Here is a 72,089-nt window from a genome sequence, read left to right as displayed (position 1 = left end):
AATATCATCCCACAGCTGTCTGCTTTCCCTTAGCTGGTTATTAAAAATAGGGGGACTTTAAACAGTTTTTTAATTAATTTATTTATTACTAATAAATAAATGAAAATACTAATAAATAAATAAATGAAAAATCAACTTGGGGTCCCCCCTATTTTTTAAAACCAGCCAAGTGAAAACATACAGACTCATGACATACATGCCACCAAACCAGGACAATTGGGAAGAGCTGAGGCTAAGCTCCAGAATTAGAGCATTTAATAGATGCCATTTCTGGGGCAGCTGAGGGCTGGTCTTATTAGGCTGGGAAGGAGACAATATCCATAGCCCTTTCCAGCCTATTAATATCAGCCCCCCAGCTGTCTGCTTTGCCTTAGCTGATTATTAAGAATTGGGGGGCCTTACATCATTTTTTTAGGGTCCACCCATTTTTATTAGCCAGCAAAGGCAAAGCAGACTGCTGGGGGCTGATATTAATAGGTTGGGAAGGTCCATGGATATTGGCCAGAATAATAAGACCAGCTCACAGCCGTTTGCTTTCCCTTGGCTGGTTATTAAAAAATAAGAAGGACCCACATTGTTTTTTCCATTTATTCATTTATTAGTATTTTTCATGTATTTATTTATTAGTATTAAATAAGTAAATAAAGAATTTGACCGGGGGGGCCCCCGAATTTTTAATAACCAACTAAGGTAAAGCTGACATTATTCATAGGCTGGAAATGCCCATGGTTATTGGGCTATTCCCAACCTACAAATATCAGTCTGCAGCCGCCCCAAAAGTGGCACATCATATTTGATGTGCCAATTCTGGCGCCTAGCCTCAGCTCTTGCCGATTTCTCTGGTGCGGTGGCAATCGAGGTAATTGTCTATGGGGTTGATGTGAGCAGCTGGCTGCCACCAAGCCCAGGGGTTAGTAATGGAGATGTGTAAGTCAGACACCCCCTAGTAGTAAAAATAAATAACCACACTGAAAAGAATACTGTATTTGCATAAAGAGTCCCCCACACTCCCTCGTTTACCCATTTATTAATTAAATCCAGGAAGTTCCGACAGTAATCCAATAGTGAAATGTCCCACGATGCCCATCGAATCCTATGGTGTCTTGTGAGAAAGTTCTAAGAACGAGATTTCATAGTTCACTCAGCGGTAGGCACCATAATTCTCATGCTCCTTCCTGCCGCTGAACGCGAGTAACCCTATTGAGCCTCACTCTGAGAACATTCTAAGAACGAGGCTCAATAGGGTTACTCATGGTCAGCGTCAGGCAGATGCGTAAGAATTTCTGTGCCTGCCACTCAATTCTCAGAGTCAGGAGGACGTGTTCTGTCCCAGGGTCCAACTGGATCCCAGCTTCCACTATATTAACCCAGTGTGCCATCAGTGAGATGTACCGTCACTGGCCACAAGCAGTTGTCCATGTGTCCGTGGTTAGGTGGACCTTCCCAGTAACTGCGTTGTTGAGGGCACGGGTAATGTTCTGGGACACGTGCTTATGTAATGCGGGGACAGCACTTTGGGAGAAATAGTGGCGGCTGGGGACCGAGTACGGAGGGACAGCCGCCGCCGTCATGTCGCGGAAAGACTTCGTCTCTACAAACCTAAAAGGCATCATTTCAAGTGCAAGCATTCGAAAAATGTGTGAGTTTAATACTGTGGCCTGTGGGGCATTGGATGTGTATTTGCGCTTGCGTTCAAAGGACTGAGGTAGGGACAACTGAACGCTGCGCTGGGACAAGGACATGGACGCTGACGGTGATGGTTGCAACTGTGCAACGACAGGTGCAGGGTGGGAGGAATCTTCGCCTGCACCATGGACAGAGGATTGGAGTGCACGCACAACAGCAGGACAGGCAGTGGTGTCACCCGCAGACACTGTTTCTGGACCCTGACATTCGGCCCAACTAGTCGGGTGCTTTGCTGTCATGTGCTTGAGCATACTTGTGGCGGTCAGGCTGGTAGTTTTCTCATCATCATCATTCACCTCTTGCGACAGTAATTGCACTTTCCCATTGTCGCATTCATGTGACCGTGGATGCTCAAATATTTGGGCATCGCTACATGGAATTCCTCTTGCCCTGCTTGAAGCGGGCTAGGCGAGAGGCCCGAATCTATAAATGGTAAAGTGAACAGCTCCTCGGAGTGTCCAAGTGGGTGATCACTTGTCTCCGGGCACTCGGCATAGTGGGAGGAAGGAGGGTCAGAGTGAGGAATATGTGGTCCAGACTCACGGCTACTGAGACTGGACCGTGTGGAAGACAGGGTTGTGGTGGTGAAAAACTGACTGGACACATTATCTGCTATCCAACCAACAACCTTTTCACACTGCTTTGGCTTCAATAGTGATGTTCCGCATCCCCCTACAAAGAGGGACAGAAAGGTAGGGCGACATGATGGTGCTCCCTCAGAAGGCACAATTTCAGCTTGCCCACGGCCTTGGCCTCTATGTGAACCATCACCATCACGTCCACGTCCCCGTCCCTTGCCACGCGCCTTGCCCATTTTAAATAGTACGGAATTGGTCAGCAACCAAGTGTGAATAGGTTGAACAACACACAACTGGCAGACTTTAACTGGAGTGTAAAATTTGGCACGCTCCAGAAAATGTCAGGAATATTACCACAGTAATATCGGATCACGTCTGATGACCACGGTTTTTGGCAGTGGCGTTATAGATATGGTATTGGTCAATGACCAAGTGTGAGTAGCTTGAACAACACACAACTGGCAGACTTTAACTGGAGTGTAATATTTGGCACGCTCCAAAAAATGTCATGATTATTACCGCAGTAATATCGGATCACGTCTGATGACCACAGTTTTAGGCGGTGGCCTTATAGATATGGTATTGGTCAGCGATCAAGTGTGAATAGGTTGAACAACACATAACTGGCAGACTTTAACTGGAGTGTAATAATGTAATATTTGAAATGCTCCATAAAATGTCTATTATTACGGCAGTAATATCAGATCACGTCTGATGATGAACAAGTTTCTCTGCTTCCACAATTCAGCAATGCGAATAAAATCAACCAAATTTGGCTGTATTCTGCTACCAAGCAAATGGAGCAATTAAAATTGTGTATTATATTGCTTTTTAAGAAAATAATCAGGAATAAGTGCAAAAAGAATATTAGCCCTGATATCTAGGGTTATGGATATCTGTAACAGCAGCAGACATAACATGCAATGGACCCTATTCTGCTCTATACACTCTCCACAAACTTTGCCTGCCAAACTCATGCTATCACCAGGAATAATATATGCAGCTGAATTAGTCCTTAGAAGGACTGTTAGTTCAGATGTGTATATATTTCTGTGGAATACCTAATACCTCACTAATAAACCGCCAATTCTCTCCCTAGTTCAGCAGCACCTCTCCCTACTCTTCCTGCCTGAAGGGTAGACTGTGACGAGCATAGGGAGGAGGTAGGTCATGAGGAAGTGAAGATGGAATCAGCTCAACACACCAGCAATTAATTAAAATTCAACAATCTTTATTGCCAAATCCTTTTAAAAACTTGTAGAAAAGACAAAAAATGGACATCTCAGACGACAAAGCATATATTATGGGGTGGTGTGTATAAAATATACCATATGCGTTTCGAGTGAAAAACTCTTGAACACTGGCTATGAAAAAAATATTCTGAACTGGACTTAAGTATACTAACAAATAATCATGGATACAAAAAACACATGAAAACAATCAAGAAAATACCAATCACAGAGAAGACTAGACTGAATATATGAAAAGAAAAAGGTGGAAACAAAACAAAAATGTACCCTGGAAAAACTGAATAAGAAATATGTAATACAATACATATGAACAACTATGTACGTATACATGTATACATATGAGAAAGTCCTAGAGAAAACTTGTACAAGTAAGGGCAGAAAATATCCCAAAGGAAAGAGAGAGAAAAGGGGAGGGGGAACAACCTGCAGACAATAAATATGTGCATGAATAAATTTTCAATAAACATTAACTGCAGAAAACTCTATATTAAAAAAAAAATTATCCTTTTTCTCCTTTGTCTCTTTCCTTTTGGACTCAGTATTATGCTTTTGATAGTATAAGATAATTTCTCATCTGAGAGTAAGCCCTAATGGAGCATATATGTTCAGAGAAAATAAATAAATAAATAAATAAATTTACATTTTTTTTTATCCTTTTTCTCCTTTGTCTCATTTCTGTCCAGATCTACTTCATGAGTTTAATTTTTTTAAAAATTGCTGAGGAAGCAGGGTTGAAAAGCAATGTCTGACTTTAATTTGTCCATATTCATACTGTAGATTTTTAATTTATTATTAATTTTGTCAGATTCAAGTTATTTCTGTGACCATTGTGGGTTTTTCTTTCATTAAATGAGGGGTACCAACAATTTTGACCACGTGTGCATGTACTGTTTTAATAGATTTTTCCCATTGTTCTGAATCTTGAGTAAAGTTCAGATCTTTCTCCCAGTTTGTCATGTTAGTTGTCTTTTTAAGATCAGTGTCATTATTAAAAAGTTTATATATATATATATACTACATGTTTTCCATTTTATTTCATTCTTGGGTTCCTCGATCATAGTGATTATAGTTTTAGGTATTTGTAATTGTTGGTTCAGTTTTTTCTTTTTTGTTTTGTTTATGTATCTTTTAATGTCCAAGTATTTTACGAACTCTATATCATCTAATTTATATTTTTCTTGTAGTATATAGAACGGTAATAGTTCTTTAGTTCCTTCTTGATATAGGTCATCTAAGTGAGTGCCACCTTTTTTTCCCCATTCCTCTAATGTTACATATGGTAATGCTGATTCCAGAATCCTTACTGGAATATTTTTCATTTCATCCTGGATGGGATTGTCTATTAGTTTTTTGCTTAGTAGTTTCCATGATCTAATTGAAGGTTGTAGGGCTGTAAATTGTGGCAATTGAAGAGATGAATCTAAGATATGAACTAAAATTAGAGATTTTAACGGTTTGTTATTGTTTAAGGTTTTTTCAAGTAATACCCATCCTGTGTTATCATTACTGTTGATCCATTTTTGACTTTGCTTGATTAAGTTGGTTAGATAGTAGTTCATGATATTTGGTACACTTAAGCCTCCATTTTTTTTCTGCTTTTGCAGTGTGACGTTAGCAACTCTTGGTCTTTTACCGCTCCAAATAAATCCAGAAACTTGGGTTTGTAATTTCAGCAGCCAGTTTTGAGAAACTTCAAGGGGGATTGTACTAAATACATACAGTATTTTAGGGAGACAAAACATCTTATATGTCAATATTTTTCCCAACCAAGATATGTCAAACTTTGTGATATCAATCTTTATGTTGTTCTGAATTAAGGCCAGATTTGTATCTATTAAGTCTTTTGTTTTCCTAGTTATTTGAATTCCTAAACATGGTATAGTGTCTTTTTCCTATACATACTTTAATTCTTTCTTAATACTCTCCTTTTGTTCCCCATCCAAGCATAAATCCAAAATTTGTGATTTGTTCTGGTTGATTTTATAAAACAAGACCTTGGAAAATTCATCTATTGTTTTGGTTATCTCTTTAAGTGATTCTAGAGGATTAGTTATGGTGAGAATTACATCATCTGCAAATAGATTTATTTTATAGTTTCTGACTTTTGTCAGTAGTAGATTTGTTCTAATTTTTTCTGCAAATGGCTCCATTACTATTGCAAATAATATGGAGGAGAGAGGGCAACCTTGTCTCGTTCCATTGGTGATGTTAAAGATTTCCGAAGTATAATTATTTGTTATTATTTTAGCTGAGGGATTTTTATACAATGCCATTATTCCATTCATGATGGGACCAGTAAAGCCAAATTTTTCAAAGGTGGAAGTGAGTAATCCCCAATGAATCCTATCAAATGCCTTCTCCGCATCCAGGGTGCGCAGCAGAGAAGGCATTTGCTCAACCTCTACTAGGCTAATGAGGTTGATAAGCCTTCTGGTAGCATCAGAGGCCTGTTGACCATATACAAATCCTACTTGGTCCTGGTGTATAATGTTGGGTAATTTTTTTTTTAGTCTATTGGCAATAGCTTTTGAATATATTTTGATGTCTGAATTTAGTAGTGATATGGGCCAATAATTTTTTACTAATGTTTGGTCACCTTTGTTTTTTGGTATGACTATTATACTTGCTTCTACCATTTCTTTTGGAATGTTTCCTTCAATTAAAAATTTGTTGAATACTCTAGTTATATGGGGGGTTAATTTGTTTGTGTATGGCATATAATATTCGTTACTGAACCCATCTGGGCCTGAGGCCTTATTGTTTTTGTAACTGTAGATTCTTAAAAAGTTGTTTAAGCTTTTTTCTTTTGGTTGAGTTGTTTGTTTGTGTTTTTTTAGATTATATAATGCCTCATAGTATTCTGAAAATGGTTTTGATATATCTTTTGGGTGTTCATGTCTTTCTCCTTTCTCATTTTTGATTAGTGCAATTCTTGATTTGACTTTTTTCTCTTTGATCCTCCTTGTCTTGAGTTTTGTTGGTTTATTATTAGAAAAATAGTAATTAATTTTCATATTCCTGATGTATTTATCATATTCACCTGATAAACAGGCTTTAAGTTCTATTCTTAACCCTATGATTTTTTTATGAAGGTCTGGTGAGGGTGTAGTAGATTCTTGCTGGGCTTTTAATGCATTTTTTGTTTGTTTTGTAATTTGCACAATTTTTTCCTCTGATATCTCAATGAGATCTGAATTAATATCCCTCTCATAACGGCCTTATGGGCGCTCCAGATTGTATGTGGTGATAAATTATTTGATGAATTTTCTTTAAAATAATTTTCTAATGCCTCTTCAATTTCTTTTTTATACTGAGGGAGTTAAAGTATATAATTATTGCATTTTCAGATTCTGGAATTTTTAATAGTGTTTCTTGATTCGATCTCAAATTTCAATGGGTCATGATCCGACCAAGTGATCGTACCAATTTCTACAGATTTATTTTTTTGTAGCGTATATGTATTTGAAGGTAAGAGGTCAATCCTTGAAAAGCTTTTATGCCTAATAGAATAGAATGTATACTCTTTTGACGTTGAGTTTAAACACCTAAAGGTGTCATAAAGGTCTTCTTTGTGTAGCCATTTATTTAAATTCGTTTTTGGGTTTCTTATTGTCGAAGTTGTCTATACTCTCATCTAGAACTGCATTGAAATCTCCAAATAATAATATTTCCCCTTTTTGGATTTCTTTCATTTTTTTCTATTACTTTGTTTAAGAATGTAATCTGACCTTTGTTAGGTGCATAAATATTGGTTATAGTGTACAATGTATTGTCAATTGTACGCACCAAAATAATGAACCTGCCTTCATTATCAATTATTTGGTCTATGATTTGAAAATTAGTAGTATTTTTTTATAATCAGCGTGAATCATGCCTTTTTTTATTATTACAAGATGATATAATGTGTGGAAAGTCTTTGTTTGTGAATTTGGGTTTTTTCCCCGGAGCAAATTTAATTTCTTGTAAGCCAATTATATCTGCATTGGATTCTTTCATTTCTTTCCATGATATGTGTCTTTCATTTGGGCTATTCAAACCCTTTACATTTAATGATAAAAAACTTACCATATTTTTCAGACCATAAGACGCACTTTTTTCCCCCCAAATTTGGGAGGAAAATGGGGGGTGCGTCTTATGGTCTGAAAGTAACTAACCGGTGGTGGTGGAGGGGGATCACAGGGCCATCAGGAAGGTGGCAGCGGCAGCAGCAGGTGGCAGCAGAAGAGGAGGTGAGGCGGGCCGGTATCTGCCTGGGGGCCGCGACTTTGCAGGGTACCGGGGCCGGTGTCTTGCTGTGAGTGGTGTGAGCGGCTTCCGGTGCACGAGGCCATCTTTCTGATGCTGTGATCTACAGGAAAATGGCTGCCGGAGCCAGCGCATGTGTTCTGTCACGCCGGCGGTAATTTTTCTGTAGATTACAGCTTCAGAAAGATGGCCACTTGCACCGGAAGCCGCTCACGCCGCTCTGCCATGCCAGCAAGACACCCAGCTCCAGCCACCAGGCCCCCAGCCCACAAGTGCCAGGCCCCCGAGCACCAGCCACCAGGCCCCCAGCCTCAGGCCATGAGTGCCAGGCACCCAGGCCCCAAGCCACCAGTGCCAGGCACTCAGGCCCCAGGCACCCAGGCCCCCAGCTCCAGGCCCACAGCCCAAGGCCACCAGTGCCAGGCCACCAGGCACCAGACCCCCAGCACCAGCCACCAGGCCCACAGCCACAGGCCACCAGCGCCAGGCCCGGATTCCTGAAGGACCCTGCCTCCTGTGACCCCCACTCCACTGTACCCCCCAGGTAAGATACCTATTCAGACTATAAGATGGACCCCCATCTTAAAAAAATATTTTTTTTCCTATTTTCCACCCCCAAATTTGGGGTGAGTCTTATGGTCCGAAAAATACGGTACTTTCATTTTTATACTTCTGGGACCTCAGGTAACTGGAAAGTACCCCCCCCTAATCTGTGTAAAAAAGGTTAATACAAAGCAAAGAAAAAACAGTACGTTTGTTACAGCAAAATTAAGTATTATGTATTAATATTACTAATAGTAAAAAAAACTATAACACAACCACAATATATTCCTTGTTGGTATATAAGAGAAAAGGAATCTGTTAACACTATCTCTATTGACTCCAGGTGGTGGCAAAAAAACTAAAACTAAATGGCTCACAACCTCTGGGTGCACAGCTCTAGAAAAAAGAATAAATGTTCAGTGAAGAAAATATAAAGGATATTTGTTGGCTCCTGGATCCTTGTAAATCTTCACCACAGGTTGGGCTTGTGAGACCCCAAATGTATATAAAACCTAAAGATTGGGCTTTATGATTCATCCTGTTAGAAGGTGAATACTTCTGTCAGTTGAAGGTCGATAGTTCTTTCCAATCCTTTTTAGTGTCTCTGTTGCATCTTCTGGTCTGTAAATAGGTATGATTTTCCCCTGAAGAAGAATGAGGATTTTCGTGGGAAAGCCCCACCTGTAGGGGATCTCTTCTCGTCTCAGAAAGGACGTGACATCAACAAATGCTCTTCTTGTTGCCAGAGTTTCTTTATAAAACTGTGAGAATACCTTAATCTTTTCAAAAGGAGCTGGGAGGTTGTCATTTTCCTTTATGTATTCCCTGATCTTTTGTTTTGTCTGATAAAAGTGAAAATGCATTATTAACTCTAGGTAACATTGGTAACTCTGGGGAAATGATTTTTGGTCTTGGCAGTCTATGAATTCTGTTTACCTTTGTGTCCACTTCCTTAACGTCTGGAATAGTTTTCCTGATTAAATCCTGAATGAAAGGTTGGAGTTATTATTATTTATTATTATAGCGCCATTTATTCCATGGCGCTTTACATGTAAAAAAGGGGTATACATACAAAAACAATGATCTTTAACAAAACGTGGTGGCGACTGGTACAGGAGGATTGAGAACCCTGCCCGCAAGGGCTCACAGTTTACAAGGGATGGGTGAGGATACAGTAGGTGGGGGTAGAGCTAGTCGTGCAGCAGTATGGTGGAGCGATGGTTACTGCAGATTGTAGGCTTGTCAGAAGAGGTGGGTCTTCAGGTTCCTTTTGAAGGTTTCCACTGTAGGTGAGAGTCGGATATGTTGGGGTAGAGAGTTCCAGAGTAGGGGGGATGTACGGGAGAAATCTTGTATGCAATTGTGGGAAGAGGAGATAAGAGTGGAGTAGAGCAGGAGATCTTGTGAGGATAAGAGGTTACGTGCATGTATGTGTCGGGAGACTGGGTCACAGATATATGGAGGAGACAGGTTGTGGATGGCTTTGTATGCCGTGGTTAGGGTTTTGAACTGGAGTTTCTGGGCAATGGGGAGCCAGTGAAGGGATTGACAGAGAGGAGAGGTCGGGGAATAGTGGGGGGACAGGTGGATTAGTCGGGCAGCAGAGTTTAGGATAGATTGGAGGGGTGCGAGAGTGTTAGAAGGGAGACCACAGAGCAGGAGGTTGCAGTAGTCAAGGCGGGAGATGATGAGGGTGTGCACTAGTGTTTTTGCAGATTCGTAGTTGAGGAATGTGTGGATGCGGGAAATATATTTGAGTTGGAGTCGGCAGGAAGTGGAAAGGGCTTGGACATGTAGTTTGAAGGAGAGATCAGAGTCCAGGGTTACCCCAAGGCAACAAGCTTGCGGGACTGGAGAAAGTGAACAGCCATTGACGTTGATAGATAGGTCAGGTGGGGGGGTGAATGGGAAGGTGGAAAGATGATGAATTCTGTTTTATCCATGTTAAGTTTTAGATATCTGGCAGAGAAGAAGGATGAGATAGCGGACAGACATTGTGGGATTTTGGTTAGTAGGGAGGAGATATCGGGTCCAGAGAGGTAGATCTGTGTGTCATCAGCATAGAGATGATACTGAAAACCGTTAGACTATATGAGCTGTCCCAGGCCAAAGGTGTAGATGGAGAAGAGCAAGGGTCCTAAAATTGAACCTTGGGGGACACCAACAGATGGGGGGCGAGATGAGGAGGTGGTGTGTGAGTGGGAGAGACTGAATGTCTTGTCTGTTAAGTATGAAGAGATCCAAGATAGGGCCAAGTCTGTGATGCCGAGAGATGAGAGAGTCTGTAGTAAGAGGGAATGGTCCACTGTGTCAAAGGCAGATGACAGGTCTAGGAGGAGGAGGACAGAGTTTGGATTTTGTTATACTCTCAGGGAAACCTCTCATCTTCAGGTTGTTTCTTCTGTTTCGGTCCTCGAGATCTGCCATCTTTGCTTTTAGATGTTTTATTTCCTCACTCAATTCTTTCTGGTCCTTATAAGTTAATTCTATGGCTTGTTCAATGTTATTTATCTTTCTATCATACACTTCCAGTTTTGTATTAATATTTTCTATTGAGTTTTGGATAACAAATTGTTTTTCTATGCTTGCTTGAATTGACTTTCCAAATGCTTTAAGGGCTACAGTAATGTACTCTTCTTTTGATGAATTCTTCCCCCTTGGTCTAATATTCTCCCATGGGTCTCCTTGATTTTTTTCTAATGTGCGGTGGTATGCTGATGATTTTACATTAGGTGAGTCATTAAAGTCCCTCCTTATTCTCTGCTTGTTTGGGCTATTTGAGGGAGATGAGTATTCAGAATCTTCTTCATCTTGGTCAAAATCCTCCTCTGCTGCAGCTGCCCCTTTAAGGAAGGCACTGCTTGATTCCAGTGGTACGGGGGAGCCGACTGTGCTTCTGATTTTGAAGTAAGTGGCTTAGCCCAGCTCCCTGATAGTACCTTGCTTTGCTTGATCTGTGTGACTGCCGGGATCCCAGGTGTCTGGAGAGGTGGACTCAGGCATCTAAGTGTATCTTCTCCCCTCTGTTGCAGCACTCTCTGTGAGTGTGGGTTCTTTAATGTCCTATCCTCTTTTTTCAGGCAGCTCTTATTAGGTGATGGTAGCGCTGTAAATGAGTCTTGGGCAGGACCCTGGACAGGGGTTAGAGCCTTCCCTTTGTCCTGTGGGTCTCTCAGGCCACGCTGTACTTTACCCTCAGGCTGAGGAAGCTGCTGTAGGCCACAACTTTCTTGGGGGAATCTCTTTCTTCTTTGGGGTCTTTGGGGCCCTGTGGTGGTATCTTTGTAGTACAGGAGGGTTTATGAACCTGGATAACCACTTATTTCCTTCGGTAGTCTGCTTTAGGCTATGTGCCCACGATGCAGAAATGCTCTGGATTTTTTCTGAGCGTTTCTGCATCTCCCTGGCAGAAAAAACACATGCGGATTGTACATGCGTTTTTTCTGCCAGGGACATGCGGAAGTGAAGCGTTCTTCACATGCATTTCCGCATGCGGGTTGTCAAGCGCTTTCCAAACGATTTTAGCATCACTTGGAAAAGTGCTTGATAACTTGGTCACATTATATAAATCCATGCAACCGGCATGGATTTATATAGTGTGACCGTAAAAGAATGGTAAAAAATAAAAAATAAATATTATACTTACCTTCTGATGGCCCCCTGTGTCCATAGCGATCCATCCTGGCTTGCCGGCAGCTCGCGATAGTCTAAAAGGACCTGTCATGACGTCATTTAGTCATGTGACGGGTCATGCGACCACCGACGTCAGCGGTCGCGTGACCAATCACATGACTAAATGACGTCACCGCAGGTCCTTTTAGACAATCGCGAGCTGCCGGCAAGCCAGGACGGATCGCTATGGACACCGGGGGCCATCAGAAGGTAAGTATAATATTTATTTTTTATTTTATTCTTTTTTTTACAGGTACTATGGTACCCGGGTCTGGAGGAGAGTCTCCTCTTCTCCAAACTTGGGTACCATCCGCACATTGAGCCGCATGATATTTCCACATGTGCAGATGCAGTCATGCAAATGTCATGCGATCCAATGCAAGTCAATGGTGGCGAAAACGCCACGATTCCGCAAAATAATTGGCAGTGCTGCGGATTTTTCCGCTATGATGATCCGCAGCGGAAATTTCCGCAGCACGTGCACAGCACATGCGGATTATCATTGAGGAACATAGCAGACCTTCTACCAAGCATTTTTTAAGCGTTTCTGCAGCGGAATTGCTTAAAAAACGCATTGTGGGTACACAGCCTTAATGTTGCTTTTTTAGCTTTTTCCCTGGGAGCCAAGTCTTACTGCTGCTGCATGGACTGACTGAAGGCCACGCCCCCTACATCTGTACTATTGATGATCGAGCACTAAAATGCTCGAGTGATTAGTATTCAAATCAAGCAGGTTGGACTCTCGGACGGTCTCGACTCGAGTAACGAGTGTATGGAAGTCAATGGGAAACTAAAGCATTTTTCCGGAAGATCCTAACTGGAAGACTGGGGCGGCAGGAAAATCACCAGAATGGATAGAAACACTGCTCACATTGAATGGGAACAGCATGGGAAAAACACCTAGACACATCTGACTCCCAGGTTGCTGCTATAAGAGTTCAGGAAAGTCAAGGCACCAAAACAGCAGGTTCTTGATGAAAACTTGTTCTTTATTCCATGTCAGTTAAAAACATCACAGTAAGACCCAAATAAAACTATACCCACCGGTAGTCACCAGTAAATGTAATTATAACATTTTAATACCTTATCTGGGCAAGTGGGGTGTGACATGGTCAGACACATTCTGTTTAATTTATGAAGGAGGGACTGCCAAAATCTAGAAGTAAAGGGGACTCTGATACACCCTGTATAAGACATAAAGGAGGTTCCCATACACATTCTGTCAAAACTGTTAGGTAGTGAGACTCCTATACTCATGAAGCCTATGCACTAAGTGCAAGAGCTGCCAAAAATTAGAAGGAAGGACAGTAATACACCCTGGAAGATACGTAGAGGAGGGCCTCAGAAATGTTATATGGTATTGTAATGGTTGACTCACTACAAAAGTTCAATGAGGGCCTGGATGCCTTTCTTTAAAAATATAATATTACAGGTTATGGGCACTAGATTCTATGATGAGACATTGATCCAGGGAACTAGTCTGATTTACATATATGAAGTCAGGAAGTATTTTTTCCCTAATATGGGGCAATTAGCATCTGCCTAATGGAGTTGTTACCATCCACTGGATCAACTTGTTAGGCTACAGGTTGAACTTCATGGATTTATGTCTACTTTCAACCTTAAAAATTAAGAAACCATTAAAAACTATGAAATAAAAACATGATTGGAGAATGAAAAAGTATTATTTATTGAACGTAGTAATTACTTCATAAGTTTATGTAAATGATGATAATTATCCACATAGTATCTTAACACTTCTAATTTTAGATCTTAATATAGCAGTCTGTCACATATCAATAGTATGATTTGGTTTTAATTTATTCTATTTTCATTTACTAGCAATAATTCATATAATTCCTAAGAAGCCATTTACCATGTGCTAATCTAAAAGTGTTATATTTATATACTGTAGCTGTCTTATCAAATCTATTTAGCATATTTCTTCATTGGATTCTCTTCCCATGCAGGCAATGTAGATATTTTTTTGCTGGTTGAGTCATCAATGGGCCATCCCCAGGTCTGGAAAAATGGGACCAGGTTTTTATTAACTGCTTGAGAGAATTTCTCTGCCCAAAGACTCATCTTAACATTCTTGTCATTACTGACTTTAGACAGGGTCTGGTACTCTGAAAAAACTCTCTTGAAGGAATCCCAACCAAAGCCCTCTTGTAGCTGAAACAGTGAAGACAACATACAGTAGGCTTAATGATACAGTTTAATATTAAGGGTATAAATGATAAATATGTTATAATGCAAAAAAGAAAACATCATGCATGAACCCTGTGTTAGGTGTATAAATGATATATTAACAGACTGCAGAAAAATCAGCTCTTTTTTTGCTAAGGATTATTTAATATTAGCTTACTGATGTACAATGAATAGTGAATTTACAACACCTAGAAAAAAATGTGGAATTATGGAAATCACAGGATCAATAGACATGCTCATGAAATGCAAAAGATAAAAATTGGAAATAAAATTTTTAAAACATTTCTAATTATTCAGAATTGAGTATAACTGCCACATACAGAAATGCATATACTTACACGCCTTGGCATGCTATCAATGAGAATATTAATGGCTGTCTGAGGAATGTTCTGCCATGCTGAATGCACTTGGGAACATAAATCATCAAGATCCACTGCTGGCAGCTCTTTTTGCAGTTGCCAACCAATAACATCCCAGATGTGTTCGATTATAGACAAGTCCGGATACACTTCAGATCATGGTAGCAAGTTTAGGCCATGCAGGCTGCTTACAGGAGCATGAGCAACATGCAGCCTGGTGTCGACATGTTGAAAGTCGGCTCCTAGGTCACTTTAGAGAAATGGCCATATCACTAATTCCACCACCAAATCAATGTAACTACAAGCTATTAGTGCACCTTGAATGAAGAGGGGCTCAGCTACTGTACATTATGCCACACCACACCATAATCCCAGAACTGGTGTGACTTTCCTCATGGAGGCCTCTTCATTGCATTGCCCGTGGAGTCTCCGGACCAATCTCTGGCTATTAAAGCTTCCAAGACAAGTACACAACTCGTTGCTGAAGAGTACAGACCTCCACTACAGCCTTTATGGTCCATTACAGCTTCTGGTCTCCATCTGGAGATATCATGGGCAATGCCATGAAGAAGCCTTCACGAGGGCATATCACATTGTTCCTATTCACAAGATTACCTTATGAGGAGGCATAACGTATAGTAGCCCGGCCCATCTAGTTTTCATTCTAGGTACACTAATAAATCAGTATTACCGTGATTTGGTGGTGGAAGCAGTAGTATGGCCATTTTTCCAGAATGTCTCAGGAGCCGTTTTTCAACACAACAATGCCAAGCTGCATGTTGCTCTTGCTACTGGGAGCAGCCAGTATGGCCTAAATGTCATACCATGGCCTGCAGTGTCTCTGGACTTCTCTACAATAGAGCACATCTAGGACTTGTTAAAGAGTGTATATACATATTTGTACATCTTCCAAACTATTGTTGAAAAAGATGGCAGTGAGAAAAAGTGTCTAAATACTGCAGTAATGTGTGCATATTAGAGATGAGCAAATCGATTCGATGTGTATTGAATTTTGGTCGAATTTTAGGAAATTCGCTGGACCAAACAATATTGAACAATTTGAGATATGATTTATATGAATTTTCAAACAATGACCAAGATCATTTTTCACAAAGCAGAATATTGCACGAGCCACAAAAGACTCGCATGATGTCAGGTGCGGTCGCTAAGGCTTCCCCATTATGCCTTTCAGCTATCACATTACATAGTATAGCACAGCCAATCAAGAAGGACTATCAAAGGCTCTATGAATGCAGAGGTAGGGAATGAAGTAGATATTTTGGAAAGTATATGGATAGTGAGAGCTCACAGCTTAGCAATAGATATAAGGAGAGAAAGTTTTAAAACACTGAATAATTATTACAGATAGTGTATGAAAGGACAGTAGTGATAAACACCTACCATCTGTTTATCCATAGCCATATATGCTGAGGTCACTTGAACATTACTAAGGGCTCTTTCACATGGCAGTGTGTTCGGTATGTGTGGTGACAGTTTCCACACGTACCGGAGACACTGACACAGGCAGACCCATTCAAATCTATGGGTCTGTGCACGTCAGTGTGTTTCCACAGACCGTGTGTCCATGTGTCCACACGTAGACATGTCCGTTTTTTACATACTGCACGGTCCACAAAATGTCTCATGCTGAACATATATGGCTGACATCTGTGTGTCATCAGTGTGACACGAACCGGTGCCTGGGAATCAGCAGTACAGTTAACGCTGTTCCCAAGCGTCGAGTGCTGAATGCTGCCCTCATCATTGTTCCTTGCTCGCGCTGTGATCAGCACGAGCAAGAGACAATGTTGGAGTAGTAGTCTGCTCCCGCAGTGTCCTTGTGTAAAAATAACAATAAAATAATAAAATCCTTATACTCACTGGTCCGGAGATGTCCCCTACTGTAATCCATGCAACCGCTGACACCAGGGAGAATGAGCCGCTCCAGCGAGCAGGGCCCTGCACTGAGCGGAGCTCACTGAGTGATAGGACACTGCTCCTGAGCTCAGCGCAGCTCCAGGCCTCGCTCGCTGGAGTAGCTCATTCTTCCCGGCGTCAGTGGTCAGGTGGATTACAGTAGGGGACATCTCCAGACAGGTGAGTATAAGGATTTTATTATTTTATTCTTATTTTTACACAGGGACACTGCGGGAGCAGACTACTACTCCCAACATTGTTTCTTGCTCGTGCTGATCACAGCTCGAGCAAGGAACAATGATGAGGGCAGCGTTCAGCACCCGGCGCTTGGGAACAGCGCAAACTGTACAGTGATTCCCAGGCGCCGGTATGTGTGATCCTGATGCGGCACACATGCGGCACATGGTTGCTAAATGTGTGCCACAAATGGACACATGGACCCGGGTACGGGTTTTTCCAGTACTGGAAATATCCGGACGTGTGAAACCAGCCTAAGGCTGTGTTTGTGTTAAAGAGTTGGAAAAGTGTCCAATTCAGTTTAAAGAGAACTCAGAGGGTCACAGAGGTGTTTTCAGGGCAATTGGAGGCTTCGCTGTACTTGCAATTTACAGCGAATCAATTCACTGCACATCAAATTTTTAGGAAAAAGTTGACATAGCTGGTGAATTCGAATTTCAAAACATTTACTCATCTCAAGTGAATATTCTTCATAATTTTTTTACTTTCTTAATGTTTTGGGCGTTGTGGAGCATGTATGTACATTTTTAGCTAAAAGGAACCTGTCAAGCATTCATGCACAGGCAGCATGGATCAGAACCTAGCTGCACAATTGCCACCATGTATATTTTTATTCTGAAATGCTCTAGCATTTCCAAGAAGATATAGTTTGAAGATCAGGATGGCTTTTCCCCAAATCGCTCCATGTGATTGACAGGTCTCTCCAATGTAAATCACATGCAAAGGCACTGGGAGAAGCTGACAGGTTCAGAGCCGCAGTAATCAGGTCTCTCGCTATGGTCCCTGGCTGAATCATCGAACTATATTTTTTTTGAAACACCGGACCAGGTTTGGGCATCATGAATCATGTTGCAGGTTCCCTTTTAGTTAACTTGCTTTTTAATATACGTGATTTTAGTCCCATTAGGGAACTTTAAGCTAATAGGAGACAGAGTCATATGTTCTGTCTTCTCGGCTTCTGTACTTTCACTAAGCCACAAAAGTCATTGAATAATGTCAATATCACATATGTCAACAACTTTTCCATGTGTGATATCCCAGTGCTGTGTTATCAGTTTAAGTCAATCTAACCTTTGCATGTGCCCTAGGAGGAAATTTGATAAGTGGTTGCCTTACAATTATGCCCTAAAATACCTGAAGATAGGTCTCAAGCGCTGTCCATACGCTCCACTCAGTAAGGTTGGCTCCATTCTTCACATACTGCTTGATTCCATTTTCCCTGTCCTCTGGCTTGAGGGCAGGATGAGCTTTATTCCTTGGGATTCCGAGCACTGTTTCATGTACATATACCGACCACAAGTTACATGTGGCTTCTGTGGTGTGAGGAGGGAATTCCCAAACTCCTCTCTGCTCGTTGTGACCAAGCTCATGTATCGCCCCCCACATACCTTTCTTCATTTCATCAACATTTACTAAACCAGGTGCTGTTGGCAAATGACACATTATTGGGTATCCAGCATGCATCCAACCTACAGCAACAAAAAAATATAAAACAATGAAACAGATTCAAAGTTAGATTGGTAAAAGTAACATGGAGAATTCTCATATTCTTGCTACTTGCTGTTACAAACAGGGACTACCCCTGAAGGACTTTCAAAGCTAATAGTTAAATGTCAAGAAAAGTAATTTACCACATAATTTTATGTGTAGTTTAGAATGGATTTTTCTAAAAAATCCACATTGAAAACTACTTAAAATAAGCTTCTTTTTGATTTGATTTCAATGATTTCTGCAGTGTCTATGAAGGATGGCATGCAGGATGGCAGTGCTCAGCTGCGATCCAGCCTGTCATCTCAATGCCACCCCAGCGTGGCAGAATTCTCCTGCTCAAGCGCTGAGCGCAGGAGAATTCTCCCACGCTGTCAGTGACGTGCATGAGGTGAGCTGAGTTCATTGGACATGAACTCGGCTCATCTGGATGCCATCACAGCCAGACACTGAGGAGCGCAAGCATGCCTGTGCTTCTCAGTGTCTGTGGCATGGCAAGCTGGATGGCAGCTTTCAGCTGCGATCCAGCCTGTCATGTGAATGTAGCAGAGCTGGAGCCATCCTGGGAAACATGGAAAGGTAAGGATGAGGTTGGTTTATTATTTTATTTTTATTGCAGGAGATCATTGGCTTCAGCTGGAATGGGCGTGATGGTAAGTATGGTTTAATTTAGAACATTAAAGAATTGTGTGTTTATTTCAATTAAAGGACTTATTCTGGGTGTTTGTGTTTTTTTTTAACTTTGACTATGGGGTTAGTAATGGTGGTGTCTTATAGACACCTCTCCATTACTAACCTGGGCTTGATGTCAGCTGGCATTATAAGCTGACATCAACCCTATTACCCCACTGCCACCGCTACAGGGCAGTGGGAAGAGCGAGGCTAAGTGCCAGAATTGGCGCATCCTATGGATGTGCCATTTCTGGGGCGGCTGACGGCTGGTGTTTCTAGCCTGGGAGGGGGCCAATATTCATGGCACCCTTCCTGGGCTATTAATATCAGCCCCCAGCTGTCTGCCTAGCCTTTGTTACCTATTAAAGTAGGGGGGACCCCACGCCTTTTTTTATGGGGGGGTCCCCCATTTTAATAGCTGGAAAAGGCTAGGTATTCAGCTGGGGGCTGATATTAGTAGCCTGGGAAGCTCAGTGGGTATTACCCCCTTCCCAGGCTTCAAACATCTGCCCCAGCCGTCTGCTTAACCTCCGCTAGAGACTAAAATTACGGGGAACCCCGCGCCAATTTTGTTTTTAATAAATCCTTTATTTTAGCAAGTACAGTAATCAACACTATCACTGTACTTATTATATATGTGACTGACATGTTTCTATCTATCTAATTTATGTGTGATGCTCTATTCTTTCTGTTCTAAATTGTCTGGTACCAGTGTATGCCGCTGATGAATTGCCGGCTTTTCATGTTTCACTGTGAGCACTGTTCCCATCGATTTAAGCAATCACTGTAATGCCACAACCACCATGGCTGTGACAGTACAGTGAGTGGCAGACAATCCCTGCATCATTGGTGCTCTAAATAGTGCCAAACATGCAGGACGGGGACCGAGCTCCCGCCCGAGCATCGCCAAGTACTCGGCGAGCTCCGAGCATCTCGAGTACTGAGATGCTCTGGCGAGCACCGAGCAGTGGCGAGCATGCTCGCTCATCACTAGTAATGAATCATACAATCCTTACCTGAAGAGATCTGAACATCAGCCACAATTCTTTCTGGACGAGGCAATTTTTTTGGGATGGATGCAAGATCTACTATTGCCAACATGATGTCATCCCAGAAAGACAACAGAGATTCTGGATCCTCTAGTAAGCGGATTGCATCAGAAGGGACAGTAAAGATAATATTCTCTGTTATAAGCTCAGCCCAAGGAGCTGATAAAAAACGAATTGTTTTCAACCATGAGGAAAGGCTAGTTTGTCCTGAGGAGAAGTTACATTTAGATTAGTTTACTATACAGCCAGGTATAAAAGGTGGTTCATGCTCAGAAACCCTCCAATGTGGCTGAATTACAACAATTTATCAAAGATGAGTGGGCCAAAATTCCTCTAGAGTGTTGTAAAAGACTCATTGCCAGTTATGGCAAACGCTTTATTGCAGTTGTTGCTGCTAAGGGTGACCCAACCAGTTATTAGGTTTAGGGGGCAATCACTTTTTCACACAGGGCCTTGTAGGTTTGGATTTCTTTTTCCCTTAATATTAAAGACCTTCATTTAAAACTGCACTTTGTGTTTACTTGTGTTATCTTTGTCTAATATTTAAATTTGTTTTGTGATCTGAAACATTTAAGTGTGACAAACATGCAAAAGAATAAGAAATCAGAAAGGAGGCAAACACTTTTTCACACCACTGTATAACAATAATAGAACACTAGCAAACATAAAAAATAAAACAGCCAGGAGGAAATTCATCAGGACTAGCATCTTATATGCCTTCATAAAAGGGTTGGTCCCCTTCAAGAAAAAGGATAAATTGAATGTGTGCTGTCTGATTTTTGATCGAATAGCATACGGACAGCACACTGACCCATGTTATTCAATAGGGCTGTTCAGATGAACGATTTTTCTCTCGGTCCATCTGTGGGAGAAAAATGGCAGTATGCACTACTTTGGTCTGATTTCCACACCAGAATAACGCTTGCAAACGGCTCGCAACTCCCTTACTCGTCCAATATTGTCAAGCGCACATGGAGCTGCACTCGGAGCCAGTCACCTCTGTGATTGCAAAGGTGACTGGCCTGAGTTTTCATATGGTCATCTGCAGCCAGCCTTAAGCTGCGATAGCTATGTAGTAGAAGACTGTGAAACATCAGGAGAACTCTTGCAGGATGTGCCAGTGGTGAGGAGAGACTGCCATCTTCTGAAATCAAGTGAAACCAAGTTGTGCTAGAAGAGTTGAAGGGTGAGTAAATTCAGATGCCGGACCTGATCAGATGACCTACAGGAAGGATTTCCTGGATATAAAAGCCCAGCGTGCCAAGACACAGTGAGATTTAGCTTCAGGCTGCAGAACGGAGCCGACATGCTCCAGAGGTACCATAGAGCACAGCACGACATGCTTCAGCCGCAGGCTTGCATCGCATAAGAGCCAGACGCCGCCTGATAAGGTCCAGACTCCTCACAGAAGTGCCCAGAGTTCTGTGCACATTGGCCAGAGCCAGGACCTGCACACTGCACTGATCAAGTTCCCGGAATCCGACGTTGCCCTGTCAAGAGCCGAGGCCTGGACCGCCTTACCCCAAGCCTGAGAGACTACCATCGACGGTCAAGCCGAGAAGAGCTGACAGAGGACTGTAACAGAGAAATGTGCCAGCAGTTGCAGAGGAACAGCGCGAGTGAACAGGGCTGTCACTTTCACCTACGGTACCTGGGACAGTTGGGATTAGGACTACAGGTTGGGAGGGGGCCAATAGGTGCGTGGGAGGCTAAAAGGGACCTGATTGACTATATCCGGAAGAGACTTGCAGCCTAGTGGAAAGAACCGGTGACCCCCGCTAGGGCCATACAGATAGAAAGAGAACTCACGTGGTGACTCCTACGACTGGGTGCATCACATTTTTGCAAATAACTTTACTGTTACTTATTGAAAGGACTTATTATTTTTATTCCAAGTTACTGTTTGTTACCATTGTTACTAACCCCTTTCAGAATAATTGTTATACATATAAAGTGGTTATATCAATCCCTGACTGTTCCCGCCTCGTGGTCTCTGTGCATTGCATTCCAGCACCTGTCCTACAGCTATAAAAGAAAAAGACCATTACTTACCCTCCCCAGGTACAGCACTGGCTCTCCACCGCTGCCCCCGTCTCTGATGTTTGTCTGCAGTGCTGACGTCATATCGACAGCACTGCAGCCGGTAAGTGAGCTCAGTAGTTTGTGGTGTCTTAACGGGCAGAGCTGCTGAGCTCAGTGATTGGCTGCAGGGTTATTAATGTTAAGTCAGTGCTGAAAACACACAATATAGACCAGGGCAATGGGGGGATAGCTACCAATGGACCCAGCAAGGGTAAGTAGTACTATGTTTATATTTAGAACTACTGCAGCTTATAGCATAACATTTCTGTTAACTCTTCCTTTCATGTAAAATAAGCTCTGATTCTGCAGATTCTCATGCAGATTAATGTCCGGCCCATAGCCTGGAACAGCTCATTTATTATAAGGTGAATAGGACAACAGAGTTGGATTTATAATATTATTGTATTAATATTAGACAAGGAAAATTTTCAAAAAGGATTACACAGCAATTGAGTCATGAATTTTCAAAGTGAGCCCACAAGCATTATCAGGTCTTAGAGATCTTTCAGTAATATTTGCAGTTTGTAACTGGTGATAGCTTTAAAGCAATCTCACTTATGTTGTATTAGCATATTTATAGCGTATCAATGTTATGAAAGCTAATAGAGCTAGGTTCTTACCAACATCACAGCCTCCATTAGGAGTTTCATTTGCAACTTTGTCAGTTTTATTTAGCTCACCATCCTGATTATTTTTTCTATGTTCTGCCTTAGAATAATGGGCATCTGAAAAGAGAGCAAACTGACCCCATTATAGATAGGGAGCAGTTTCACACAGTAAGTGTCCATAATGGGACAGACTTGTTTCTCTAAAGGAATTGAAATCCAAAACAGAAAAAAAGAACTCCAAACACTAGTGTGATCCTAGCATTAACTTGTGCCACATCGGACCCTAAAAACTAGTAGATACTTTTAATTAGAAAGTAATGTCTCACCTTTTATAAATGTTGGTGCTGGTTCTGCTCCATAGAATATAACGGGAACTATTCCTAGCTGACTTTTCCCCTTGACAATAACATACAGGAGTCCTCCCCAGACACTGGATACCACAACCTTCTCAGCTACAACATTCTTTCTATGTACAACCACTGGGGCACGACACAACTGTTCTGCTGAGCTCAGGTCATCTGAATGGCAACCAACCTGCACCTACAATACACAACAAAGTGAAGAATATAAGGTATCGTACAGCTAGAAATCTGCATGCACCAGAGCATGTTCAGCTTAAAGGGGTTGCCTAGTCTTAAATTACAAGCCTGCAGTCGCTCTATGTGACTGGAGACTTCTGACTCCTCACATTGTGCGCGTTGCTCGCTGTGAGAATTCTCCCATGACGGGGGCGGTGATTATGTGACTGCAAGTATGCAATATGTGATTAGACTGTTTCACTTACATTGAGTGAGGCCATGCTTTTCTAGTCGAAATGTGGCTGGGAGTATGCATATCGCATACTTGCGGTCACATGACCCCGGCACCGCAGAATCCTCACAGCACGATGTGACTGCAGACTTGTAGTATAAGACCTGACAACCACTTTAACAATGTCACAGTTCACTATCACAGAGTTAAAGCTAGTTAGTATGTAGCTTGTAAAGCATATTCTATCCTCGAAGCAAATGAAAAAAATATTTTTTTCTCATGGATTGAGTATAAATCCTCCATATGAGAACTGAGGCACCCAGAGGTATAGGACACGTATGTATGGTATGAGCCCATAGAATTTCACAAAACAATAAAACCTCATAAATTATATTTGCCCATATCTATTACTGGAAAAATGAACTTATCTTCATATACAGTTAGGTCCATATATATTTGGACAGAGACAACATTTTTCTAATTTTGGTTCTAGACATTACCACAATGAATTTTAAACAAAAAACAAAACTGAAACCATGAGTTCAAGACTTCAGGCAGTCATTGCCAACAAAGGGTTTTCAACCAAGTACTAGAAATGAACATTTTATTTACAATTATTTAATCTGTCCAATTACTTTTGGTCCCTTTAAAAACAGGGTGGCACATGTTAAGGAGCTGAAACTCCTAAACCCTTCATCCAATTTTAATGTGGATACCCTCAAATGAAAGCTGAAAGTCTGAACTTCAACTGCATCTGAATTGTTTTGTTTAAAATTCATTGTGGTAATGTCTAGAACCAAAATTAGAAAAATGTTGTCTCTGTCCAAATATATATGGACCTAACTGTATGATGCATAATGTTGGTTATTGATTTATTGGGAAGGAGCAAAAAAACATACATACTGTATAAGTAATTATAGTTATTACTCTTAGTTTATGGTTTCAGTGTGTTGTAGAAATGTTAAAGGGGTTTTCCCACAAACAAAAGTTAATTTTAATCAATAGATCTTGGAATAATAATAATTTCCACAATTGGATGTTTAAAGAAATTGTCCAGTACTTTATATTACCCCCCCCCCAGCGTATCCCCCCCGGGGCCCCTAAGAATTTTTGTAAATACCTTACGTTGCTGTTTCTACCCGTGAGCTGCGCTATTCTTGGCTGCTCACAGGCATCACGTGACCCCGCGCTGACGTCACGACAAGTGAGGCGTGACTCAGAGCTGGGGTCTCCGCGATGGCTGCTGGGTTGTGGGCGGGATTACCCCCTACGTCACACCCAGCATCCACTGCGTGCTTTCCCAATGAATGGGGAGAGGGAGAGCGCGCGGTGGATGCCGGGTGTCACTCGGGGGGAGGTAACCCCGCCCACAGCCTGGCATCCACCGTGGAACGCAGAAGACAGAGACCCCTGGCAGCTGCCAGCACTTGTCTTAACGTCAGCGGATGTCAGAGCCGGCTGCAGCCGGGGGTCACGTGATAGCAGCTCTCACAGGCAGTATCTGCAACATAAGGCAATTACACAAATCCTTAGGGGCCCCGGGGGGATACATTGGGAGGGGGGTAATATAAGGTACTGGACAACCCCTTTAAATAAAATGCTCCTGTGCTGAGATAATCTTATAAATGTGCCCCTTTGTAATGACTGTGTCTGACCGTGTATGAACACGGTCTAATCATACCATATTTCCTTGGCAGGGGAGTAAGAAAAAGAGTATACAGACATTACAGCAGGGGGTCACAGCTGATTCTTTCTTTGAAGTAAAACATTGTTTAAAAACAGGCAGTGAAATGTTTTATCTCACAAAAAGAATCAGCTGTGATCCCCTGCTGTCCTGTCTGTATACTCTTTTGCTTCCTCCCCTGCCCCGGAGATGTGGTATTCCTGTACGGTCAGACACAGCCATTACACAATACACAGCAGGGGCACATTTATAAGATTATCTCAGCACAGGAACATTTTATTTAAACACATCCAATTGTGGAACTTATTATTATTCCAAGATCTAGTGATTAAAATGAACTTTGTTCGTGGGAAAACCCCTTTAACTACAGGACTTCCCCTGACAAAATAAAATGACCCTAGAATGGATTTTGCAAAGAAGCTGAGAGTTACCTGAAGACCTTTCCCAATAACTGAGGCTGGAAATACAAGTGTCGCTCTCTTATTGGGAGGCAAGTAAAGTCCTGTACTTCTCCATGCATCTCCACCTGGAAGCCCAACATAAGTGTTAATACAGTGAACATTTTCTGCATAGTGTCCCTTTAGTTTTAGGACTAATAGTTATATGTAGCATCTTTTTCTAACTAAATAAAACAATATAATATGTAAATGACCCATAATATCCAGTCTCAAATGGAGCCCAGTATCATAACAGATCCATAAACTATAAACTGCTGGTTTGTGGTACTTAACATGCACTGAAGTCACTAGCTTCACTGAGAAGCATTCCACTAACCAGCCATAAGTCATGCCAATCTGTCTAGTCCAAGCGTGACCCAATTCATCATTATCATACCTCCCAGCTTTTGAAGAATAGAAAGAGGAACAAAGTATGCAGCATGCATAGTGCGCTGTGGAAAATTTTGGCCACGCTTCTGGCCACACCCCAATGCATGCCCATTTACCATTTCTCTCTCCCCTGTCAGAAGTAGATGTTAGAGGGGTGGTGGCAGTGAGAGAAGGACAGACGCCTGCGATTGCATACGATATCTGGCTTTTTGGTGTCTGTAGGCCACATTCACACCTAGCGTAAATACTGTGTTTTTTGTTTTCTGCAGGTGTCCACACCAAACTACTCAATAACAATCTTCTCTGCATCTTTGCTGCATTTTTTATGCCTTTTTCCTCTTATTTGATGCACTGTTGGTGCAGATTTGAAGCCACATTTTTATTGTGTTTTTTTATAGTATAGTATAGTTTTTTAAGACTTACTGATAGGGAATGTAGATTGTGAGCCCCAATGGGGACAGTGCCGATAATATCTGTAAATTGTCTGAATTGTAAAGCACTGCGGAATATGTTGGCGCTATATAAATAAAAAGATTACTATTATTATATTATTATTAAATAAAAAGATTATTATTATTATCATTATAGCACAGAAAAGCTTTAACTCTGCACTTAAAAAAGTAACTGCCGTTTTTTTAAGGCTTCACATAAAAGCCTCTAGAGGAAAAAAAGCACCGTGTTTAGATGCACAGGGGGCGCAGTTTTCATGAAATCAGATCCACTGTTCTTGGATAGTTAAACACAGCAGAATTTCTGGGCAAAAAAAGCAGCAAAAAATATGCAGCATTTACACTACATGTGAACACGACCTGTAAGCACAGTCACCTGGCTGTGCGACTACAGAAAAGTATGACTTTCTTTGAAACGCTGCAGTGTTTCAGAGAAAAAGTAGTTTGAAAAGCCAGAGACTATAGGGGAAAACCTGAGTAGTCCAGCGCCGCTCCTTGTTGGCTTCTCCCTGAAATGCTCCAGAAGATTAACAGGTCTCTCCCTACGTACAAATAAGGGAGAGACCTGTCATTTATGGTTCCCTTTAAAGTCTTGTTAATGGCAGCCATGAACCTTACACAGCCTGATACCTGAGATGAGCTTTCAAGCATTTTGGACAATTTTTCTGTATCAGAAAATGCAAACAGCAATTCTCCCCTTTGAAAAGACAATGAATTTTGCCATATTTGTTGCTGGGCCCAAGTGTCCCCTCTCTGTGGTCAAGTAAAAGTAGTCTATATAAATGACTTTTTTTTACTATGGTCCTGCAGGGAAAATGTAATATTTAGGGCTCATATACGCTAATCAGTTTGCTGTCCTTATGCGAAATGGGTATGATATGCACAGCACCCTGACCAATGAAATGTGGTAGGCAACATGAACGTTTTTACACGTCGACCGACGGCAGCATGCATTACTTTGATCCATATTTCGGATTAGACCCTCCTATAATATGTCAATGGGGGTGCAAAAAAATAGATCCATTGCAGTACTTAAAGTAGGAAACTGTATTTAGCTAATTATATTTTAATGTGTTGATGTATGATTGGATGCCATATAGAAATTGAAAATGCACTTATACTATCTGTTATTGGTGTCTGTATAAATGTATACACATATACATTGACCGCCCCCTCCCGCCTTGGTGTAAGCGGCAGGCAGGCAACATTTTATTATTTAACTGGAGAGTTGTGTGATGAGAAGCAGGAGATCTGTAGCTGTATATGGTTTTATATAAAGAAAATTGGTAAAGTAAGCATAATTGAGGGTAGAGGGGGGAAGATGGAAATTTTGATGTCTGTTGTGATCACCAACACACTTGGAAACCTCCTTTTATGGTACTCGTGTCAACAGTGTTTTGCATTAGTGTGTCCGTTTTTACCATAAGTGTGTCATCATTGTGTCCTTTTTTACCATCAGTTAGTCATCGGTATGTTTGTTTTTCCCATCAGTTAGTCATCAGTGTGTCTGTTTTTGCTATCAGTGTGTCACCAGTGTTTTGCATCTGTGTGTCCATTTTTGCCATCAGTGTTTCAGCAGTTTTTACCATAAGGGTGTCATCAGTGTGTCCGTTTTTACCATCAATGTGTCATCATTGTGTCCATTTTTACCATCAGTTAGTCATCAGTGTGTCCGTTTTTGCCATCAGTGTGTCATCAGTGTGTCCTTTTTTGCCATCAATGTGTCATCATTGTGTCCGTTTTTACCATCAGTTAGTCATCAGTGTGTCCGTTTTTGCCATCAGTGTGTCATCAGTGTGTCCGTTTTTGCCATCAGTTTGACATCAGTGTTTTTCACGGATTGCTCCCAAAAAAACATGTCTCCGTGTGTTTTGGACGGACGCTCGGTCCATGAAAAACATGAACATGTAATTAGTAGTGTTGAGCGAGCATGCTCAACACTGCTCGGTACTCGCCCGAGCATCTCACTACTCGGGATGTTCGGCGAGCACCGAGCATTTTCGGGTTACTAAGGCGGGAGCTCGGGTCTCCCCCCTGCATGTTTGGCGCTCTTTACAGAGCCAATGAACATGCAGGGATTTCCAGTCAGTCACTGTAATGCCGCAGCCTTGTTGGTTGTGGGCATTACAGTGATTGGCTGGCCGCACAGCGTCACCTCGAGCATTTAAAACCAGGCGCCGCTATCTTGGACACAGTCGCTCCAGATCAAACAGTGTAGGGAGAGTGCTGCTGAGCTAGGGAGAGATTTATACTGTGAAATAGGTAGTATAGGGTCTCTAAAGCCTGCAAAATCAAACAAACAGTCTTCTGAGGACTAATATCCATCCCAGATATCAGGCAGGCAGGTGGGCTGTATAGGAGACGCAGTGGTTATACCAACAAACACTGCATTACAGTCCTGTGTGCTGCTGCTGCTCAAATTGCTCGACTTAGCCCCAGGTCTCAGGGGCCAGGAAAAATCCTTTTTTTTCATCTAAATACTTTTTTTTTTTTTTGCTCAGTCAGACTGTACAAATACCCGTCTTATTAACCTTTTGGTATTCCCCCTCCCCCCCCCAAAAAAAAATTGATTGTGTCTGTGAGTGTTCAGACACAAATATATCTGTTTAAAAGAGTCTGATTTCGGACAGATAACTAGAACTGTGGTTTTGCAGTTCCACGGTTCAAATCTCTGTATTATCCACTTTTTTTGCTTTTTTTCCATAAAAAAAAAACAGTTTGAGTGTCTCGCTGACTGTTCAGACACAAATATATCTGTTTAAAAGATTCTGGTGTAGGCCAGAGAACTAGAACTGTGGTTTTCCTCTTCCACGGTTCAAATCTGGGTGTAATCCACCTTTTTGCCTTTTTTACATAGAAAAAAACAGTTTGAGTGTCTCGCTGACTGTTCAGATACAAATATATCTGTTTAAAAGATTCTGATGTAGGCCAGAGAACTAGAACTGTGGTTTTCCTCTTCCACGGTTCTAATCTCCTTTTTGTTACCCTTTTGCCATTGATAGTGCGAGTGTAAGCTATTTTACTTCATTTACAATGGGAAAGGCGCGTGGCAAGGGACATGGAACTGGAAGTTCTGGTGATGGTGCGTGTAGAGGACGGGGCCATGGCCAAGGTGAAAATGTGCCACAACCAATAGCCACATCTTCTCGCTCCCAGTTTTTGGCCGAATTACTAGGGAAGCACACAACAACAAGATCACTATTGCGAACTGATCAGTGTGAACAGGTTATTAATTGGATAGCAGATAATACTTCCAGTCACCTGGGCACCACCACCTCCGGTCTGTCTTCCACACGGTCAAGTCTTAGTAGCCGTGAGTCTCAACCGCATACTCCTCCTCACCCTGATGCTCCTTCCTCCCACCATGCCGAGTGTCGTCAGACAGCAACTGATCCCACAGTTGGACACTCTGAAGAGCTGTTCACTGGTCCATTTACCATATTTGTGCCCCTCACCTGCTCCGCTTGAAGTGGTGGAAGAGGAGATCCCATGTAGCGATGCCCAAATATTTGAACAGCCACGGCCACAGGAAGGCAACGCTGGCAATTTGTCACAAGAGGTGGACGATGACGAGACACAATTGCCACGAAGTGAGGAGGAGGACCGTGGTGCGGCAGTGGAAGAGGAGGAGGTGGTGGATGATCTAGTAACTGACCCAACGTGACAGGAGAACACGCAGAGCGAGGCCAGCAGCACACAGGGGGAGGGAGGCAGAGTACCCCAACAGGCAGGAAGAAGCAGTGTGGTGGCCGCAGACAGAAGGCGGGCAACCGTTCCCCGTAACACCAACACGAGGGACGCGGCCAGTACAACCGGTAGGTCTTCCAGAGTCTGGCATTTTTTTAAAGACTCTGCTGATAACCCCAAAAAGGCCATTTGTACCACCTGCCAGGCTAGCATCAGCAGGGGTGACAAAACTACCAGCCTGACCACCACCAGCATGATCAGGCACATGTAAGCAAAGCACCTGACTTTGTGGGGCGAACCCCAGGGTCCACGACCAGTGTCAGCGGGTGTCACCACTGCTTCTTCCGCTGTTGTGCGTGTAAGAGAACCCCCTGTTGTGCGTGCATGGCAATCCCCTGTCCATACTGCATGCAAGGATGCCCCCTCCTCTCAGTCTTCACGTGTTATGGCAGTTTCTCAAGAAACAGCATCAACGTCCACATCCACGTCCCACCGCAGCGTTCAATTGTCCATATCCCAGACCTTTGAACGAAAGCGCAAATTCGCAGCCAATGCCCCACAGGCCACAGTCCTAAATTCACAGATTTCTGGACTGCTTGCATTGGAAATGCTGCCTTTTAGGCTGGTGGAGACGGAATCCTTCCGCAACCTTATGGCGGTGGCTGTCCCTCGGTACTCGGTCCCCAGCCGACACTATTTTGCTCGGTGTGCCATCCCCGCACTACACAAGCACGTGTCCCAAAACATCTGCCGTGCCCTCAACAACGCAGTTACTGGGAGAGTCCACCTGACAATGGACACGTGGACAAGTGCTTGTGGCCAGGGACGGTACATCTCCCTGACGGCACACTGGGTAAACATAGTGGAAGCCGGGACCCAGTCGGACCTTGGGACGGAACACATCCTCCCCACACCGAGGATTGCGGGCCCTATGTCAGTCAGAGTTGCCCCCACAGTGTACAGCTCTTGCGCATCATCCTCCTTCTCCTCCTCATGTTCAGCCTCCATCTCAGACATCACCACATCAGTTACAAGCTGGAAGCACTGCAGACTGCCTCAGCCAAGCTCCAATAGGCTGTGCTGAAACTCATAAGCTTAGGTGATAAACCTCACACTGCTTGTGAGTTGTGGACAGCTGTGAAAGAGCAGGCAGATCTGTGGCTGAGACCGCTGAACCTACATCCAGTCATGGTCGTGTGTGACAATGGCCGTAACCTGGTGGCGGCTCTGAGGCGAGGTGAGATCACACACGTACCATTCCTGGCTCATGTGCTTAACCTCATGGTTCAGCGGTTTCTTAAATCGTACCCCAAGTTGCCAGATCTGCTCGTCAAAGTACGCCACCTGTCAGCTCATTTTCAGAAGTCGGCTACAGCTTCTGCTGCCCTTGCTGTGTTGCAGCAGCGTTTGCAGCTTCCGGCACACCGACTGGTGTGTGATGTCCCCACACGTTGGAACTCTACCCTCCACATGTTGCAAAGGATTTGTGAGCAGAAGAGAGCAGTTGTGGAGTACCAGCTACAACAAAGCCGTCGATATTCAGGTCAGACTCCACACATAAGACCTCAGGAGTGGACCTGGATGTCTGACATATGTACCATCCTGACCAACTTTGAGGAGTCCATCAAGATGGTGAGTGGCGATGACGCCATCATTAGCGTCAGCATCCCACTTGTCTGTCTTTTGCAACGCTCTTTGCAGAGAATTAAAGAGGAGGCATTGCAGCCAGAGTATGATGAGATGGATCAAGAAGCGGTAGCGGTCGATTACACACAGCCCAGCCTCATCTCATCCCAACGTGCATTGGGGGACAATGAGGGAGAGGAGGAGGAAGAACAGGAGCTGGTATCATGCGCTGTAGACAGTAGTACCTGTACAACTGTCATACCGTCGGTTCAGCGAGGACAGGGGGGAGGAGGAGGAGGAGGAGGAGAGCATGGTCAGTCGTCATCTTGGTGAGGAAGTCTTGCCCGTTACCAGTGCCGCTGGGGGAATTATAACTGATAAGCGCACTTGCCTGTCAACTGACAATGCTGACAAGCTGACCCTTATCAAAATGAACAAGGGCTGGATTGGTCCAGACTTCTCATCACCACCAAATGACAGCAGAGTAACATAAAGTCAAATCCACTGTGTTATTTCGGGAGGTGTATTCCCATGCACCGCTTCACACCCACACATGGGTATACGCTTCCTCATTTCGGCTGTTTTTTGCTCTTCTCCTTATCCTCAGCCTCCACCACCACTATACTACCAGGGTGACTATAGTCCGTGTTGCCAGCATTGCAAGTTCCTCCGTCCTAATTTTTGGCAGCTTTTGCTTGGAAGGCATAGGAAAGACTGTGGGAGACCCACTCCCCAATAATGGGAATAATGTTTTTAATATGCTGTACTGCATGGCTCTTGTAAGGGGCATTGCAAGTTCCTCCGTCCTAATTTTTGGCAGCTTTTGATTGGAAGGCATAGGCAAAGACTATGGGAGACCCACTCCCAAATAATGGGAATAATGTTTTTAATAACCTGTACTGCATGGCTCTTGTAAGGGGCATTGCAAGTTCCTCCGTCCTAATTTTTGGCAGTTTTTTCTTGGAAGGCATTGGCAAAGACTATGGGAGACCCACTCCCCAATAATGGGAATAATGTTTTAATATGCTGTGCTGCATTCTAAGGGGCATTGCAAGTTCCTCCGTCCTAATTTTTGGCAGCTTTTGCTTGGAAGGCATAGGCAAAGACTATGAGAGACCCACTCCCCAATAATGGGAATAATGTTTTTAATATGCTGTACTGCATGGCTCTTGTAAGGGGCATTGCAAGTTCCTCCATCCTAATTTTTGGCAGCTTTTACTTGGAAGGCATAGGCAAAGACTATGGGAGACCCACTCCCAAATAATGGGAATAATGTTTTTAATATGCTGTACTGCATGGCTCTTGTAAGGGGCACTGCAAGTTCCTCCGTCCTAATTTTTGGCAGCTTTTGCTTGGAAGGCATAGGCAAAGACTATTGGAGACCCACTCCCCAATAATGGGAATAATGTTTTTGATATGCTGTACTGCATGTCTCTTGTAAGGGGCATTGCAAGTTCCTCCGTCCTAATTTTTGGCAGCTTTTGATTGGAAGGCATAGTCAAAGACTATGGGAGACCCACTCCCCAATAATGGGAATAATGTTTTTAATATGCTGTACTGCATGGCTCTTGTAAGGGGCATTGCAAGTTCCTCCGTCCTAATTTTTGGCAGCTTTTGATTGGAAGGCATAGGCAAAGACTATGGGAGACCTACTCCCCAATAATGGGAATAATGTTTTTAATATGCTGTACTGCATGGCTCTTGTAAGGGGCATTAAAATCATCTTGTTATGCTACTGTGACCTCCACGTCTCTTCCAAGGGTCATTGATATTGTCTTTTTATTCCACTGGGACCTCCACGTCTCTTCCAAGGGGCATTGATATTGTCTTTTTATTCCACTGCGACCTCCACCACTCTTCCAAGGGGCATTAAAACCGTCTTGTTAAGCTACTGTGACCTCCACGTCTCTTCCACGGGGCATTAAAACTGTCTTGTTAAACCACTCTGAACTCCACAGCTCTTCCAAGGGGCATTGAAATGTTGTTTTTCACTACCTCTAACCTCCACGACTCTTCCAACGGGCATTGCATTTCCTCCTAATTTTAGTCAGCTTTTGCTTTTCAATGCATAGGCGAACACTAAGGGAGACCCACTCCCAATTAATGGGTAGAAGGTTTTTTGTACACTGTAATCCACGTCTGTTTCAAGGGGCATTGCAGTTGCTCATAATTTTTGGAAAGCCTTCCATTCACTGCTCAGGCCAACAGTGTACAGGAGACCCAGTTGCTATAAATGGAAAAAACGGTTTAGTTAAGGCCCTCTGACCTCCATGTGACATTGGAGTGCCTCGAAATTTTTGGTAGGCATTGCACTCACTGTATACCCTATAACTGTGTAGCCGAACCGCTCCTTTTGGTACAGAAACATATCCTACAAGACATATGTGGTTGACTGCCCTGATATTGATGTGAATGGTCCCTGTTCCTCCTGCTCTTTCTCCTTTGTCACCACCTCATCCATCATTCATCACCTGAAGCTTTGTTTTAACGGGAGTCATAGAACTGGGATAGTAGCAGGAAAACATCCAGCAATCCTCAGAGGAGGTAGGATATGTGCCAAAATCCTGCCCACGGCAGGCCTAGCCGCTACTACATACATGCGCTTGCATTCCAAGGAACAGAAAGCTAAGGAGATGGATGGCCTCATGATCATGAATAATTTACTCGTTGTGTAGGAGGCCGACCACTGCTGCTGTCTACCTTCTGAACTTTGTGTTGAAGCCTGATTGACCCAGGACCCGCAATCCTCTATGTCTGGAGGACGTGTTGCATCCCAGTGTCCAACTGTGTCCCGGCTTCCACAATATTAACCCAGTGTGAAGGCGTCAGTGAGATGGACCATCCCTGGCCACATTCACTTGTCCACGTGTTTGTGGTTAGGCTGTCCATCCCACTAAATGCACTGGGGAGGGCACAGGTAATGTTTTGGTATGTGCGCTTGTGTATAAGGCGCACCGGGACAAATAGGGGCGGCTGGGGACCGTTTATGGACACCCGGCCACCCCCAGGCGGCTGGGGACCGTATGTGGGCACCCGGCCGCGGGGCGGCTGGGGACCGAGTATGGACACCCGGCCGCCCCCTGGTGGCTGGGGACCAAGCATGGACACCCGACCGCTGGGCGGCTGGGGACTGAGTATGGATACCAGGCCGCCGACGCAGCCATGACGTGGTGGCCAGATCCCGCCTCCACATGCCTAAAAGGCCCAATTTCAAGTGCAAGCAAGCAGTATGGTATTGCAGCCTGGGGGTAGGTGGGTGGCAGGCTGCATACTTGCGCTTGCATTGCAAGGAATGGGGGAGGTACAATTGAACACTGCCCTGGGACAAGGACTTGAACGGGGATAGTTGCAAGTCTGCAACGACAGATGCAGGGCGGGAGCCATCTTCGCATGTGCCATGAACAGGGGGTTGGCGTGCACACACTACAGTGGAATAGGCTGTCCTTCCCACTAAATGCGCTGGGGAGGGCACAGGTAATGTTTTGGTATGCGCGCTTGTGTATAAGGCGCACCGGGACAAATTGGGGCGGCTGGGTACCGAGTATGGACACCCGGCCACCCCCTGGCGGCTGGGGACAGAGTGTGGACACCCGGCCGCCGGGCGGCTGGGGACTGAGTATGGATGCCAGGCCGCCGACGCAGCCATGACATGGTGGCCGGCGTCTGCCTCCACAAGCCTAAAAGGCCTCATTTCAAGTGCAAGCAAGCTAGCAGTATGGTATTGCAGCCTGGGGGTGGGTGGGTGGCAGGCTGCACACTTACGCTTGCATTCCAAGAAAACAAAGCAGATTCTAACTTCTATCATCATCATCATGCTCCTCACCTTGACACTCTCAACTCCTCTGATGGAGAAGCCCGGGCCCACCGGAGGAGTCTGGTTGGCTGGTGGGCTCGTCCAATGCTGCCCTAAAGCAGACCAGGCTAAGAAATGTGTGGGGAAGGTTACCGGGACAAATAGTGACGGCTGGGGACTGAGTATGGAGACCTCGCTGCCGAAGCAGCCATGAGGTAGTGGCCAGCTTCGGCCTCCTCCAAAATAAAAGGCCCCATTTCAAGTGCAAGCTAGCAGTATAGTATTGCAGCCTGCGGGTCGGTGGGTGGTTGGCTGCATATTTGCGCTTGCATTGCAAGGAATGGGGGAGGTATAATTGAACACTGCCCTGGGACAAGGACTTGCACAGGGATAGTTGCAAGTCTGCATCTTCTGATGCGGCAAGGATCACTTCTGATGGGCACACTTTTAGGCAGTGACCTGGGTGTCAGAGATGCTTCCAGGGGTCTTCCCCATGCTGTTCCCATGTCTTTTCAGCCCTGTATGCATGTGTCACACAGCACATGGCCAGATAAGGTTGTAAAATGTTAAAATGACATTTCCCGGTGAATGCATTTGTCACGGTTGAAAGCAATACAAAAGTGCAAAAACGCATAAAAAATGCTACTTGTGAACATGACCCAAGGTGTGGAGGATTATTTTTGTTTTTGGTTATTTATTTTACCTTATACACAAGTCTTTACCCTGGAAAGGATGTCCCTTAACATATTTCACAGGAAAACAGTTTCAGTTTAGTTTTTGAACGTTTTATTGTGAGCCCGTAAAAGTGGCTTAATACCTCTGACCACGTTGTTGACAGCAGTGACCTGGGGGTCAGAAATGCTTCCTGGGGCGATCCCCATGCTGTCCCCATGTCACTTGAGCACTGTCACTATCGTTTTGGGCACTTTTTAGGCTTTCTACAGACTGCCGGGGGTGCCGCCGCAAAAATGCTCGGGTCTCCCATAGACTAACATTGGGCTCATTGCTCGGGTCGAGCACCCGAGTATCACGGTGAGCTCGGCCTGAGCTTCGACCACCTGAGCATTTTCGTGCTCGCTCAACACTAGTGATTAGCACTATGGATTACAATGGTTAAATGTTGCATCTGTGAGAAAAACGGATACAACACGTATGTGTAATATGGAATGAGGCCTAAGTAATATTGTGTTTCCCCTTTGACCATGTATCATTGACCACAATTAGATGTTCAAGCAAATTATCTTTCAGTGGTAATAGATAAAAAATATGACAAAGCATTTTCCTCTTGGAAAATATATGGTTTTCTATCAGTTTTCTATCATTACTTTTACACATAATGATAAATTGTGACATTTTAAGTGCTAATCTATCATTATGTCATACAAAACTGAATTCATTTTAGAAAGCTTCTTTTTTACATCTCCAATCAGTTTCTTTTGACACTCGCACATAGTTTCCAACATTTCAAAGGTTTTACCCATTGTACTTTACCAGGGTTTGTGGCATCAATCTGTACCGTTGCAATGGGATTCTCTTGAACATCAAGTTTTCCTGTGTCATGTTGACCTGATTCGCATAAGCAGTTGACATCTTGAGCCACACGCATTACGAAAGCCTCTTTGGAGCAGCTTTTCACTGGATGTTCTTTACTGACTTTTGGTAAATTACATACATTTATCAGATATGAAAGCTCCTGCCAGAGGGACACAATAAGAGGAGTGGCTGGCAACTTCAGAAAGCTTGAGATGTCCTGTTTAAGCTTTAACAGCCATAAACTCAGAGGTGGTCTGAGCTCCACTTGATTTTTCATATCACTCAGTAGCTGACAGACTGCTTTAAGAAAATGGTATGTATTCATAGCTGACTCAGGAACTTTATAAATGCCATTGCGTATAGTTGTTTCCAGAATGCTTATCCCAAATTTATTGAGAATTTTGTTTCCTTCGTACTTGGAAAGCACATCTTGATGAGAGTAAGACCAATACCAGGCATGGCCAGCAATGAGGAGGCCTCCTCCTTCTGTTACAAACTGCTGGATTTTGTCTACGTCAGCATCACTGTAAGAGCTACAACAATAGACGCTGAACTCAGAACTCACTCTGGATGTTGCGCAAGAGATACCTTCACCCTGCAGCATGGAAGGCAGATATTTCAAGTCTTTATTAACACCTATCCTTCCTTTCCTTCCTGCATCCAGCCACGAAATGACATTAAGGATGAAAGTCTTCAGCTCTTGTCTTGAAAGGAGGTTTTCATGTGTACCGATTATAACACGGCCTCGGCCATAGTATGCAGCAGCAAAAAAACACTGCTGGTTGTCAGTAAGCCCAACTGGAATTGTCAAAGGCCCATGTAGCAGAAGTTCAGAAGCAGAAGAATTCCAATTAAGATCAAAGCTGCAAACTTCATTCAAGAGCTGTTTGAGGTCCACTGAGAAGTCCACACTGCAAAAAAATAAAATATTTCTTATCTACTGACAGTTAAAGAATGCATTTTTGATTGACATGGAAGCTAACAAATGTTAATAAGTAATAGTAAGAAAAAACAGTAATCCATGCAGTAGGGACTAAAATATTATGACAGAGCACTTACAGGATAAATGTCAGTAGATTTTAGGGCCAGTACTCCTTTACTCACGGCACATGCTTCAGATGCCATTGAGCCCTTCTTCGGACACTTCTCCAGTAACTAATGTTGCACCCCTGCGGGTCCAGTCGCCACAGAGGTACTGCATCTCAGCCACAGGTGTGGTACCCCACTCTCGGGTAAGGAGGGAGCACTACCCGGGACCCACACACCCACATCCAACACCACATCACTCCAGGAGGGAATGGCAAGATTGCTCCTGAGGGAGAGCACAGTCCCTGTCTGGAGGGGGGAACTAGGTAGAGGAGGTGGGTGGAGGAAGTAGATTAGGGGAGCACTGAAGGAAGGACTGAAGGTAGAGGGGACCACGTAGAGTGCCAGTTGGTGACGTGGGTCACATGACAGGGAGTATAAAAGGAAAGGTAGAAAGATCTAGGAAGGCAGTTAGTCAGTCAGAGCAGTTGGTGACAGGAGTCTGTCACAGGGAGTGAAGAGAGAAAGGGTCCTAGGAGCAAGAGCGCAGTGAGAGAAGACCATTGAGGAGTAGGGTCCAGTCAGAGGGGCCCAGTAAGAGAAAGAACAAGAGGAGCGAGGGAATGGGAGTCAGAGAAGGGCTCCAGAGGCAGAGAAAGGATCTTAGGGGCATGGGAAGTGCGGAGTCCACCCATGCACCCGAGTTCACGCCGACCGTGAAGGGATCAGGTTGCAGTAGAGGACCAGCCCCAGACTAGTGGAGGACTGCAAGACTCAGCTAGCAAACCGGAGCTTGCAGTATCTCTAAGTGCCGTAGCCAAAACCACACACATTTGCTGAAAAGGTGGCCATATAGGACCTAGGGGACAGAGAGGACGTCGCCTGACAAGGCCCGCGGCCACTGGCTCGGGACACTGTGTGTGAGGTGCAAGGGAGGAGGGCGAGAGCCAGCGCAGAGGGAGACGACCCGGGAAAGGTACACAAGAAGGGGGTCCCGATCAAGTGCACCTAAGTTACCCGAGAGTTGGCTGGATCAATTCCCCGGAGGACACAGGACTCGGTGGGCTGTTATAACATGGCTAGCAGTTGTAACCTGGAGCACCGTAAAAAGTGTGAGTAAAAACTTGAAGACTGAACCCCACTGTGTAATTTACTTAATTGCAGTGTCACCTGCCTTGCACTACACCAACAACATCTAACATTAACCTATTTAACTGCCCTGAGGCCTAGCTCTACCCATGGAGAGCTGAACCAACTCTGCTGTGTCACCAACGGCCCCAGTGGATCTGAACAGCAGCGGCGGCCACCTACAGCCGCATACCACGGGTGGCGTCACAAAACTTTATCCCCAAAACTTTATTCCCCTCTTTTCTTTATTTATTGACCAACCTGGGTCCGACTGACCCGGCTTCCGAGTACGCCACGGTCCCAGGGGGCGCGTCACTTGCATACAAAGTGTCCTGTATTAATGGGCATCTGGCAGTAGGATCAATTCTTCTAAGCTGCCTATATGGGAATGTAGGTTATAGAAAGTTTAATAAAATGATACCTTGATATCTGTGATCTAATGTCTTATTCAAGAGAAATCAATGTTTTCTTAAATGTAAATGAGTTGTAAAGATCTATGGGCTGGACATTGATCTCCCTGAGAATTTGCCTTCAGAGTTTATTTTAAATGAAAGGAGTGTTACCAGTGTGAGACATGTAGATCAGGAGAGCAGACTGTCAGTCATTACATGTCTCACGCTGGTAACACCCCCTTTCATTTACAATAAACTCTGGAGACAGATTCTCAGGGAACTCTATGTCAGGCTCATAGATCTTAACAGCTTACTTACATATTAAGATAAACAAAGATTTTTATCTGGAATAAGACATCGAAACGCAGATATCAATGTGTCATTTTGTTCAACTTTCTATGACATGCAAACTCATATAGACAGTTTAAGAGGGTTGATCCTACTGACGGATATAATTTAAGACTTATTTAATGACAAAATTCTAAACCATACAGTTCTGATAGAGGCATGCCTAGAACAATAAATCCGAGCAGTGTAATGACATGCTGGTGGGTTACTGCCTTAAAATCTACTGACATGTTCCATTTAAAACATAGAATTAAAAGATGAAAACCTCATTAGTGTATATATGGGGCATACATATACTTACTCATCAAATGAGGGAAATGGTGGTGGATTCTCATTCACACTGAAATTCCCATTTTCTCCTCTTTTATTTGTGAAATAAATACCAGCTAGAGATGTTATTTTGTTTCCAGGAAAATGGTTGAAAAAGTTTAATTCTGGATGGCATTCAGACCAATGCCAAGCCTGAGCTCCAATAAGAAGACCACCACCTTCTTTCAAAAATGAACCAATTTCCGATACCTGACTGTCCTCATATCCAGTCATACAGAGCACTCCTAAATCTTTCTTAAAGCCAGAGGTCATGTCAATCTCATGCCCAAAAATAGACAGCGTGTTTGCTAGAAGTCCTAGGTTGTTTTCTATTCCGATTAAAGCTTCTGAGGATGGTTTCAACCAAGATATTGCATTCAGCAAAAAATTCATAAATTGTGGCTCATTAAGATATGATTCATGACTCATGACAACCAAGCGTCCCTTGCCATACTTAGATGCAGCAATGAGAACATGATTTTCTGGAGTCACCAACACTGGGAATGCTGTGTCCCCAGTAACAAGAAGCCTACAAGGGATGCTGTCCCCTGTGAAATTCAGATTAGAGATTCCTTGAATAAGTGAACTGAAATCTTCATTAGTAAACATGATTTCTGGATAACTGTAAGATAGGAAATATAAAGAAAAATATACAGTTAAAAAAATAATTTGGCAACAGATAATACAAAACAAAAAAGCAAATGTAATCACCAAAGGCAAAGACAGAATGGTAGTGTCACGCACAGTGTAAGAAAGACAAAGTGCGACACGAAGGGATGAGGGGAAGGGAGCCCAGAAACTAGGGAAAGTGGAGACCTCCTAGGCTGATCTACAATCACCTTGTCTATCCCTATATTGGTTCCTCATAAATCGCTGCACAGGAACCTATCCCTGTATTTCCTTAGCGCTTGGCCCTAGATAGGGAAGGGGGGGCATGAGCGCTAGTTGATCCCCACTGACAACTAAAGACAGCAAGGGGAGACAGACACGGGGGAAGTAGCTTAGCTTGAGTAAACTTCAAAGAGATGGCACACACGTCCTCTTAGCACGAGAGAGGAAGTAAGAACTGCACTTGCTCCAAGCCTTCACAAGGGGTCAAGTGAATATCACCGGCGCCTCCCTATTGCAGACTGAAAGTATTTAAACACCCAGGCCAGGGTGTTAATTAGCAAGAGGAAGGTAGCCGCTGGGTCCTAGAGTGAGACAGATCTAAGAAGGTGTCTGTAATGCCAAACAAAGAGATCTCCTGCAACCAACTGCAGGGCGACTGTCTGTCACATCTGACACACCCGTGACAGTATCCCCTTCTCTACGAGTGGCCTCCGGACACTCAGGACCAGGTTTCTCAGGATAAGAGGTGTGAAATGAACTAAGCAACCTGGGAGCGTTCACCTCTGATGCTGAAACCCACATCCTCTCTTCTGGACCATAACACTTCCAGTGCACCAAGTATTGTAGGGAACGACGTTGGAGATGGGAATCTACAATTCTCGAAATCTGAAACTCAAGATTACCATCAACCATTACTGGAGGCGGCGGTAAGGGTGAGGGCTCAAGAGGTTCCACATATTTCTTGAGTAAGGACCTGTGGAAAACATTGTGAACCTTAAGGGCCTGAGGAAGCTCAAGGCGAAACGCTGCTGGGTTAATGATGGCAGTTATTTTATAGGGGCCAATAAACCTAGGTCCCAGCTTCCAGGAAGGGACTTTCAACTTAATATTCCTGGTAGACAAACATACAAAGTCATTCACATTCAGGTCCGGACCTGGCAAGCGTTTTCTGTCAGCAATACGTTTATAACTATCTCCCATGTTCTTTAAATTATTCAGAACCCCCCGCCACACCGAGGAGAGCAACAAAGCAAACCGTTCCTCCTCAGGAACACCCAAAGCTCCTCCCCCACTAAAGGTACCAAATTGTGGGTGGTAACCGTATGCACCAAAGAATGGTGACCTGCCAGTGGATTCTTGATGTTGATTATTAATGGCAAATTCTGCCAGCGGTAAGTAGGATGCCCAGTCCTCCTGATTTTCAGAGACTAAACACCTGAGGTAGGTCTCCAAATTCTGATTGACACGCTCGGTCTGTCCATTCGACTGAAGGTGGAAGGCAAAGGGAAAGGACAGCTGCACCCCCAGTCGACAACAGAATGCCTTCAAGAACTTGGAAACCAACTGGATCCCCCGATCTGACACCACATCGGAGGGAACCCCGAGAAGCTTCAAGATCTCATTTATGAACACCTGAGCAAGTGTCTTGGCATTTGGAAGTGCAGGTAATGCGACTAAGTGAACCATTTTACTGAACCTATCTACAACCACCAAAACCACTGTTTTCCTGCGGAATCCGGTAGGTCAGTAATAAAATCCATGGACAAGTGTGTCCATGGCCTACTAGGGATAGGTAGTGGAAGAAGAGTACCAGACGGACGGGTATGCAAAACCTTAGAATGCGCGCAAATACTCCAAGCAGCTACAAGTTCAATCACATCCCGATGCAACCCCGGCCACCAAAAACAACGAGAGAGGAGATCCGCGGTTGCCTTACCACCTGGATGCCCAGCAAGCACAGAGTTATGATGTGCCTAAATTACTTTGCTTCGCAGATTAGATGGTACAAATAACTTTCCTGAAGGGCAGGAGGCAGGGGCGTCCCCCTGAGCCTCCAACACCTCACCCTCCAGTTCAGTATACAATGCCAAAATGACTACCCCCTTCTGTAGTATCAGGGCAGTGTTCTCATGGTCACAGCCACCAGGGAAGCTCCAGGACAAAGCATCAGCCTTGACATTTTTGACCCCTGGAAGGAGAGTTACAACAAAATTGAACCTAGTAAAAAACAGGGATCATCTGGCTTGCCTAGAGTTGAGACATTTATCTGACTGGAGATATATATAACAGGTTCTTATGGTCAGTAATAACAGTAATAGGATGGACAGCCCCCTCCAATCAATGTCGCCATTCTTCGAACGCCAATTTGATCGCCAGAAGTTCCCTATTACCCACGTCATAATTTCTCTCAGCCGAAGACAATTTTTTAGGAAAGGCGGCGCATGGACGCCATTTACCAGGGGACGGACCCTGAGACAACACAGCCCCAACCCCCACATCCGATGCATCAAATTCCACGATGAAAGGTTGAGAAACATCAAGCTGACTGAGTATAGGTGCAGTGGCAAAATAATTCTTTAGGGAAGAAAAAGCCTGGAGGGAGGCATCTGACCCTTTCGAAAAATCAGACCCCTTCTTAGTAATGTCAGTAAGGGGTTTCACAATTACTGAGTAATTTTGGATGAATTTCTGGAAAAAATTAGTAAAGCCCAGAAAACGTTGTAGAGCCTTCAGGTTCTCGGGATGGTCCCAATCAAGAACTGCATGAATCTTCTCCGGATCCATCCGAAAACCCAAAAATGACAACAAGTACCCCGAAAACAGCACCTCCTGGACGGCGAAAACACAATTTTCCAGTTTGGCATAAAGTTTTTTATCCCTTAATATCTGGAGCACCTATTTAACATGCCCCCGATGTGTCTCAAAATCAGGTGAGTAAACCAAAATATCGTCCAGATAGACCACCACAAACTTCCCCACCAAATGATGGAAAATATCATTTATGAAATGCTGGAATACCGCAGGTGCATTGGTCAAAACGAAAGATATAACCAGACTCTCGAAATGCCCTTCAGGGGTATTGAACGCTGTTTTGCATTCGTCCCCTTCTCTGATTCTAACCAGATTGTAGGCTCCCCTTAAATCCAACTAAATCAGGAATCAGAGGAAGAGGGTATGGCTCTCGGATGGTAATTTGATCTGTTCTTGGAAATCCAAACAGAGACGTAGACAGTCATCTTTTTTCTTCACAAGGAAGAACCCTGCCGTCATGGGCGAAGATGAGGGCCTAATGTGTCCCTTCTCCAGACTTTCCGCAATGAAATCCTTCATGGCTTGTCTCTCAGGGCCAGAAAGATTATACAGTCTGGACTTTGGTAGTTTAGCTCCGGGGGTCAGGTTAATAGGACAGTCATATGCATGATGAGGAGGCAATTCCTGCCACCCCTCTCAGAAAAAACGTCCTCAAAACCAGACAGAAAAGAAGGTAATATTTTCGTAGAGACAGTGGCAAGGAAAATATCTAAACAGGTCTCATGGCAGTAATCTCCCCATTCAATAATCTTCCCGGTTTGCCAATCCACCAACGGATTGTGTTTCACAAGCCAGGGGAGACCCAAAACAATTGGGGTGGGAAGACTGTCCAGGACATAGCAAGGGATTATTTCACAATGAACCAACCCCACCCTCAGTTTTACATTATGTACAATCTGAGTAAATGCTTTCTGTGCAAGTGGCGCCAAGTCGATGGCGAAAATGGAAATAGATTTAGCTAAAGTACAGCAAGCAAGACCATGAGTTTTCACAAACTCAGCATCAACCATGTGTAACATCCCTGGCGGCGTGCTTGCATAGTGCCCCACCTTCCACTATGCAAGACCGCAATCTTACCTGTCAGTCCAGCCTGCAAACCTTGCTTCAGTTCATGCTGTGTGCATGTCTCTTGACTGACTGCTTAGGGCGGCGGCCCGGTTACTTTCTGATTCTTATAGCTGCTGTGGGCGCACCCCTAATGCGTCTCCAGCCTATTGCTGTGAGTCACTGGATATTTAAACCCTCTCCACCCAGAAGGAGGTGCCTGAGCAACACCTTCACTCAGTTTGTCTTTGCAACTGAATTGCCAGGTCCTGTCCTGTATCTTGTCTGTTTCCACAACTCTGGGGGCTGCATACCCAGACCTGTTATCTCTGACTTCTAGTCTGTTTCCGCCACTCTGGGGGCTGTATACCCAGGCTCATTCTTGTATCTCATTGCAGTAGCAGTTCCTGTCTGAACTGTATCCTAGCCTGTTACCTGTTTGTCTCTATGTCCGTACCTTCCCTTTTCATGCAGTATCTGAACCTGCACCTAACTCCTACTCGTTGTCTCTGTACTTCTGTTTGTGAGTTTTGTGTCCACTCGCTACTTCAAAGTAAGTACCTTGTGTGTATCTGGTTCTGCTTTTCCTTTTTCCCTTCCTCCATATCTTCCTCCTGTGTTCTAGCCATCTTCCTGTGTTTTCCAGTCTGTTCCATGTGAACAGAGCCCTGTCCTCTCTGCCTGCACCTTCAGCCCTGTTCGACTCTGCTTGCTCACCGCGCCAGCGGTTTCTCTCTGCTCTGACTTGTCCACTGTTATGATCTGCAACATAAACTAAAGAAAGAATGGGAAAAGCTGTCCCTACAGTAAGACTAAGCTGAATCCCTACGATGTAGCGGGCAGCCTGTTCCTTGTGAACAGACCCACCTTCATCCTCGGCTAGTCTGAACGGAGACCTATAGAATAAAGGGAGGGGTCCCTAAAAGAACTAAGGACTGGGACAAAAATAGGACACCTCCTAACAGAAGTTGTTGCAGAGCAAAAATACAAACTGACAAAAAGTACTAGAGGTCCCAGAGGACCAAGCAAACTAGACAGAGATAGGCACCGAAGCACCTGGCTAGAGAGACAGGCAAAAAACACTGAAGTCCAGCAAAGCCAGAAGGGCGGAGCTGGAATATATAGGCAGCTGGTCACGTGACCACAAAACACAAGATAGCAAAAACTAACAGGTGGGTTCCAACAGTACCCCCTCTTCTATGAGGATCCTCCGGATCCTCCAGGCCCAGGCCTATCAGGAAACCTCCTGTGGAAAGCTTTAACAAGCCTAGTAGCAGAGACATCATCCAGGAGTTGTCTTCGGGACCGAAACCCTTCCAGGAGACAAGATACTATAATATCCCTCTATGCCATCTTGAATTCAAAATACGAGAAATTTCATATTCACCGTCTTCCACCAGGAGGAACTGTGACAGTGGCGTCCCTATTAGAAACATCAGCCTTTTTCAACAAGGAAACATGAAACACATAATTAATCTTCCAGGAAGTAGGGATATCCAACCTAACAGCAGATGGGTTAACAACCTGAAGCACTTTAAATGGACCCACAAACTTAGGACCCAGTTTTTTAGAGGGAATCCTCAACCGCAAGTTCTTCGAGGACAACCAAACCATGTCACCCACAGTAAACAAAACCTCTTTACGTTTCCTGTCAAAATACTTCTTGGACTTCTTGTTAGCCTCTTGCAGGTTACAACGTACATTAGTACAAACTCTCTCCAAATCACCGGAAAAATTCTCCTCCTCCGGCACCACCGACCCCAATTTGGAGAATGAACCAAAAGACGGATGTCTCCCAGTGCAACAAAAAAAAGGAGAACACCCAGCAGAGGAGGATGTATGATTGTTAAGAGCAAATTCTGCGAGAGGCAGAAACTCAGACCACACCTCTTGATTGTCCGCCACAAAACAATGCAAAAACTGTTCAACATCCTGGTTCTTTCTTTCAGTCTGTCCATTAGACTCAGGATGATAACCAGAAGAAGATGACAAATGAACTCCCTACCTGTCACAAAAAGCATGCCAAAAGCGAGCCACAAACTGAGGTCCTCTATCAGAAACAATATCCGTGGGAACGCCATGGAGCTTGACAATCTCCTTAACAAACGCCTTAGCGAGTGTCTTGACGCAGGACAACTTAATGAATGGAACCAAATGACATATCTTACTAAAACGGTCTACGACCACCCAGATGACAGTAAAACCCTCAGACGCAGGAAGATCAGTAATAAAATCCATAGAGAGATGCGTCCAAGGCGCACTAGGAACCTCCAGAGGGCAAAGCAACCCCACAGCAGGAGTATGTGAAGCCTTTGACCTAGCACACACAGTACACTGACGCACACACTTGATGACTTCCTTCTGCCATCCAGGCCACCAAAAACTGCGACTGATAAGTCTCTTAGTCTCTGAAACTCCTGGATGACCTGCCAACCGAGACTCATGACACTCCACAAACAAATCTCTCCTAAAGGCTCTAGGCACGAGCAACCTCCCATGGGGAGTGTTAGATGGAGCATCATCTTGAGCATTCAGAATCCCATTCTCCAAATCGGAGTCCAATGTCGCCACCACAACTCCTTTCTGCAAAATGCTCTCCTCCTCCTCGGCACCGACCGTAGGAGAGAAGCTACGAGATAAAGCATCGGCTTTAACATTCTTAGTACCAGAGATATAGGTAACAGAAAAATGAAACCGAGAAAAAAAAAGTGCCCACCTAGCTTGACGGGCATTCAAGCGCTTGGCAGCATCCAGATAGATCAAATTCTTATGATCTGTGAAAACCTGAATAGGAAATCTAGCGCCTTCCAAAAAATGACGCCAGTGTTCAAACGCAAGTTTAATAGCCAGCAACTCCCGATTTCCAACATCATAATTCAGTTCGGTTTCCGAAAATGTTTTCGAAAAGAAGGCACAAGGATGTACTCCACCCTTGTTCTCCTGAGACAAAACTGCTCCGACCCCCACCGATGAAGCATCGACCTCGACCTAAAAAGGTTTGGTCTCATCAGGCTGTATAAGGATAGGGGCAGAACTGAACCTCTCTTTGAGATACTCAAACGCTTCAATGGCTTCAGTAGTCCACTGGGTCGTATTCGCACCTTTCCTGGTGAGATCGGTTAGAGGTTTAACAATTACAGAAAAATTCTTAATGAATTTCCTGTAATAATTGGCAAAACCCAAAAACCTCTGTATAGATTTCAAACCAATAGGCCTAGGCCATTCCTGCACAGCCTGAACCTTCACAGGGTCCATCTCAAAGCCCTCGCTGGAGACAATGTAGCCCAAAAAACTAATTTTCTGCACAGCGAACTCACATTTCTCCAGCTTAGCAAAGAGTGAATTATCACTCAATAACTGCAAAACTTCACGTACACTCTGCCAATGGGACTCTAAATCTGGTGAATAAATCAAAATGTCATCCAAATACACAACCACATTCTTACCAATCAAAGGTCTCAGAATGTCATTAATAAGGTTCTGAAAAAATGCAGGTGCATTGGTAAGACCGAAGGGCATCACCAGATTCTCAAAATGACCTACCGGAGTGTTAAAAGCAGTTTTCCATTCATCACCCTCCTTCACACGTAACAAATTGTATGCCCCTCGGAGATCAATTTTTGAGAACCACTTGGCTCCCACTAACTGGTTAAACAAGTCAGGAATTAACGGCAATGGGTAGGCATTGCGTACGGTAATCTTATTAATTTCACGAAAATCCAGACATGGACGTAAACCGCCGTCCTTATTTTTAACAAAGAAGAATCCGACTGCCACATGTGACTTAGAAGGTCTAATGTGACCAGCAGCCAGACTAGTCTCTATGTACTCCTCCAAGGCCCTTCTTTCAGGGATAGTAAGATTAAACAAGCGACTTTTGGGAAGAGTAGCACCTGGAACAAACTCAATGGCGCAATCATAATCCCTATGAGGAGGTAAAACTTGCGACTCCTCCTCCGAAAAAACCCTCCAAAAATCTTGAATAGGTACAGGTAATTCCCCTTTTTCCACAGCCGCAATGCGACCATTACAACATTTATCATAGAACTTCGGACTCCAAGACTTAATCACATTAGTAGACCAGTCCAACAAAGGATTGTGCAGTTTTAACCAAGGCAATCCTAGAACAACTGGAGAGGGTAAATTATCTAAAACAACCAAGTCCAAAATTTCTTGGTGAACACCATTGATAGTGAGAGGAAATGCAGCAGTCTTGTGAGTAATACATTTCAAAGGAGTGTTATCAATTGCAACCACAGAAATAGGAGATGCCAAAGGTTTGGATTTCGATTTAAGTTTTTCCAAAAACCCTTTATCAATCACATTAAGTGTTGAACCACAATCCACAAATACCTGAAATTCAATCAAATCTCCCTGCAGAGTAGTACACCCAGAAAGGAACACTCCTGCAGAGCGTAAACAAGCTATACGGGCGCAACTGACCTTTTTTTTTTCTTTACTTAAACGACGCTCACAATACTTAATCAAATGATCAGCTTTACCACAATAAAGACACAAACCTTCGGCGAATCTCCGATCTCTTTCTTGAGAGCGGAGTGACATTGCCCCAACCTCCATTGGTTCTCCGCTGTCAGAGCAGATTTTCTGGAAACTAGGACCTGAAGTTACTGGAGTTTTACATCATTGACCCTGGACCTTATTCTCCTGTCCACACGAACAGCTAACTGCATAGCTTCCTGCAGAGTGTCAGGTGCAGGGAATGCAATAAGCAAATCCTTAACCCTTTCACTCAGACCAGCAAGAAATAAACTTTTCAGCGCCGAATCATTCCACTTAACCTCTGAAGCCCATCTCCTGAAGTGTGTGCAATAAATTTCAACATCATCTGACCCCTGATTCAAACGTCTACGTTCTGATTCAGCTGATGAGATTAGATCAGGATCGTCATATAATAACCCCATAGCAGAAAAAAAAATCCTCAACAGAACTTAAACACGGATCATTAGGTTGGAGAGAAAAGGCCCACCATTGTGGTTCTTTGTGCAAAAGTGACATAATAAAACCAATGCGCTGTGATTCATTCCCAGAGGACCTCGGTCTCAAACGAAAATATAACAAACAAGCATTTTTAAAGGAAAAAAAATCTTGCTGTTTACCATAAAAAATATCAGGCAGTCCTACCTTCGGTTCCACAAAATGCACTCCAGGACAGCTACTCACATGTTGCTGAAGCTCGGCCACCTCCAGAGAAAATCCCTGCAGGCGTTGAGCCAACTCCTGGACGGAAACCATATTGATCCCCGAATTTCTTTCCTTTTATTTTTTTTTTGGGCTGGACTTACTGTTATGATCTGCAACATAAACTAAGGAAAGAATGGGAAAAGCTGTCCCTACAGTAAGACTAAGCTGAATCCCTACGATGTAGCGGCAGCCTGTTCCTTGTGAACAGACCCGCCGTCGTCCTCGGCTAGTCTGAACGGAGACCTATAGAATAAAGGGAGGGGTCCCTAAAAGAACTAAGGACTCGGACAAAAATGGGACTTCTAACAGAAGTTGTTGCAGAGCAAAAAGACACACTGACAAAAAGTACTAGAGGTCACGTGACCGCAGCTGGTCACGTGACCGCAAAACACAAGATAGCAAAAACTAACAGGAGGGTTCTAACACCCACCGCTCCGGCGGCTTCCCTCTGCTCAGCCTTGCCCACCGCTCCGGCGGCTTCTCTCTGCTCTGCCTTGTCCACCGCTCTGGCGGTTCCGCTCTGCTCTGCCTTGCCCACCGCTCCAGCGGCTTCTCTCTGCTCTGACTTGCTCACCGCGCCAGCAGTTTCTCTCTGCTCCGACTTGCCCACCCCTCCGGCCTCTTCCCTCTGCTCTGCCTTACCCACCGCTCCGGTGGCTTCTCTCTGCTCTGCCTTGCCCACCGCTCCGGCGGTTCCGCTCTCCTCTGCCTAGTCCTCCGCACCTACGGTTTCACTCTGCTCTGACTTGTCCACCGCACCTGCGGTTTCGCACTGCTCTGCCTCGTCCACCGCACCAGCGGTTTCGCTCTGCTCTGCCTCGTCCACCGCTCTGGCGGTTCCTCTCTGCTCTGCCTTGTCCACCACTCTGGCGGTTCCGCTCTGCTCTGCCTTGCCCACCGCACCTGCGGTTTTCACTCTGCTCTGCTTGCTCACCGCACCAGCAGTTCCTCTCTGCTCTGCCTAGTCCTCCGCTCCGGCGGTTTCGCTTTACTCTGCTTGACTACCGCATCTGCGGCTCTGAACCTGTCTCCCAGTCTGTACTGGACCCTATCCAGCCTGCGCTCCAACCTGCTAGTACCTCCCTGTCTGCACTCCAGCCGTGCTTGCCAGTGCCCACCTGTCTGCATACCAGCCGTGCTTGCCAGTGCCCACCTGTCTGCATACCAGCTGTGCTTGCCAGCACCCACCTGTCTGCATACCAGCCGTACTTGTCAGTACCCACCTCTCTGCATACCGGCCGTGCTTACCTATATCCACCTGTCTGCATACCAGCCGTGCCTGCCAATACGCACCTGCCTGTATGCCAGTCTAACTTGCCTGTTCCTGCATTCCCCGGTGTGAGTCAACAACTGTGTCCGGGGTCTGACCTGGAGTAGCACCTGGTCCCTCTGCTCGGTTCCTCCTTGGTTCACGGAGTCGACTAAGCCACCGTGCGACCTTGGTCGGATCGGGTTGATACTTAGTTACGCCCCTCCAGGCACTCCTCGGTTCATGGTACAGTGGGATCACTAATCACGCTCACGCCAGTCAGTCCGGGCTCGAGCGTAGCAGTTTGCTCAGGCCATGGTTCCCGTTGAGCCCACGGCCTTTCGCTCTCAGAGATATTTTGAATCCTTGTCTGGCGAATACGTGCACCAAGAAAAAAAAAAAATTATTCTCAAGCTATGGCCCAGGCGATTTACGCACCAGCCCAAATGGATCTATCAGCACTTGTTCCTGCGGATCCACCACGGTACTATGGGGATCCAAAATGAAGCCATGCATTTGTGGAGCAATGCATGCTGCATTTCAAGTTCTATGCTCACTATTTTCCTACTGATCGGGTTAAAGTGGCATTTATGATGTCCTACCTAGCGGGTGACGCATTGAAATGGATCACCCCCTATGGGAAGCATGGGATCCTATCGTCTTTGACCTGCAGGCCTTCCTGGTAGCCTTTCTAATGGTCTTCGATTACCCTAATCCTGAAGCCTCTGCTAAAGCTTCCCTTCCCAATATCCCGGAGCAGCCCCGATGGGTAATGTGTGTAGGTAGCCTACCAGTCCTCCAGCCCGAAGAGACTGCTGCTCACCCAGAATCCACACAGGATGACTATGCTCCACAGAATACTTCTCTTCCCAACCTCAAGAGGTAGTCCAGACGTGCAAGGCGTGGAGGTAAACCATCACGCCAGGTTCTGTCCTCCCAAAGACCTCCTGTTCCCCAGCCTGTAGAGGCAGCTTTCCACACAGAATCCATGAAGGATGACTATGTTCGTCAGGCAAAGCAGAAGCCTGAACTCAGTCACAAAATCGGATTGCGGTCCCACTGTGGTGGTTTGGGACTCCCTGACGGTCTTTGTCCAGCGAAGGTTGGAGAATCCCAAGACATTAGGCCTGTAGGAGAGGCTGCCCTTGGCATTAGTATTTCCTCTCCACAGATGACCATGACTGTCTCCGTGGCAAGTGAAGGCCTAGGATTAACCGGAAGTTTCGGGTTTAAAGCCTTGAAGAGTCGGTGTCTGATTCCCGTCCGACAACTCCAGAAGTCGGTTTGGGCATTGTCAGCAGAAGGACGAGCCCTACTCAGAAACAGTCAAAATATGTCTGTACAAATTAAGCTCCAGATTGGAGCATTACACATGAAGAAGTTCACATTCCAGGTGCTGACTGGCTTACCCACAGGTCGTCCAGAGCCGAGAGATCTAGTGCCCGCTCAGGTCTGGAGATCCTGCATGGTGTATCCTGGGGGACTGCTAAGGTACAAGGGGTGTCCAGTCCCCACATCTTCAGGACAGTCAGCAGTTTCTTCTTCTTCTTCACCAGATCTGATAGTCACTGACTCGCTGTGAGCTGAAGTCTCCGAAGGAAGAGAAGTGGAGGCGATGTCCCCCACACAGTCTTGACGATTGTACCAATGATCTGGCTTCAGATACCGTCCCGCCTTACAGACATGTCATCTCTGAAACCAGTCTGAAGATGGTCCTAAAGCAAGGACCCTCCATTTCTAATAAATCTGGTCCTTCGTCCATCAAGGCGGTGTTTGCCCCCCAAGTCTCTGCACCCCTCCAACCAGGCGGAGGACCTCCAGTTGTCTCCTGAATCCTCCGGGGTGCTACTTGATAACAAAGGGAGAGAGACTTTCCTACACCCTGTACCTGGTACTTCGCCCACTTCATCCAGTAAGCTTGGCAAAGTGTACATCGAAGCAGTGATTACCCCCGAATCTCTGCACCCCTCCAACCAGGAGGAGGACCTCCAGTTGTCTCCTGAATTCCCCGGGGTGCTACCTGTTAAACGGAGAGAGAGAGACTTTCCTACACCCGGTACCTGGTACGCTGCCCACTTCATCCAGTAAGCTTGGCAAAATGTACTTCGAAGCAGTGATTACCCCCGAGTCTCTGCACCCCTCCAACCAGGCGGAGGACCTCCAGTTGTCTCCTGAATTTCCCGGGGTGCTACCTGATAAACGGAGAGAGACTTTCCTACACCCGGTACCTGGTACGCCGCCCACTTCATCCAGTAAGCTTGGCAAAGTGTACGTCAAGGCGGTGGTTACCCCCGAGTTTCTGCACCCCTCCAACCAGGCGGAGAACCTCCAGTTGTCTCCTAAATCCACCAGGGTGCTACCTGATAACAAATGGAGAGAGACTTTCCTGTGTGCTGTTCCTGGTATTTCACCCACTTCATCTGTTGCTGAGGATAGCTTGACAGGAGGAAGCATCCTAGTCACCAAGATGATGAGATCAGTTTCATTTCCTCTAATGGACAGAAGAGGTAATCCTCTTGAAGAGAAGATATTGTCCTCCAAATTCTCTGCAGAAGACCCTTGCAGGTTTTAAGAAGAAGGGGCATAAAGGGGGGGATACTGTAACATCCCTGTCGGCGTGCATGCATAGTGCGCCACCTCCCACTATGCAAGACCGCAATCTTACCTGTCAGTCCAGCCTGCAAACCTTGTTCCAGTTCATGCTGTGTGCATGTCTCTTGACTGACTGCTTAGGGCAGCAGCCCAGTTACTTCCTGATTCTTATAACTGCTGTGGGCGCACCCCTAATGTGTCTCCAGCCTATTGCTGTGAGTCACTGGATATTAAAACCCCCTCCACCCAGAAGGAGGTGCCTGAGCAACACCTTCACTCAGTTTGTCTTTGCAACTGAATTGCCAGGTCCTGTCCTGTATCTTGTCTGTTTCCGCCACTCTGGGGGCTGCATACCCAGACCTGTTATCTCTGACTTCTAGTCTGTTTCCGCCACTCTGGGGGCTGTATACCCAGACCTGTTACCTGTGACTTCTAGTCTGTTTCTGCCACTCTGGGGGCTGTATACCCAGGCTCGTTCTTGTATCTCATTGCAGTAGCAGTTCCTGTCTGAACTGTATCCTAGCCTGTTACCTGTTTGTCTCTATGTCCGTACCTTCCCTTTTCCTGCAGTATCTGAACCTGCACCTAACTCCAACTCGTTGTCTCTGTACTTCTGTTTGTGAGTTTTGTGTCCACTCGCTACTTCATAGTAAGTACCTTGTGTGTATCTGGTTCTGCTTGTCCCTTTTCCCTTCCTCTGTATCTTCCGCCTGTGTTCTAGCCATCTTCCTGTGTTTTCCAGTCTGTTCCATGTGAACAGAGCCCTGTCCTCTCTGCCTGCACCTTCAGCCCTGTTAGACTCTGCTTGCTCACCGCGCCAGCGGTTTCTCTCTGCTCTGACTTGCCCACCGCTCCGGCGGCTTCCCTCTGCTCTGCCTTGCCCACCGCTTCGGCGGCTTCCCTCTGCTCTGCCTTGCCCACCGCTCCGGTAGATTCCCTCTGCTCTGCCTTGCCCACCGCTCTGGCGGATTCTCTCTGCTCTGACTTGCTCACCGTGCCAGCGGTTTCTCTCTGCTCTGACTTGCCCACTGCTCCGGTGGCTTCCCTCTGCTCTGCCTTACCCACCGCTCCGGTGGCTTCTCTCTGCTCTGCCTTGCCCACTGCTCCGGCGGTTCCGCTCTGCTCTGCCTAGTCTTCCGCACCTACGGTTTTACTCTTTTCTGCCTTGTCCACCGCACCTGCGGTTTCGCTCTGCTCTGCCTCGTCCACCGCACCTGTGGTTTCGCTCTGCTCTGCCTTGTCCACCGCTCCGGCGGTTTCTCTCTGCTCTGCCTTGTCCACCGCTCCGGCGGTTCCGCTCTGTTCTGCCTTGCCCACCGCACCTGTGGTTTTCGCTCCGCTCTGCTTGCTCACCACACCAGCAGTTCCTCTCTGCTCTGCCTAGTCCTCCGCTCCGGCGGTTTTGCTTTACTCTGCTTGACTACCGCATCTGCGGCTCTGAACCTGTCTCCCAGTCTGTACTGGACCCTATCCAGCCTGCGCTCCAACCTACTAGTACCTCCCTGTCTGCACGGCAGCCGTGCTTGCCAGTGCCCACCTGTCTGCATACCAGCCGTGCTTGCCAGTGCCCACCTGTCAGCATACCAGTCGTACTTGCCAGTACCCACCTGTCTGCATACCAGCGGTACTTGCCAGTACCCACCAGTCTGCATACCAGCCGTGCTTACCAGTATCCACCTGTCTGCATACCAGCCGTGCCTGCCAATACCCACCTGCCTGTATGCCAGTCTAACCTGCCTGTTCCTGCATTCCCCGGTGTGGGTCAACAACTGTGACCGGGGTCTGACCTAGAGTAGCACCTGGTCCCTCTGCTCGGTTCCTCCTTGGTTCACGGAGTCGACTAAGCCACCGTGCGACCTTGGTCGGATCGGGTTGATACTTAGTTATGCCCCTCCAGGCACTCCTCGGTTCATGGCACAGTGGGATCACTAATCACGCTCACGCCAGTCAGTCCGGGCGCGAGCGTAACACCATGCCGACTCCGGCTCCACTGTCAACAAACACAGAAATGTTCTCGGCTTTGCTCTCTAGCACCACCTCTGCTGTCAGGACAAAGCGGGAACTGCAGGTTGGCAACAAATGCACCCCTTGCTTATCCAACTCCAGACTACCAAGAGTTAATTGAGTCTCCTTTTGTTTAGGAATTGAAGGACAGATCCCAATAAAATGTCCCTTTTTCCCACAAAAAAAAATATGCCTTTTTCTTGTGAATCTTCGGGGAAACGTATGATGTAAAGGCACCCCCTAACTGCATGGGTTCCTCCACCTCCCCCAGTACTGGTTCACCACCAGACCGCTCCCCTGGCAGAGGTACATAACCCCGACCAGAAAGCCCTGGAGAAGGTAGTCTCACCTGTCTATCCCGAAGGCGTCTATCAAGACGTATGGCCAACGACATGGCAGCCTCCAAGAACTGAGGAGTTTCATATACTGCCAAGGCATCTTTCAACCTTTCAAAAGACATACTGATAGAGAAAGATTGTGAGCCTCAATGGGGACAGTGCCCATAATGTCTGTAAAGCGCTGTGGAATTAATGGCGCTATATAAGTGAGTAAAATAAATAAATAAAATAAATAAAACCTTTCAGTAAGACCCTCAGAAAATTGACTTCTAAGGGCTGAGTCATTCCATTTAGAATTTGTTACCCATCTACGGAATTCAGAACTGTATGTCTGCACTGACCGATCCCTCTGCTGAAGGCAATGTAGCCTAGACTCAGCCAAGGCGACTTGGTCAGGGTCATCATAGATGAGGGCCAGAGCCCCAAAAAAAACCCTCTACAGACTGGGGACAAGCCAAATTCTGCAGTAAAGAAAACGCCCATGATTGAAGATCTCCCTGCAGTACAGCGATCATAATTCCAGCCCGCTGCTCCTCATTTCCGGAGGAGTAAGGACGAAGTTTAAAATACAGTTTGCAGCCCTCCTTGAATACAAAAAATTGTCCCTACCTCCTGAAAACCTGTCTGGGAGAGCAATCTTGGGTTCAGGCTGGACAGGCCTACCTACAGAGACCCCCACATTAGAGAACAGTAGCAGCTAATGCTGTTGCTGAACCTCACAGCGGAGGTCATTCACCTCCAGAGACAGACTGAGCAGCCGCTCTGCAACTGAAACCATACCAAGGGAGAAAGGAAAAAAGAAAACACACCTGAAAAAACAACAACACACAAACCCAAATGTCAGGGTTTTTTTTCTATAAATGTGCACAGCCGGTGATAATGTCACGGACAGTGTAGGAAAGACAAAGTGCGACACGAAGGGATGAGGGGAAGGGAGCCCAGACACTAGGGAAAGTGCAGACCTCCTAGGCTGATCTACAATCACCCTGCCTACCCCTACCATCTCTATATTGGTTCCTCACCAATCGCCACACAGGAACCTATCCCTGTATTTCCTTAGCGCTTGGCCTTAGATATGGAAGGGGTGAATGAGCGCTAGTCAATCCCCACTGACAACTAAAGACAGCAAGGGGAGACAGACACGGGGGAAGTAGCTTAGCTTAAGTCGACTTCAGAGAGATGGCACACATGTACTCTTAACACCAGAGAGGAAGTAAGAACTGCACTTGCTCCAAGCCTTCACAAAGGGTCATGTGAATATTACCGGCTCCTCCTAATTGCAGACTGAAAGTATTTAAACACCCAGGCCAGGGTGTTAATTAGTAAGAGGAAGGTAGCCGCTGGGTCCTAGAGTGAGACAGATCTAAGAATGTGTCTGTAATGCCAAACGAAGAGATTTCCTGAAACCAACGGATCTGATAGGCCCATGGCTGTAGAGTAAATGCAGGACATGTGTAATGTGTGTGTATAATATATAGGTGTAATTTAAATGTTTGTAATTCTGCACATTGACATGCCGAATCCTAAAGGTGTGTAATATACGATCTGTTAGGCCCCCTTCACACGTCCGTTTTTTATGTCCGTATGCGGTCCGCTTTTTAAGGACCATAGATACAGACATACACACACCCATTATATTCAAGGGGTCAGGTTTTTCACATGGACCATGTGTTTGTGTGAAATACCCTCAGACATGTCAGGTTTTTGCGCAGGAGGACAAAATGTGTGCCGCGCACCTGGACATTGATGGCACACTGTAGAAAAACACATGTTGCACAGATGGATTACAGTGTGTGACAGTATGGGTTATCTTCACGTCGGACAAGTGAGGGATATGTTTGTTTATTGTTTCTTTTTACAGGGGACAGTGGCTTTAGTGGATTAGACGTTAAGGTGAGTTTAAGTTTGCTTTTTTTGGTTAGAATTTATTTGGTTAGAATTTATAGGGGGACCCTACGTAAATTTTTTTCTGGGGTCCCCCTGTAATCTAGCCATTAAATACTACTCAAACAGCTGTGGGCTGTTATTAATAGCCATTGAACATTTTTGGCTAATGGCCCCTTTCCTGGCTAGTAATATCAGCCCCCAGCGGGCGGCTTTCCCTCTGCTGGTTATGAATAATTAGTAGTGATGAGCGAGCATGTTCGCTACTGCTCGGTGCTCGCCCGAGCATCTCACTGCTCGAGATGCTCGGCGCTCGCCAAGTATTTCCGGGGTTGCTCGGCGAGAGCTCGGGTCTCCTCCCTGCATGTTTGGCGCTCTTTAGAGCGCCAGTGAACACGCAGGGATTGCCTGCCACTCACTGTAATGCCGTAGCCATGTTTGTTGTGGCTTTACAGTAATTGGCTGGCCGCACAGCATCATCAGGTCTATATCAGACCTGGCGCCCCGTGCTCGTCACAGTCACTCCGGAATCAGACAGTGTAGGGAGAGCTGCTGCTGAGCTAGGGAGAGATTTGCTTGTTTCTAGTTAATGTAGGTGTACCAAACTATATTAGAACCACATATCCATCTCAACAAACAGTCCTTCTGAGGACCAATCCATCTGCAGAGATATCAAGCAGGCAGTGTAAATAGGCAGGCAGGCAGGGTATATAGCAGACTGCAGTGCATATAGCACAAGAGACTCCATTCCAGTTATGTCTGCTGCTGCTGTTAGATATTTCTAGAAATAGGCCCAGGTCTCAGGGGCCAGGAATAATTTTTTTTTTGGATCTTAATCCTCATTATTTTCTTAAAAAGCAATCCAGAGAACACAGTTTTTCTGCGCCATTTGCTTGTTGACACTGCAGAATACAGCCAGGTCCATTCCATATTACAGCGCTAAAATTCCAGCTCTTTAAAACTGTGGTTTGTCCGTCACACGGATCACATATAATTGCGCTGAAAATACTGCCATTTCTGGCCTCCATTAAAAAACATTTCAGTGTGTCAGCAAAGTTTTTGACACTGGTTTGCTGTTCAAAATAGTTACCTACAGGCCAGGTATTTAAAACTGTGTTTTCTCCGTCACAAGGATCACATATACGTTTTCAGAAAATGCTGCCATTTCTGACCTCCATTAAAAATTTCTTTCAGTGTGTCAGTGAAGCAATTGACACCAGATTGCTGTTCAAGATAGTTACCTACAGGAAAGATATTTAAAACTGTGTTTACTCCGTCACACGGATCACATATACGTTTTCAGAAAATACTGCCATTTCTGACCTCCATTAAAAAAAATTTCAGTGTGTCAGTGAAGCAATTGACACCAGTTTGCTGTTCAAAATAGTTACCTACAGGCCAGGTATTTAAAACTGGTTTCTCCGTCACACGGATCACATAAGTTCGCTCCAAATTCAGTCATTTGTAGTGAGCTTGGAAGATATTGTCCTCCATTTAAGGCATGGGGCAAGGGATGGGGAACTAGACGTGATGGTGATGATGGTGCATGCAGAGGCCAAGGCCGTGGGCAAGCTGAAATTGTGCCACAACAAACACCCACATCTTCTCGCTCGACCTTCCTGTCCCAATTAATAGGGGACCGCAGAACACCATTATTGAACACAGATCAGTGTGAAAAGGTTATTGGTGGATAGCAGAAAATGCTTCCAGTCACATAGCCACCACCACCACCACCACCACCTTCTTGTCTTCCACACGGTCAAGTCTCAGTAACTGTGAGTCTGGACCGCATATTCCTCACCCTGAACCTCCTTCCTCCCACCATGCCGAGTGCCCAATGACAACTGATCCCACACTTCGACACTCCGAAGAGCTGTTCCCTTTTCCATTTATAGATTCGGGCCTCTCGCCCGTTCCACTTGAAGCGGGGCAAGAGGAGATCGCATGTAGCGATGCCCAAATATTTGAGCAGCCACGGTCACACGAAGGCGACAGTGGGAAAGTGTCACAAGAGGTGGATGGTGATGAGACACAATTGCCAGAAAGTCAGGGGGAGGACCAGAGTGCGGAAGTGGAAGACGAGGTGGTGGATGATATAGTAACTGACCCAACCTGGCAGGAGGACATGCAGAGTGAAGACAGCAGCACAAGGGGAGGGAGGCAGAGCATCCCAACAGGCAGGAAGAAGCAGTGTGCTGGCCGCCGAAAGAAGGCAGGCAACCGTTGCCCGTAACACCAAGGAAGTTGCCAGTACAACTGTTAGATCTTCCAGAGTCTGGTTGTTTTTTAAAGACTATGCCGATAACCCCAAAAAGGCCATTTGCAACACCTGACAGGCCAGGATCAGCAGGGGTGGCCAAACGACCAGCCTGACCACCACCAGCATGATCAGGCACATGGCAGCAAAGCACCCGACTTTGTGGGCCGAACCCCAGGGTCCAGGAACAGTGTCTGCGGGTGGCACCATTGCTTCTTCCGCTGTTGTGCATGCAAGCCAATCCCCCGTCCATGGTGCATGCGAAGATGCCTCCTGCCCTGCACCTGTCGTTGCACACTCTCAAGTAGCAGCATCAGGAAGCATGTCCACGTCCTTGTCGCAGCGCAGCGTTCAGTTGTCCATACCCCAGTCCTTGGAACGCAAGAGCAAATACGCTACCAATGCCCCACAGGCCACACTACTAAATTCCCACATTTCACAACTGCTTGCGCTCGAAATGTTGCCTTTTAGACTCGTGGAGACGGAAGCATTCCACAACCTGATGGCGGTGGCCATCCCTCGGTACTCGGTCCCCAGCCGCCACTGTTTCTCCCGGTGTGCCGTCCCCGCATTACACAAGCACATGTCCCAAAACATTAGCCGTGCTCTCAACAACGCAGTTACCGGGAAAGTGCACCTAACCACGGACATGTGGACATGTGCTTGTGGGCAGGGATGGTACATCTCGCTGACGGCACACTGGGTTAACATAGTGGAAGCCGGGACCGAGTCGGACCTTGGGACGGAACACGTCCTCCCGACGCCAAGGATTGCGGGCCCTAGGTCAATCAGGGTTGCCCCCACGGTCTACAGCTCCTGCACCTCAGCCTCCTCCTCCTCTTCAGCTTCCATTTCCGAAATGACCACATCAGTCACAAGCTGGAAGCACTGCAGCACTGCCTCGGCCAAGCGGCAACAGGCTGTGCTGAAGCTAATATGCTTAGGTGACAAACCGCACAATGCTAAAGAGTTGTGGACAGCTCTGAAACAGCAGGCAGATCTGTGGCTCACACCGCTGAACCTACAGCCAGGCATGGTTGTGTGTGACAATGGCCAGAGCCTGGTGGCGGCTCTGAGGCGAGGCGAGCTCACACATGTACCATGCCTGGCCCATGTGCTTAACCTCGTGGTTCAGCGGTTTCTCAAATCCTACCCGGAGCTGCCAGATCTGCTTGTTAAAGTACGCCGCCTGTGTGCCCATTTTATAAAGTCACCTACAGCTTCCCCCGCCCTTGTCGTGTTTCAGCAGCGTTTGCAGCTTCCGGCTCACAGACTGGTATGTGATGTCACCACGCATTGGAACTCTACATTGCAGATGTTGGGAAGGATTTGTGAGCAGAAGAGGGCAGTTGTTGAGTACCAGCATCAATAAGGCCATCGATATTCAGTTCAGAATCCACATATACCTCAGGAGTGGACATATGTACCATCCTCCAAAACTTTGAGGACTCCACCAAGATGGGGAGTGGCGATGATGCCATAATTAGCGTCACCATCCCGCTTCTCTGTCTTCTGAAACGCTCTCTGCTCACAATCAAAGAGGATGCATTGCAGGCGGAGCATGTTGAGATGGAGCAAGGAACCATACAGGGTGATTACACACAGCCCAGCCTCATTTCATCCCAACGTGGATTGGGTGACAATGAGGAAGAGGAGGAGGAGGAAGAACAGGAGCTAGTTTCATGCGCTATAGACGGTACTACCTGCACAACTGTCATACCGTCTGTTCAGCGTGGATGGCCAGAGGACAGAGAGGAGGAGGAGGAGAGCATGGTCAGTCATTCTCTTGGTGAGGACACGGAAGTCTTGTCTGTTAGCAGTCTGGCACGCATGGCTGAGTTTATGTTATGCTGCCTTTCCCATGACCATCGCGTTCTCAAAATTTTGGGTGACAGTCATTGCTGGTTGGTGACACTTCTAGACCCATGCTACAAGGAGAACTTGATATCTCTTATTCCTGAGGCGGACAGGTCTACAAAAATGGGGCAGTACCAGAAGGCCCTTGTTGCGGAACTATTAAAAAAATTCCCATCTGAAAACGCTGGCGGCAGAGGTCACAGTTCGTTGGACAATCAAGGAGCACAGGCGACAAAGACACAAATGCAATCCAGCCGAGGCAGGGGAACACTGTCAAAGTTCTGGGAAAGTTTTCTCAGACCCTCCCATCGCACAGGCTCTGAGGTGCGGGGTACTCTCACAAGGAGTGCAAAGTTTGGGAAGATGCTGAGAGAGTACCTTGCCGACCGTACCAATGTCCTCCGTGATTCCTCTATGCCTTATAATTATTGGGTATCCAAGCAGGATACGTGGAATGAACTGGCTCTCTACGACTTGGAGGTCCTGGGCTGGCCTGCCGCTAGCGTTTTATCAGAGCAGGTTTTTAGTGCTGCTGGTGGAATTATAAGTGATAAGCGCATCCGCCTGTCAGCTGAAAATGCTAACAGGCTGACTCTTATAAAAATGAACAAGGGCTGGATTGGGCCAGACTTCTCAACACCACCGAATCATAGCAGTGTAACATAAACTCAAATCCAGTGTCTTTTTTTGGGAGGTGTTTTCCCATGCACCTCTTTACACCCACACATGGGTATATGCTTCCTGATTTTGGCTATTTGCTCTTGTTCTCCTCCTTCTCCTCATCCTCTTCCTCCACCACCATATCACCAGGGTGACCGTGGTCCGTGATGCAACACCCACATCATTTTTTTAAAGGGTGTTTATGATGCCCGTAAAAAAAAAAATTATACAGCATGTTCATGTATACCCCCCAGGGGTAAATGTTTGTCAGCCCATACACTTAGTGCATGGGCATTACAAGGACAGGAGACCCGCTCCTTTCTAATGGGAACATTTTTTTATGAGGCCCTCTAAGTCTCTTCCAAGGGGCATTGGAGTGCCTCCCAATTTTTCCCATTCCCTCCCATTCACTGCATAGGCCAACACTATGGGAGACCCTCTCCTTTCTAATGGAATTTGTCGTTACTTTGGCCCTGCTCTATGTGTCTTTAAATTCTTAGTGGGGTTTTTCCTAAATTTGGTCAGCTGTTGGACTCACTGCATACCCTATAACTGTATAACAGACTCTCTCCTTTCTAATGGAAATTTGTCGTTACTGTGGCCCTGCTCTATGTGTCTTTAAATTCTTAGTGGGGTTTTTCCTAAAATTGGTCAGCCGTTGGATTCACTGCATACCCTATAACTGTATAGCAGACCCTCTCCTTTCTAATGGGAACATGTCATACTTGTTACTGTGGCCCTGCTCTATGTGTCTTTAAATTGTTAGTGGGGTTTTTCCTAAATTTGGTCAGCCGTTGGACTCACTGCATACCCTATAACTGTTTTACTTAGAAAAACAGAGTAATTACACATGCAGCAATTTTTGTGAAAAAGTATAAATCCATTTATTTTACATATATGCTGACAAACAATTAAAAACAACAGTTATTTAACAGACAGTGAGCCGTAATAAATGATGAACTGATCAATTGGGGTGGTTTGCAGGTTTACAAGGGTATATCCTGAGTGGCATTAACATCAATCAAATCACATTGCAGTAAACAGTTTAACACCAGTCTTTTTTAGTAACCAGAAGGGCCTTATCTTCCCCTCTCCACGGGAGGTAGCAAACAGCAGGCAGAGAAAAAACAACAAGTCACAGTTTAACAGCACGCCATTATATACATATCTCAGTCTATGCCTCAAGTGCAATCATGAATGCAGGCTGCAAACTATCAGTGCTCATGTGCCCAGTACACAGTTACCCTGTGCTGAAATCTCAAACCCCAGTTAGTGTCACCTCACTGAATCAAGCAAGAATATCTCATTTTGCGGTGTTGAATCATGTATTACATGCTATTACCGGTCAGGAAGGCTGTTAGGACCCACTTACCACGTGACCCCTGGCCCCAATGCGCATTTTGCACTAGCTTCCTCAATCGGGCGTGGCTACAGGCTCAGCCAATCACTCATTACTGTGGCACTGTTCTATGTGTCTTTAAATTGTTAGTCAGGTTTTTCCCAAATTTTGGCAGCCCTTGCAGTCACAGCATGAGCATTACCACTATAGGAGACCCGCTCCTTTATAATGGGAACATTTTTTCTTTACTGAGACCCTCCTCTATGTCTCTTCAAAGGGGTATTGGGTTGCGTCCGAATTTTTGGCAGCCCTTGCAGTCACTGCATATGCAATAACAGTATAGGAGACCTACTCGATAATAATGGGAACAACAAAGCATAGCCGGCTGATGGCTCTCTAATAATAGCGAGGGATGACTGCTGGCCTTTTAAGAATAGTAAGGGCCGCCTGATGGCCCTATAAAAATAGGCTTTATGACTTTCAGAGTCCCTCCATCATAAATGAAACAGGATGTGTCTGATGATGTGTCACACACCACATTGCTAGATAAGGTTGTAAAATGTTAAAATGACATTTCCCGGTGAATGCATTTGTCTTAAAAAATAACGTAAGAAAAAACAAAACAGTAGGATCTTTCTTTAGCATAAAAAACAGAGTCGCCAATGTAACCTCAATGTAATCACACTGTTCAGCTCCTGAACCTCCTCCTCCATCTCCAAAATGACCACATCAGTCACAAGCTGAAAGCACTGCAGCACTGCCTTGGCCAAGCGGCAACAGGTTTTGCTGAAGACAACATGCTTAATGCTTAGGTGACAAACCGCCTAGCATTGCAGAGTTGTTGAAAGCTGTAACACAGCAGCCTGATCTGTGGCTCTCAGGCATGAGTCGTATGTGACAATGGATGGAACCTGGTGACGGAGAAATGACAGCCGGACTAGATACAGTTTCCCTCTATGCCAGTCCTTTCACCGAGCTAAAGAATATGGCTGTGGTGAAATATAACTCCCACTGAGAAGCTGTTTCAGATTGAAAAACATTGGGCCCACCAGAGGATTTGATTGAGGGCTCACATTTCTCCCCCGCTCAAGAGCTCCATAGTAGTTGCAAAGTTAGCGCTATCATGAACTCTGCTGATGTAGAAGCCAGGGCACACCAGAGGATTCTCTGGTAGGACCGTCCAACCATGCCGAGAAGCAGTCCTGGCTAAGAAAAGTGTGTGGGAAGGTTCCCGGACACTCTATGGCTGCTTTTTTACTGAGGTGGAAACCCACGCAAACACGGGGAGAACATACAAAGTCCTTGCAGATGTTGTCCTTGCTGGGATTTGAACCCAGGATCCCAGCGCTGCAAGGCTTCAGTGCTAACCACTGATCCAATGTGCTGCCGTTCACCCTCTAATATCTAACAGGCTGGAGAAACTTGCACCTACTGCCACTCTATCTTCATCTCTTTTGTGAGAAACTAATGTATTTTGTCAGCCACTCAGTCTACCAAATAAAATTCCTGAGAAGGAAATTGGGGATGGCTTCGCTACTGGTACTGGGGGCAGTGCTAATACCATGGCGTCGTACCATAGTTTACTGGAAATATTCCAGGCTGGTAGGAGGCAAGCAAATTCCCACAGAAAAGTACCAGCAGTAATGTTCAGGGACCGGCGCTTTTAGAAGGCGGAGACAACACCGGGAAAAATAGTGATGGCTGGGGACAGAATAAGGACACGAGGTATGAGGCATGAGGTTGTGAAAAGCTTCCACCTCCATGAGCCTAAAAGGCCACATTTCAAGTGCAAGCAGCTGCCCAGAAATCTGGCAGTTTAGTATTGCGGCCTGTGGGTGGGTGGGTGGCTGCATACTTGCGCTTGCATTCCAAGTAACAGAAAACTAAGCAGATGGTGGCCTCTATCATCATCATGGCCTCACCTCAGCACTATGAACTGTCCTGAAGGAGAAGCCAGGGCACACCGGAGAAGTCTCCGGTTTTCTGGTGGGTCCGTCCAACCCTGCCGAGAAGCAGCACTGGCTAAGAAAATGTGGGGGAAGGTTCCCGGACACTCAATGGCTGCTTTTTTAATGTGGATTGAACGTGCTTATGCATGTTATTTCTCAAACTGCATTGCAGATCAGGTCATTGCCCAACTCTGTAGTCATGAAATTAAATGTGCAAAGAAAGATGTTTGTGTGTCAAAGTACCACCGACAAGTGCGAGTTGATGTTGGACGGGCTCCCATTACTTCTGCAACAAGCTGCATTAGAGGACTTCCTGGTTGAAATGACACCAAGAGTAGATACGGTATCCCTCTATGCCAGTCCTTTCACCGAGCTAAAGAATATGGCTGTGGTGAAATACAATTCTCAGCAAAAAAACCTTCCCTGGCCACATTCACCTGTCCACGTGTTTGTGGTTAGGTGGTCCTTCCCAGTAAGTGCACCGGGGAGGGCACGGTTAATGTGAGACCTGTGCTTGTGGAAGGCGTAGACGATACCAGGAGAAATATTGGCGGCTGGGGACCGAGTATGGACATCCGGCCGCCGCCGGCATGAGGTTTTGAAAAGCTTCCACCTCCACGAGCCTAAAACGCCACATTTCAAGTGAAAGCAGCTTTAGAGGACTTCCTGGGAGAAATGACAGCTGGGTAGATATGGTTTCCCAAGTCCTTTCACCAAGCTAAAGAATGTGGCTGTGGTGAAATACAACTCAGCAAAAAAAGCTGTGGACTGGTTCCGTACCGTCCCTGGCCACATTCACCTGTCCATGTGTTTGTGGTTAGGCGGTCCTTCCCAGTAAGTGCACTGGGGAGGGCACGGGTAATGTTGTGGGACCCGTGCTTGTGAAAGGCGGAGACGACACCGGGACAAATAGTGGCGGCTGGGGACCGAGTATGGATAACCGGTCGCTGCCGCCATAAGATTGTGGATAGCTTCCGCCTCCACGAGCCTAAAAGTCCACATTTCAAGTGCAAGCAGCTGTCAAAAATTTGGCAGTATAGTATTGCAGCCTCTGGGTGGGTGGGTGGCTGGGTGCATACTTGCGCTTGCATTCCAAGGAATGGGGTAGGGACAACTGAACGCTGCACTGGGACAAGGACGTGGACGGTGATTGTTGCAAGTCTGCAACGACAGGTGCATGGCGGGAGGCATCTTCGCATGCGCCAAGGAGTCACTTATGATGGGCACACTTTTAGGTAGTGACCTGGGAGTCAGAGATGCTTCCAGAGGTCTTCCCCATGCTGTTTCCATGTCTTTTCAGCACTGTATGCATGTGTCTGATGATGTGTCACACACCACATGGCAAGATAAGGTTGTAAAATGTTAAAATGACATTTCCCAGTGAATGCATTTGTCTTGGTTGAAAGCAATGCAAAAGTGCAAAAACGCATCAAAAACGCTACGTGAACATAGCCCAAGGAGTGGAGGAGTATTTTTGTTTTTGGTTATTTATTTTGCCTTATATACAAGTCATTACCCTGGAAAGGATGTTCCTTAACATATTTCCCAGGAAAATCCATTTTGGTTTCGTTTTTGTATGTTTTATTGTGAGTCCGTAAAAGTGGCGTAATACTCTGACAACGTTGTTGACAGCAGTGACATGGGAGTCAGAAATGCTTCCAGGGGTCTTCCCCATGCTGTACCCATGTCATTTGATCACTGTTTCCATCGATTTGGGCAATTTTTAGGCTCTCTGCAGACCGCCGGGGGGAAGCTGCCTGAAAAATGCTTGAGTTTCCCATAGACTTACATTGGGCTCGTTGCTCGAGTCGAGCACTAGCACTCGAATATTCCAATTTGCTCGACCCGAGCATCGAGCACCCAAGCATTTTAGTGCTCGCTCATCACTAATAATCAGTGTGAGCCCATGCCATTTATTTTATTTAATTTTTCAGCTTACACACCCTGTACACATGGGGTGCTGATTACGACTCCCACCATTGCCTCCTGGTCACGCTGATCTCAGTGCGATCAAGGAATAATGATGACAGCTGCCTTCAGTGCCTGGGATCAGCACAAAATGTACTGTTTTTGTGGCACCCCAGGGGTCCGGTTGCTACAGTGGCATTGCCTCCCTCAAAAGAGGTAATGCCATGCCTGGAAGCAAGCAGGGATTCCCTAGTCAGGTATACTAAACATGCAACACTTTCCTGGCTACAGAACAGCAAGGGGTGCCACTCCCCTTGGGAACTTGGATCTGTGTGCCGGGTTAGTTAGTCTTAGTGTGAGGAGTTGAAGAGAAGACGTCGAGAAGAGAGGAGCTGGGGACTGGAGCTGCGCGGCAGCTCACCCCAGAAGCATCGGCACAGAAGAACCGGACACCGGAGTCCGAGGCTGTGGGGCACTAAAGGCCCAGCCGCAGAAACCAGAGGGCAGGAGACTGCAGGTCTCCTGGCCCCATCAGACGCCTGGAGGCTCAGCAGCACCGCAGGGTCCAGCACCTCCAACTTCACCTGGCAAGGAGGATTCTTTACTTGCTTCCAGGCTGCCCGGACTTCCACTTCTAGAAAGTACCCTAGTCCCGGCTTGTCTTATCACCACCAGTAAAGACCCTGGGACCGCACTTCCTTGTCTCTGTGTTTCTTGCTGCGCCATCAACCCCTGCACTACAACGCCCAGCACAACCTGCAATATCTACACTGCCCTGGAGCTAGCTCTTCCTGTGGAGAGCCACACCATCCCTGCTGCAGTAACATCAGCTTCAGAGGACCTGCTCCGCAGCGGCGGCTCCCTTTAGCTGCATTCCACAGGTGGCGTCACTAACTCTATAAAAACACTATAAATCCCCTATCCATAACCCCTTTTATTGACCGCCCTGGGTCACAGACCGGGTCACCGCCACTGTGGCATTCCCCAGCATCTACCGGCCCGGCACCGGGTACCTAGGGCCCAGGGGGCGCGTCAACTTGGCGTCACGAACAGGATTCACGAAGCCTGGTATAACCGGGTCCTGTGTGCAATAAACGTTATTGAACTGTGTTATCAAGTGGTTTGCCGCTTGCCGAGGGGGAAGAAAGAAGCCCCAATCAGGAACCGCCGGGTAAGAGATCCCTCCACCTGCAGAGCAGCATACTGGTACGTCAGCAGACGCCCAGGACCTGGCTGAGGTTCAGTAGGGGGGAGGAAGATGCCCAACATGGAGGAAGGTTCAGCCGCAGGCGCGGCTGCTGCCACTGTGATGCCGTTATCATTGCCATATATACCGGGGGCGGCATGGTTGCCCCAGTACTCAGGGGAGTCGCACACCCTGAACGACTTTGAGTAGAGACTGCGCAGTTAGTTTAAAGTATACCCCCTGTCTGAGGAGCAAAAAATCAACATTCTCATAGGCCAGCTAATCGGTGCAGCCCAGAGAGAGGTGAAGTCCTGGCCAGGGAGAGACAAAGGCACTGTAAAAGAAATACTGGCCCGGTTAAAGGATACCTTTGACTCCCGCACCGCAGCAGAAATTAAAATGAAGTTTTACGGGTGCAAACAAAGAGTACAGGACAGTGTACGGGACTATGCTCTTAACCTGCAGGAGGCGCTGCGGGCCATCAAACAGGTAGACCCCGACAGTGTGCATGATGAGGACAGATTGCTGACTGAGTAGTTTATTGAGGGGCTCTTGTCCGGCGCTCACAGGACACAGCTGCGCATTATGGCTCTGCAAAACCCTGATCTGGACTTTGCGCAATTTAAAGACAGAGCCATCCGGCTGCTGCGAGAATCAATACCTGGAGGCGCTGCATCCCACCGGCACCCAGCTATCACATATCACCAGGAGGTGGCATCCTTTTCCCTAGAACCTGTGGGGGCTGACGCGCAGACTCTGGACAATGACCCATCTGCAGACCTGCGCCTTCAGGTCCAGGAGCTGACCAAAAGTGTGGCTGCATTAACCAAAACCGTGCAGGCCATTCAGGTGTCCCCCCAAGGAAAAGATCCAGCTGGATTCCAGTCCAGATGACGTCCCGTGGCAACGACAGAGGAGAATTCCACCGATTAGAGGGAGGAACAGCGATCGCTACGACCAGGACGGACAACCCATCTGCCGCCTCTGTCAAAAGGCGGGACACTACGCAAGATTCTGTAATTTAAAATGAGCAACCCCTGGGGCAGAGGGCCAACCTCCAGGAGTAAGACAACCAGGCCCACAAAGCTGGCGAGACTAGTACGTGGAAGGACGACCGGTCCTACCTGTCGTGCTTGATGGCATCCCAATGAACGCACTGCTGGACACTGGGTCCCAGGTGACCACGATGCCATATATCCTTTATAAACAATACTGGACTGATTCAGACATTACCCGCCGTCCAGATGAACATCTTAGTATCTATGCCAGCAATGGTCAGCCCTTGCCTTAGGTGGGGTATAAAGAGGTGACCATAAAAGTTGGCAAAGTAGAATTGCAATCACAAGGAATGATTATTGTTGATATTGATCGCCGAGAAAGTCATCCCATGATAACCTTAGGCACTAATGTGATAGAAAATTGTCTTGGAGAAATTATTGTTTTGTTGCAACAGGTCGCAGAGACTGCCAGTTCCAGTCAGCAGCGAGTTCTGCAGAAGGAGATCAGAGCCCTGATGAAAAGACAACAGGTAGAGCTGTCTGGAGGGGAAATTGGCAGTGTCAGGATGAGTGATCCATTCCCCTAGGAGCGAAATGTTAATATGGTGTCGGGCAGCAATTGGTCTCAGGGGTCAAGATTATCAGGCCCTGGTAGAACCCGTATACTCTGACAGTAGGCCCACCATCTTGACAGCCAGGGGGGTAGTCGATGTCCGCAAGGCGAGAGTACCGATACGCATCCTGAATTGTGGGGAAAAAGAAGTCCAGTTGCCCCGGTATGCTACCCTTGCTAAGCTGTTCACTGTCAGTAACAACACAATAAAGACAGTGGAACCCTTGCCTCCATCCAAACCGGCTGAGGATAACGGCTCCAAGGGGCAGATGAAGGATTGGTGTCAGAAGCTACAAGTGGGCACTGACTCCACCCCTTTGCTCCAAAAGCATGGAGTATACCGGGTGGTCCAAGAGTATGAGCGGGTCTTCAGTAAACACCCATTAGACTTTGGGCAGGTAAAAGGGGTCCAACATCATATCCCCACAGGAGATCATCCACCCATTAAAGAGAGGTACCGGCCTGTACCTCCAGCTCACTATCAATGTGCCAAGGGAATGTTACAGGAGATGAAGGAGGCTGGGGTGATCAGAGATAGTTGTAGCCCCTGGGCAGCTCCATTAGTTCTCGTGAGAAAGAAGGATGGTACAATGAGGATGTGTGTTGACTACAGGCAGATTAACCGCATTACACATAAGGATGCCGACCCATTACCCAGGATTGAGGAGTCACTAGCTGCATTAAGATCTGCTAATTATTTCTCCACTTTGGATCTCGCCAGTGGGTATTGGCAGGTTCCTGTGGCAGAGGCGGACAAAGAAAAGACCGCGTTTACAACACCAATGGGCCTCAACGAGTTCAGCTGCATGCCATTCGGGCTCTGCAACGCCTCAGGAACCTTCCAGCGGTTAATGGAGTGCTGCCTAGGACACAAGAACTTCAAAACTGTCCTGCTGTACCTGGACGACGTAATTGTCTACTCGAAGACATGTGAAAACCACCTGGAGCACCTGGCCGAGGTGTTCGAAGCCCTATCCGGTTTTGACCTTATGGTAAAGCTGTCCAAATGCCACCTGTTGAAGCCCAAGGTGCAGTACCTAGGTCATGTGGTAAGTGCCGAAGGTGTAGCGACAGACCCTGAAAAAGTCACCGTGATCAAGGACTGGCCAAGACCCTCCACTATCAAGGAAGTGCGGCAGTTCCTCTGGCTGGTAGGCTACTACAGAAGATTTATCAAGGGTTTCACCAAGATAGCAGCACCCATGCAGGACCTCCTGGTAGGCCAGTCCAAGAAGGCCAAGAACCCAAAACCTCCGTTCAAATGGGGTAAACCAGAATACGAATCCTTCACCCAACTGAAGATAGCTCTGACCGGAGACGAAGTCCTAGCCTATCCTGACTATGGCCAACCCTTTATACTCCATACAGATGCCAGCAATGTGGGATTGGGAGCGGTGCTGTCCCAGGTACAGCAAGGCAGAGAGAGAGTGTTTGCCT

At 45.8% G+C, this 72,089-nt stretch overlaps 1 protein-coding gene across 1 annotated transcript; it reads right to left on the bottom strand.

Moving 5' to 3' along the window:
- Positions 1 to 13,903: 13,903 nt before the first annotated feature.
- Positions 13,904 to 40,770, bottom strand: LOC141165127 (TRPM8 channel-associated factor homolog). The gene is made up of 7 exons (XM_073650766.1): positions 40,142 to 40,770; positions 36,905 to 37,857; positions 25,463 to 25,557; positions 22,924 to 23,137; positions 19,875 to 20,114; positions 17,833 to 18,167; positions 13,904 to 14,149 (listed from the first exon to the last, which is right to left on the bottom strand). Exons 1-7 carry the CDS (start codon positions 40,756 to 40,758, stop codon positions 13,904 to 13,906), a joined length of 2,700 nt encoding a protein of 899 aa, XP_073506867.1. The 5' UTR covers positions 40,759 to 40,770.
- Between the last annotated feature and the right edge of the window lie 31,319 nt (positions 40,771 to 72,089).

Source organism: Phyllobates terribilis, unplaced genomic scaffold, assembly GCF_046119375.1.
Source record: "Phyllobates terribilis strain yellow unplaced genomic scaffold, ASM4611937v1 Scaffold_11__3_contigs__length_659146591, whole genome shotgun sequence".
Lineage (NCBI taxonomy): Eukaryota > Metazoa > Chordata > Amphibia > Anura > Dendrobatidae > Phyllobates > Phyllobates terribilis.
This window is presented reverse-complemented; position numbering and strand designations above follow the sequence as displayed.

Coding starts and splice junctions, on each gene's coding strand:
- LOC141165127 (XM_073650766.1), bottom strand. CDS start 40,758: ATGTTTACTAATGAAGATTTCAGTTCACTTATTCAAGGAATCTCTAAT. Junction 18,168..19,874: donor TGATGTTCAGATCTCTTCAG/GTAAGGATTGTA, acceptor TTGTTGCTGTAG/GTTGGATGCATGCTGGATAC. Junction 14,150..17,832: donor CGCTTGAGACCTATCTTCAG/GTATTTTAGGGC, acceptor TCACTGTTTCAG/CTACAAGAGGGCTTTGGTTG.